At 48.4% G+C, this 71,478-nt stretch overlaps 1 protein-coding gene across 5 annotated transcripts; it reads right to left on the bottom strand.

Moving 5' to 3' along the window:
* Positions 1-16,128: 16,128 nt before the first annotated feature.
* Positions 16,129-71,230, bottom strand: TBX5 (T-box transcription factor 5). 5 transcript variants are annotated; one of them, XM_044448945.1, is made up of 10 exons: positions 70,985-71,230; positions 62,833-63,009; positions 58,062-58,156; positions 50,680-50,799; positions 48,963-49,110; positions 35,021-35,173; positions 32,686-32,777; positions 25,662-25,888; positions 23,827-23,883; positions 16,129-17,183 (listed from the first exon to the last, which is right to left on the bottom strand). In XM_044448945.1, the coding sequence occupies exons 2-10, from the start codon at positions 62,980-62,982 to the stop codon at positions 16,597-16,599; spliced, it is 1,629 nt and encodes a 542-aa protein (XP_044304880.1). In that variant the 5' UTR covers positions 62,983-63,009; positions 70,985-71,230; the 3' UTR covers positions 16,129-16,596. The 5 variants fall into 5 exon arrangements, with proteins under 5 accessions (XP_044304880.1, XP_044304879.1, XP_044304881.1 ...); XM_044448944.1 differs by lacking the exon at positions 70,985-71,230 and adding an exon at positions 66,677-67,205; XM_044448946.1 differs by lacking the exon at positions 70,985-71,230 and adding an exon at positions 64,882-65,739.
* Between the last annotated feature and the right edge of the window lie 248 nt (positions 71,231-71,478).

Below are 71,478 nucleotides of genomic sequence, written 5' to 3'. Positions count from 1 at the left end.
ACTGGGATTTTGATTAGTTTTTAATTGTCTAATGGACTAAATGTGTGTGTTGCTATGTGCATTTAACCAAACTCCTTGCTTGCAGTCCGTGGTAATCCAGGCTGTGCAGGGAAACGTTCCACACGATTGCAATTTGAACAGATTGTATTAATGATAGCTGAAGCCAAAACACTTGGAAGCACCCAGTGCATTGTGGTACCAGTAGTTCACATGACTGGCCTTTCCCAAGATGCACCACAGTTAATAAAGAACGCCTAATAAACCAAAATGACAAAATTCAGGGACTGAGTCATACTCTGCTCAGAAAACAATCTGGTGTGTTTGTGTGTGAGGTGAATGGGGTGAGAATGGTGTTAGCTTCCCTTACTTTTCTTCCCAGTGAATCCTACTAAAAGAATAAATCTGCCCACTAGATCACATCTTCTTAATGGTGGATTCTCTGGGAAGTCTCTGTAGCCTTTTTGGTTCTTTCTCATGTTTTAAGTAGCAATGGGTAAACGTATCCCAAATTTAGTATTTACTCTGAAAAAAGTAAAGGAGTTCAGTTAGTGTTTTCTTATAATACGAAATCTTGTTTGATGTATTGTGCATGAACGTTATCGAGGAGTTCTTGTTTGGAATCACACAATGCAGCCCGATTCAACAAGAAATTTGCCACCTTCCTGATTGGCTGGCATCTCATGGCACACCTGTATGATGACGTCAGCTATTGTTCACTCACCCATGTTCATCATCAATAAGAAGGTGGACGCTCAGAATCACCAGCCAAGGAGACCGATCCAAGTTGGTTTACGGAGGGATGTGTGCTTCTAGGTGGCAGATCTATAAATGACTTTATTGCTTATGCTTCAAAGGTGAAGAAATCCATTCCAGACTTGATGCAGAATTCAGAACCTGCAGCCTGGCAAGAAAGGGGAACACCCCAAATTGGTATGCCTCAATCAACAGGTTGGCTCGTTACAAAATTTAGTGCCATCGCTCATTTTAAGGCACTTCAGGCCCGGAAATCCCTCACTCCAACAACCAATATGCATCTATCCTTCAGGGTGAGAGAACATCAGAGAGGTGATGTAACGATTTAGTTAAGATGGTATATTACCTGTTTTAGATGCTTAGGGAGAAACCCTGTCCTGTTTTCCCAGTGCCTTGCCACAATTTCAGGATGGATGCAGGTGGCATGAAGACAGGAGAAGGGACCAGTACCAGCCAAGGGGGTACTGGTCAGGTTGGTACTGGTTAGTAGAGGTCATTGATAGGATGTGCCAACAAGAAGAATGTGCCAGAAGAATCCGCCAGACAACCAAATTGATATATAATCGTACTTGTGCCAACTTGGCCAATGTTTGACAATAACATGACAATAACAATAATAATATATATACTGCCCAATAATTGGCGATCTCTGGGAGGGCTACACTAGCACATAAAATACAATATGAAGTACAGCTAACAGTAAAAACACCTTGAAAATACAGTAGCAATTTTAAAACTAAATTGAAAAAGCTAAAATAGCTAGCAAAAATTAAATGACAAGACTTGTTTGGTAATTGACAAGAAATCCAACATAATATTAAAGCTAATTAAATGCCCTATCACCGAGAACAGTCTTATCCTGGCACCAAAAAGGTAATACAGTTGGTGCCAGCCTGGCCTCGATAGGGAGCTTGTTCCAAAACTGGGGAGACAGCAGAAAGGCAGTTAATTTAAGCACCCAACACCCGCAGGAATAAATGTGTTTTCAGATTGTGTGTTGTTTTGGGCTTTTATGCTAGCAGTGATGAGGCCATATATGAGGCGTGTCCACAAAGTAAAGAGAATGAAGTCCCTACACCCGAGAAGGGCTCTGTGAAGGGAGAAGTTGGCCAACGGCACTTGGGGTGGGGTGCCAGGTATGCATCAGAACAATGATCCGTTGAATTCCAGCCCTGCCAGAGTCGAGACATTCTCTTCTGTGACACCCTGTTCAAGTGCCTTGTATTAGGAATAATGCAAGACAGTTTGGAACAGCAGGACACAATAAAATTGTGCGAAATTGGTAAAAGCGGATCAGAAACTTTGGAAATGGTGAGGGAAGCTTATGGAAAAGCTGCGCTATCATCTGCATGAGTGTACCGATGGCACAAGTTGAGATCAGCTTAACTTGGATCCTTCATCACGACAACGCTCCGAGTTGCAGGGCTTTGGCTGTCAGAGAGTTTGTGGCCGAAAAACACATCAAGGTGCTTCTCATGCACCCTACATCCCCAGCTTGGCTCCTTGCAACTTTTTCATCTTCCCAAAGTTGAAGAATGGTTTGAAAGGACACCATTTTGGTAGCATGGATAACATTCGAAGAGCCGCTACGCAGCCTCTGAACGGCATCCTACTTGAAGGCTTCCAGGGATGCTATGAAGAAGGAAAAAACCTCATGGAACATTGTGCACACTCACAAGGTTCAGACTTTGAAGGAGACAATGTTCAGTTGTAGAATTTTTCAATAAAAGAATTTTTTAAATATTCTCATTACTTTGTGAGCACACCTTGTGTCTCTCTCTGGGCTGCTCTTGCAGAGGTTGTGGGGCCTCCTCTGAGAACTTCTTGCCATAACGAATACCAACCTCATGACCCTTGCTGACCAGCCAGAGAGTAAAGCGTTGGTACAGGATCCTCTGCTTTTCAGCCCCAGCCAAGAATAATTTGTTCTTTGTTGCATTTGCAAGGAGAAAGGCAAAGCCCTTGATGGGGGAGCAGAAATGCAAACATGCTGAGATATGCTATGTATTTATTCAGTTGGCAAAGAAAAAGCTATAAAGCACACACTTTGAATAAGAAGAAGGGAGATTTATGGGGGGCTTGCAAATCTGAGTCATATCTTACTGAATCCCCTGGGCGGGGAGACTCTAATCATTAACATACTCCAAGCATGGACACACAGTGGCCAGAGAATTGCTTCCTTCTGGCAAGAACTCCTGCTAAAGACACGGTAAGGACTGAGCTACTCCGCTTGACAGTTGGGTAAATGAATTGCCAATTCATCCTGAGCTTGGAGAGCATTCCGTTAGCGATTGAATTCATTTCGGGGTTTTAAAAATGGGGGCTTTTTATATGCTTCTTTGATCAGTTGGGACCTTGACAAATTATTTTCCAAGGAATTTCTTTCACCTTAATACGGGAAAGAAGAAAAATGGATCTTTTCTCAAACAGGCGCTTTTTATATTGAAGAAATCACAGTCTCCAAAGCACCTCCTACATACACCTTTGCCCCCTTTATAAAGAAAAAAGTGGGGGAAGAGGCTGCAGAAAATCTTGGCCGTTTGTTACTGATCACATGATGCACCATAAATAACCAAACTGGCTCATTTGGACAGGTCCAAGATTCATCCAACTGGGGCACTCACCCCCAAGTTAATCACCCCAAAGACAATCTGGTTCTTCCTGAAGCTTTGGGGGCAGTCAGGAGAATCGGAGGGATGCGCAGTGACCGCCTGTAAAAAGGGGTGCGGAGAAGGGGAAGAAACAGAGGTGGCTGGGTGGGAGGGCTTCGCGACCGACGATTCTAGGGGGCTCCTGGACCTTGGGGCTGAAGTCTGGGCTCCCTGTAGCTTAGTCCTTCCTGCAAGTGATCTCCCCAAAAAATTGTAGCTGATGGGGGCAGTGGCTAACTGATGGCAGGAACCCTGCTCCATGAGCTGATAATGGCTGCCACAGCATCCTTTCCTTCTTAGTTTTAAAATATGTTACAGCCAAAAGCCATAGGTTCCCACACGCAAATTTATTAAAGGGGCACAGCCTTGAATTTGCAAGAGCGGATCAGGGCGGCCAAGGACAGGGCCTTCTCAAGGGCTTCCATGCATGGGGTCGCCGTAAGCTGGAGATGACTTGATGGCACGGCACAGCGTAACGTGCATGGGTATTGGGTTTCCGTCCTACTGAGGACTCCAAGGCAGCTTTCCTGACCCCCATCCTCTCCATTTTGTGTTCACAACAACCCTGCAAAGCAGTTAAGACTGGGAGACGTGGCCAGAACCACGAAGTCCCACTTCACTTTGCTGAGCCTCCCTTTCAAATGCTTGTCTTATGAATGGCAATTTTAAAATATATAGTCATTTTCTAGGAGCCAGTGGTTAAAAGTGCTGGACTGAGACTCAGGAGATGCGGCTTCTCTTACCTACATAGCCAGGAAAAAATCAGTGAATCCCAACCTAACCGACCTCATAGGACTGTTGTGAGGACAGGAAACATACAGACAGAGTGAGTCAGAAGGGGTCTCCCGGGCCATCTAGACTGACCTCCGGCTCCAGCTGGCTCAGCTCATGACATGCCCACCATGTGCATGTCCAGCCTAGCCTTGAACACCCGCACCGATGGGGCCTCAATGACCTCTCTTGGAAGCCCATTCCACACCCTTGGGGTCCTAACCATCAGGAAGTACTTCCTGGCATCCACCCTAAATCTTGGTTCCCTGAGCTTTGCTCCACTGGAACGCATCCTGCCTTCCTCTGCAGGGGAAAGAAAGGTCATGACCCGCCTCTGCCTGGCTCCCCCTCATGTACATCATGTACATCGCTAACAGGTGCCCTCTGAGTCTCCTCCCTCAAGGCTGGAAAGACCCAGCTCCCTCGGTCTCTCCTCAGGAGAACTAAGTTCCCTTGGGTTCCTTGCTAGAGGAAGAAAGGTGGGGTGTAAATGTAGCGTAATTAGAAGATAGGATGGTGCTTATTCCCAAGGAAATGGGCTCAGCACCAGGGCAGCAGAAGCTGGTGCCTTGGCATTCCTGCCATCTTGGTGGGCAAGGAAGTGGGAAAGGTACGGAAGGCGGACTGAGCTTTTCTCCTTCATGGAGTGGTGACTGCTCTGTCAAACCCTGATAAGATACTTTTTCATGAGAACGCAGGAGCTGCAGAAAAAGCTGGAATACGTATGCTGGAAAAAGCATGGCCTACAAAAAATCGCAATGACTTGTCTGAAGAAATTCAGGGGAGAATGGCAGAAATAGAGAGAAAAAGAGAGTTTGGGGTGCCAGTGAGTCAGGCCGGTGAGATCAAAATGCCACGTGTGTATCCCCTCTCCCAGTAAGCCAGCTCGAATGCCCAGCTGAGCTCCACTAAGCTCATTTAAGGCAGGCCCATTTCAATGTTGTATTTACACTTCGATTTTAATGTGATTTTAAGGTTTGCATGGGAATCACAGCAATGAAGGAACTAGGAAAGATCCTCCAGTGTAAGGAAGTTGGACTGGAGACCAAGGTCAAGATCATCCCAACTACTGTATACCCAAACACAGTCTATGGGTGTGAAAGCTGGACAGTGAAGAAAGCCAGAAAGAAATTTGATGTGTTTGTAACATGGTGCTGGAGGAGAGCTTTGAAAGACCCTGGGCAGTGGAACCAGCTGCTGGGAGAGGTGGTGGGCTCTCCCACACTAGGGACATTCAGAAAGAACCTGGACAGCCCTCTGAGTGGGATGATGTGACTTGGTGTCCTGCAACAGCAGTGGGTTGGGCTTGATGGCCTTCATGCCCCCTTCCAACTCTACTAGTCTATGATTCTATGGACCTAAGGAAAGATAAGCAAGTAGACTCTGGATCAAATCAAGCCAGAGCTTTCCCTGGAAACAAAAAGGCCAAAATTGAGGCTGTCGTGCCTTGGGCACATCATGAGAAGGCAGGACTGCTTGGCGGAGGCAACCATGCCGGGGAAAGTTGAAAGCAGAAGAAGAGGAGGACAAGCAGCTTCAGGGAGAAGGAAGCCACAGCCTTTAGTTTGTGGGGGCTGAGCAGGACTCTCAAGAAAAGGGCTTTTGGGGGCGCTTTCATTCGCAGGGTCGCCATAAGTCAGAGACAATTTGACAGCACATTGTCAAATGTGACTCACTCAGGGACAAATAAGCAGTGCACAAATATGACAAATAAATAATAAATGGATAATTAAATAATCTCTGACATAAGCCCGGGGAAAGCTCATTCATAATGCATAGCAAAGCCGTTTTGTTTAGGCACGTATATGGCATCATTCCACTGGTTTGGCACACTTGTTTAATTGGGAGGGGGACTTGGAGAGGCTAAATATGAACGCGGTGACATGTTCTAAATAAATAAATATGTTCCATTTTTCATGTGGATACTCTTGGCCATCTAGATGAAGCCCTGCAGAGGGTGAGGGAGGGAAGCTGGGGCATTACCTGGATGCAGCACGAGCCATCCATCCCAGCCACCTCCCTTCCCTGGCCCCACACCCAGGGGTCCCCTTCAGCGCTCTCAGGGTCCTATGGCCAGCCTCGAGGAGGAAAGCCACACAGTTCTTCCCACCCTGGCTGCAAGAGGGTTTTCATTCCAAGTTCCATCTCTGAGGTGGGAGGAACTTAAAGTCGGGATTCCACATAATTCTATGCCCTGCTGACAGTGTTGAGAGACCATAGAAACACACCCTAAGTAAGGAATCATGATGTACACGTGCTTAAAGACATTACCTTATTTGTTATTTCTTGACATGACAATGAGCATTAAAATTAAAGAGATGGAGACCAGGCTTAAATCACGTTCTGGGTGCAAGAACCGTGTTTGTATTCCAGTTGAAATTAAAAAATGAGTCCCTCCACCATCACAGCATTGATGCTAATGGCTACAGAAATAATCCTAAGGAGATCAAATGTGGAATGACTTCTAAGGGTAAAGGTCAGGCAGGGTCATTTCCCGCTTGGAAACGCAGTCAAGCAGCTCTCCATCACATGGTCCTTGATGTTGCATCTGTACTATTTCTCATTTCCTTGACAACATTGAGGGTGCCGTTTCCTCTCTTGGCAAACGATATGGACCTTTGAAGACTAGACATGTCTGAGGAATCCATTTCCATTCTGTTTAGATCAAAATGCACCCGGTTCACAATACCTGAAACGGAGCACAGATTCAGACATCATCTGTGGTCAAAGTCCATTCCTGGCCAACCTTGCAAGGTTCTTTGGAGAAGCGGGAAATGCACGTTTGAAAAATGTGCTTGAAAAGGGGGCACATGTGAAAAATAAGCACAAGTGGCATTGCCCCAATGGGAGGAAACACGTACCTTTTGAGGATGCATAGAACTGGTGTGCCCATTTGGGGAAATATGCATGATTTTTAGGTATTCAAAGAAAATGCGAAACAAAGCTCACGATATCAAATAGACGTATGCAGAATGCGCTTCGAGGTGAAATTTGGAAAAACTTCTACATGCTCTCACTTTGTTGGTTTGCAGCTCGCCGGTGGAACCTGACAGTTCTTGCTTGTCACAATGAGTTCAGTATCTCCAGAGTGACTTCCACCCGACTCGAATCATCGAGTGCTCCTTCCCCAGGGTTGGAACCCACTGAACTCTGGTAATACTGGCATGCCAAAGGCCAGGAGGTTCTTTGTATGTTTGCTTGTTCCTGCCTGACATTCCTTAGCACAGGCATAGAAATCACTCTGAGTAAGCCATTCTGGGAGCACGGACAAAGGCAAGGGGTCAGAGGAGTCATGGATTTGCTGGTCGACATGAAATGTTCTCCTTGCGTATCTCAGGTATAAGGACTATGTCGCTGCTCAGACTGGATGGTCATGTGGAGTTCAACCTCCTTGAGGTTCTCCTGTGTCTGTTTCACACACCTTCCTGAAGATGAGCTACTGTTGTGAGAACTCTTCCAAAATGGTTGCCATAAAAGAACTTGCCCACATGTAACATAACTGCCTCACCCGTATCCCGGAAGGCAAACTGGTGAGACTCAAAGAAAAATAACTTGAACAAGAATATAAGTGCAAGAGGAGGTGAGATTTGAGCACCAAAACAGAAAACTACTCTTTTGAACCTAAATAAGGATGGACTTGGAGGACAAACATTTCTTTGCCACATGAGAAATCCCTCAGTTACTAATCACCATTATAAATCTTAAGAAATTAAATAGCAATCAGGAGGTGGATGCCAAGACAGATGCCCATGGACACCATGTTGGAGATCCCAGCTCTAGTCCTGGGATGCAGTAGATAATGTGGGAAAGGAGGCCTGCAGAGGGAGAGTGACCCACGTCACAACCTTCCTTCACATCGGCAGGAAAACCTCTGTCACCCGTCCCTTCATGTCCCCCACAAAGGTCATGTGCCTGGTGGAGCTAAAGCTCTCCCATCAGCTGTGAAGTGGTAACATGCAGGCATTCATCATAAGCAGCCCCCCAACAAGGAGTCCAAAATCCAGGTGGATGTGTGGATCCACTCCGAGAAGCTAGTTTGAGCACTTCTCATCTCCACCAAGAGCAAATCTGTTTGCCCCTGAAAATCTGTTATCTCTTAATTGCCCATCCAAGACCAGAGCGCACGAAACTTTTTTGTCACACCACATGGAACACGAACAGTTATACATTATGGAGAAAATTCATTTCCCATCCTGATGCAGCAAGGACTGCAGTGGAGCTCAGGTGCAAAAGCGAAGTCTGACCAAGGTGGCAGACGATTCCACAGTCCCTGTTCAGCAAAGAGTCCTGGTGTTTGGACCCTGTGAGCCTTCGCTCCAGCAACCCCCACCCAGACGTATGCTGGGCATTACTGTTAAGAAAGGCGATTCCCCCTCCCACTGCTGGAGGGACTGCAGCGAAGATCAGAGGCGGAAAGCATCTGGGGGAGTGCCAGATGAGGGCATAGTATAGAGCAGCGGTGCTTGTTGGGGCCTAAACTTGGAAGCTAAGGCCTGGCAGAATGTGGGTGGGAGACCTGGGTCCTATAATGAGCAGAGGGTTGGAAGCAATGGCCTTCTAGGCCTCTTCCAACTGTGAAATTCTATGCTCTTACATATTGGACATGCACATGGTGGACTCTGCACATGAGCAGAGCCGGAGGTCAGACTAGATGACCCCGGAGGCCCCTTCTGACTTGCTCTGTTTCTATGTTTCTATGTCAGTGTCCCCAAATAATAATAATAATAATAATAATAATAATAATAATAATAATAATAATAATAATAGCAGCATTGCATACTTGCAAGCCTTGGCTCCACTAGTCATTATCTCTCCTCTTCTCAACATGCTGCTGGGATGGGAAAGAATCTATGGCAGCTCAGGTCCTGACAAAGTTATTTCTCCCTCAGTCGCCAGTGTCTTCAGCCCCACCAGAATGAGTAACAGGACTTGAGATTTGGCCAATCCTCCACCAGGGATTCTTCTCCTCCACCTTCTTTGGATTGTTCTTCTCGGCAGCTGTCCTGCACACCTTCACGTGGGAATAAGCCTCGCTGAATGGAACAGTGCTCATTTTGGAGCGGATGAGCTCTGTAAATGTTGCTTCCGCTAAGCCCATTCTGTGTTTCACGGTTTGCCAGGAACCTTTTGCCCCGTCAGTCACTCGTGGACGGAAGCCGACACGCGCACCAGCCTCTTGCATGCGGACACGCACCTCTGTGCATTTGCAAACCAACAAAACCATTCAAATCACCCACACCAAGTACAACACCAGTCCACAAGTGTGCAGGATTTGCGTGACTCTGGGAAAGGCAGGATGCAGGAGAAACTGCGGTTCGGATCCATAGAAATCCATATTATTTCAATTCATAGTGGACATCTTAACACCCCTAGCTGCAAGTGCTCAAATGCCTACTGCTTTCAAGTTTAGATTTTGGCTGTGAATTTGCTTAGGGGTAGAATGGGTGGGGAAATAGGGATCCAGATGCTTCATAGCACTTGATATTTATTAGCCATGAATTCCAAAAATATGGGAAGATTAGACAGGTAAATCTATCCACCCTCTGTAAAAACAAATGCAGACATATCTAGAATCTTATTCCAATCACCAGCTGGCATTCACATACATCAATTTTCTCTGCCTTGCAAACAATACACACCTTTCCTTTTCTAATGAGGGTAATTTGTAATTTTATATAGTACAGTCTGGAAGGAAGAGGAGGAAAATGACCTTAGAATATGAATAAAATAAAAATGAAAAAGTTTCCAATCAGCTGCCTTGCTGATTTTATTACCTGTTATTATTTATTAGAATACCTATTTATCAATAAATAGAACCAGTAAAATATTACATCCAAAGAACCCTGTAATTAGATTGTTTTTAACCTACACACAATCTCCCCACCCATCTCAGCACTTTTTAAACACAAATTTGTTTAATGTCGCATTTAACATATGCAGATAATATTCTTGTTTTTTTTTCTTTCTTTTTACAGAGGAAGACAAGAAGAATGAAAGGATCATTGTACAAAACTGGATTTTCCACTCATCAATAAATTCACAGGATTTGACTGCTAGGAACATTTCCGACTTTGTGGAAGATACTGAGCACAGTGCTCTGAAGAAATCAAAGCACCAGCTGCGTTAACCCGATTGCTGACGGACCATCATCACTTTGGAGGTGCTCCTTTTTAAAAGAAATTGCAAAACTGGAGATCAAATGGGCATAGGCAGACTAGGAATGATCTCAACAAACCACAGCTAATCCCTCCTGTTTGCACCAGGACTGAACTATGCAACTGATGGGTTACATTGTCCTCACTTGCTTTCACTACTCAGTTGGCCGGAATGTCATCTTTCAGTGGCCAGATCTGACTGGCTGCATCAACCCACTTAAATGGATTGGTGGCCATCCAAGGGTGCCCCCTCATTGGATGGAGAGACTGGGTGGGAACAAGCATGTGGCTTTTTTAGGAAAAAGGTAAATGCAGCAAGCAGGGGAAAGGACGGCATTATTGAAAAAGAAGAAAGAAAAAGCAGTGAATATACATACAATCTAAAGCAGAGCCAGGCTTCAGACCTCTTTTGTTTTTCCTATAATCAGAAGATGAACCAATCTGGGTTTGTTGCAAAAGCCATACATGTAGAATTAAATATCACCTTCCTCTGGGCATATTTGGAGCCTAAGAATTTGCGTTCAGTGCCTGAATTGAATAGAATGCTCTGCCTTTTTACACAGAACTTGACTCTCAGTTATACAATGCTTTCTTCATTTCAGCAACCTTCCTAATTTAGGCAGGAAAAACTTGTTGTGACATTGCTATTGTTAAGTATGGAGCTGTTACTGATCTGATGCAAATGATTCTGAAACCTATACATTAAGGATGTGTGACAATTTTGTTTCAGTTTGCAAAATACTAGAAATGCCCTATTCTCAACCCCAAGCACAACCCTAAATGGTAGCCCATCTCCACAAACATTTATGAGTTCCCAAACTTCTGATCCTGTTCAAAAACGTGTATCTTTTTTAAAATGTGCAAAACACATTAAAGTGCCCCATTCTCAACCTCAAAGCACAAAGATGAAAGGGAGCATGTATTCTCTGGAAATGTCTGCAAATCCCCAAACTTGTTTGAAGAACATGCCACTTTTTATAATGCACACTTCAAAAAGCTCAGTTTAAACAAATCAAAACAACAATACATATTGTCACACTTCAGGCGGTAGGTGAAATGGGCACACTTTTGAAAATTGTGTGCAGCAATGTACCCTTTTCCCATTCCAAATGTGCACCCATTTCCCTGACCCTAATCCTAATCCAATTCAGATTAAAAGCAAAAGCAGGTGTGAGATTCAATGAACTTCAAAGGGATCATTGGAGACTGTCCGCTGAGTTTGAAAAATCACTTCCACTAGATCCTTGTACCCATTTCTGACCTGTGAACACGATTCGTTCTGTACTTGGATGGGGCTGCTGAGGATGAGCGTGTGGTCAACGTGTGCTCACAGCAGTCAGCAGGGGAAAGCAATGGAAGGAAACAGTGAGAGACTGGATTTCAGCCTCGGTGAATTTTGATGGTTACATTCATCTTCGGGACGGAGGAGAAATTTTTTCAGTTCACACTTCCATGTGCAAATACCTAATTTTCTTTTTTGTCAACCAATCTATGAACTAAAACTCAATTATCCCTCGAAATTCATACTTTTCAGAAATTTGCAAGGGACGTCTCCAATTTTCAGTTTTCCAACAGATAAAGATCTCCAGTTGACAGATGTCCAAGAAATGAAAAAGTGCATATTAGGGGAAAGTGGGCCAAATGTGTATATTAACATTCAAGAAGGCATTGTATTAGGAAAAAGTCAAAAAGTGTACATTAGGTGGAGTTGCATAGAAAAGGTGTGTTTGAGGAGAAACCAGAACTAACCGTGTATGAGTTTTCATGCAATTAAAACAAAACAAAACCAAACCAAACCTCAGCATTCAGAATGAGCTGAAATTCAGAAAAAATTTCAACGTTTGGGAGCAACCAAACATAAGACCGGAAAAATGAGAAACAGAAATTGACAAATAGGTGCATTCTTGACCCTCAAACCTGCCAAATAATCACTAGAATTTGGTATAGTGGCTGCACCGATACATTTATTTGGGGGTGGCTCATCCCCAGATATGGCTTCTATCAGATGCAGCTCCTATTCTAGATATGGCTTCTATCAGATGCAGCTCCTATTCTAGATATGGCTTCTATCAGATGCAGCTTCTATTCTAGATCTACATTTCAGGGAGTGGCAGGATTCTCCGTATGATGGGTCACTCCAGATTAATAGCTGGACCACGTGGAAGAAGTCAGTGGCAACCATTGAAAATGGCGGTCCAAAATAGCCTCTTGCTCATGGGGATCAGGGAAGCAAGGCCTGATAGAAGGCCCACCTGTTGACCTGGACAGAAAGTTCTGCAGGTGCTTGGGACATCCCCTCCCAGCATTCCTGTCCATCGGCCAAGCTGGCAGGAGCTCTGGTGAGTTCCATATATCTGGAGATCTACCTTCTGCCATTTACTAATGTAACTTCAGCCAAAATCTGATTGAAAAATCACCCTCTTTCCCCAGAGAACTCTGGGAGTTGTGGGATCTTCTAAGAGATGCTTCTCTGCTCCTTGAAAAACTGGAAATTCCCAACAATCTTTAGTCTTATTGTGTATGGTCTTCCAGGTATATATACCAAATATATTAGTGAATGGAAGGCTAAGATTTTGAAGAGGATCACTTGCATCCTTCAGGAAGATATTAAAAAACTGCTTGTGCTTTCTAAGATGACTGCTGAAATTCTTGTACTTAGAGGCTCTGGGCAGGGGGGCCAGGTGTCCTAGTTAAGGAGAACCATCTTTCCTTTCAAGGCATCCTCTATATGTGGGTTATTGCCCTTTGTTCAGCCCAACAAGTGTATTTCATTGTAGAATCTCTTGGAGGCTGCATCCCACAATTGGTCAGGGCCAAAATTAACAGCCTATTTTAGCTTAAACCTTTCCTTCTACCAGATAATCCCAAGGAAAGGCATTTCAGCCTTCTGGAATGGGGGAAGAATATTTCTGCAGAGCGACCAGAAAAGCACCAAATGGTCATAGGTGGTAGGGGAGGTCACTCTGGGGAACCGTGGCCTGACATTCTCCACCCCTAGTGAATTGGAAGAGGTGTCCCGTCCTTGCCATCTGGCTTAAAGATAAAAACGAACCAGCAAAGGACATCGGATAGGAAAGCAGGGAACTTCAACCTGCCCTGATCTGGGGAGGTGCCCAAGGGACAAGCTATGCAAGGCACAGCTGATGGCCAGCTCTGCAACGGATGGCCAGATGCCATGTCTAAGGTTGCATCCAGACACATACACCTGCTCTCTGCAATTGCATTCTCCTTTGAGGGTGGGACGATGAGTAACTCACCACTCCAGCTCGGTGCTTCAGCTGTGTGTGAATTCAAACATAAACAGTCTGGAGCCTGGGCCTCGTTCACAAGCTAGAAGTGAGGGAACATTGCGGAAACTCCTGCCGCACCACTGCACATTCAGCAGATCAGGTGGAACCTCCTTTCTTGTGAGACCAAGAAGCGACCTTGACTAAGGTGAAATTGGAAAGGCAAGTGAATCCAGCTTACGGTTCTTCTACATCTCTTGCTTCCCCCAAAATAGAATGCCCTGCCTCCCTAGGCCTGTAGCTATGCCAAATGTTCAGCGAGGGAGCTGCCAGAAAGTAGGGGGCAGGTCATCATTTTCTCAGGCTTTGGGTGCTCAAAAAGGAGGGGGAGGAGAAATTAGGGAAAAGCAAGCCCACCCCTGGCTCCAGGCCTGATCCTCCTGGCTCCCAGAGAAGAAGGACTTTACACACCTCCTGGACAATGCACGTGTGCGTGCATGGGGAGGGGTGGGGGGGGGCACCTAACCGCATTCGCCAGATCATCAATGTTGGTCAACCTTCTTTCAGCATGTTGTAGGCAGGCGGACAAAAGCTTTGCTCTCTCCCAGCCAATCCAAAGTGCAAAGCCTCTTTCAGACCAGGGGCTGAATTCCCATTTTGGATAATTCCTGGAGGCCACACAACTGTCATCGCCAAAGCCAAGGACAAAGAAGGTGGGGCCAAAATTCCAAAAAGAAAAAGGAGCTCCAGAGGGCAATTCTATGCACAAAAGCCCTGCCACTCCTAGCATCCCCGGACCTCCCATGCTGGCTGAGGGATGCTGGGAGTTGTAAGCCTTCTCCCTGTCTAAGCATACATAGGAGCAAGTCCTAAATCCTTTTCTGCCAGCACTTCCCAAGTTCACTAGGAAAGGAACTTGAACCTTTTGGGAAAAGGTTGGATGAAAAGGTAGGAAAGTACCGAATGCTTGGTGGCTGGAGAGAGAGCACTAAGGCCAGTGTGGATGTCCATCTGAAGAAAGCCAGCACGGGGCCTCGGGAAGCTTACATTTGGCTCCATGCCTGATCTTCTTCATTCCTACATTAGATATTGGTGGGAATGCTGGTTTTCTAAGGGCCAGATTAAGCCTCTTGCATGGGCAGATGCCAACCAGCAAGACTGTTTCCCACCTCCTCACAACCATATGCAAAATCTAGTAGAACTTCTATGCATGGCTTAACACCACGGTGCCATGAGAGCCAATCATGCAGGGACATTGTTAAGTTCTAGCAGACAGTGTGGAGAAGCATCGGGCCAGATATGTGTCTGCTACCATGGGCAGCAGGTATGAACGGACTCAAGAATCAGATGAAGACAACACTCAAGTCTGGAGCGGGCAAACTTTCGGGACCATGGGCACAACTGGTCATTTGCGAAACTCTCTTAAGGACCACCGGAAAATGTCTGCATTGCAAGACATGGCAAAGAACAAGCTGCCTGCCCAGGAGAAGCAGGAGAAGGCAGAGGTGGGGCCTGAGTCCCGACGCACAAAACAACTCTTACAAATCAGCTGTTTTCTCGAGAGAGACTATTTCACAGCAATCCTAACTCTGAGTGAATAAGAATGTGCTACTTTTGCTTAAAGTGAGATGGGTAGGGCACCTTGGTGTCCAGGGGTGCGTTGCTGCCAGGCTACTCACGCTAAATGTAGTCCACAAAACTTCATCCCGTGTGACCCTATGCCCCACGTCCCTGATGAGTGGAGGCTCTGGATTCATCCTATGTGCTGAATGAGGAATAGGAAGAGCAGTGTGCCGCTGCAGAAGCTTGCGCCCTGCTTTTTATTTAGATGGCTGTTAAGCACCGAAGAGGGGAGGGGAAGGGAAGGGAAGGGAAGGGAAGGGAAGGGAAGGGAAGGGAAGGGAAGGAGGGGGGACACTGATGGGAACTGGGGTAAGTTCTCAGCTCACCTTCCTGGCACCAGCAGTCCCTTTATGCTCTTCTCTAGGTGACCTCAGGGGAGGCAGCCGGTGTGGTGCTGTCCATGGCAGCTTCAAGGGAGGCAGACCAAAGGAGGCCAAGCTCCAAGAGGCAGCTTCCTGGAGCTCGAATTCAAAATAATCCTGTGCCCCCAATCCTGCCCTCTCACTGTTAAGGAGCCATGGGACTCTTTATGGCTTAAATAGGAAGCTTGAGTAGATGGGCATCCAAGAATCAAGCTGAGCACCTTTTGTGAAAGAGAACACCAGGGAAGATCAAACGAGAAGGACAAAGAGACAGAGAGACTGAGAAATGGAGCGGCTCAAATGCTAAGAACTCACTTGCTCATTTGGCACGTCATGAATGGGCAGGGCACAAAATGAAGGAAAACCGAGGCCAGGAGCTCTTCCAACAGGAAGTGCCTGTTGGAAGTGCCCTTCCAACAGGAAGAGGTAGGTACCAAATTGACTCGCCTATAGAAATGGAAGGCCACCCTTCCCCTCTCCCCAAAACGAAAGCTAACACACTTGCCAACCTCAACCCTACCCTTTTTAAGTCTCTGTAAAAAGGGGCAGTTTCTTTTTGAGAGACTCAAAAGAATACATATATAGCTATAGATAGATAGATATAGATATATATTATCATTTATTATATAACAATGTCAATATCAACACCAAAAAGAAGGGTGGGGGGAGAAAAGAAGAGAAAGCACAAAGTATTTTGTATGAGCGCTCCCCCTGTGTTAAGAAAGGAGGCAAAACTCCCGTGATCCACCTGAAAAACCAAACCACATGAAAAAAGAAAATGAGGGCCCACGTGGGCGGCTGGGTCTGACTGCGGGGGGGCGTGGGAGGGCCGGGCGCCAGGGCAGAGGCATGGGTTGCGTCGCTGATGGCCTCGTGGAGCAAACACGGGGGGGATACAATACCATGGTCTGCCCAGAGGTTAGGCACTGTCCATCTCTCGAGTGCTTGCGCAGGAACATTCAGTTGAAGGAGTCTTGCAAAGCCCTCTGCTCTCGAGGCGAGGGTCCCACACGCACCCCGCAAGCTCAGCCCGGGAATTCTCCCGAGTGACTTGTTAGCTGTTCTCACTCCATTCCGGCACCATGCCCACCCCGTGCACGGGATGGTACTGGTGTGGGGACAGGGTCCGGGGCACCCCGTGGGAATAGAGGAACTCGGCCGGCTGTAGGCTGCTGGGGGGTGACTGCAGGCTTGCTTGCGGGCCACACTGCCGAATGATGGGCTGGTGGGGAACGGAGGCCTGGTGCTGGAACATGACGTGCGTGTCCCCGATCTGCGGCGAGGGGTGGTTGGCGACGGTGGCGAGCCGGGGCATCAGGGGGCCGGAGGTGAAATGGGCCGAGAAGTGCTGGTAGGGGAGCCGGTCCATGGGCTGCATGCTGGCCCCCGTGCAGCTGCTGTAGGGCGGCACGGCGGGCCAGGTGTTGCAGCTGATGTCTTCCAGGCTGGGCACTGGCTCCGTGGCGGGGGTGGAGCTGGCGTACATGCAGGCCTGGCGCTGAGCCGACTCAGTCCTGTAGGCGCTGGTGTTCAGCCCCGGCTGCTGGGAGTAGCTGGAGCGATAGAAGGAGTCGTCCTCCGGAGGAGACGTTTCCATGTAGGGCTTCTTGTATGGGTGCTCCGTGGGAGGACATTCCTCATCTGAGAAGAGAGGCAAAGACACAGTCAAAACGGGGGGTGCTGGAGGGAGCGTGCGGAGCGGGAACTTGGGAGTGCTGAGTCCTGTCCTCCTTTCAGCCTTGAAGAACACTGAGTGACTTCGGCCATTCTCTGACTCTCAGCCTAACCTACTCTCAGCCTAACCCTACCTCCTTCGTTGTGAGGTTTATCGGGACAAGGCCCCACTTCTTTCAAAGTACAGTCTTCTGAGGTTGTTACCTTGGAATCGGAATCAGAGCTGGAAGAAGAGGTGGGACCAGAGCTCTCAATAAGCCAAGATAAGCCAAGAGGCTGGAGGAAGTCAGAGCCACCCGGTTCTGCTGAGCAGGAGCAGCCAGAGGGGGTCGGATGTAGCAGAACAACCCCCATCACCTGGTGCCAGATCCGAGAGCAGGTGGATTGAGTAGTGTCCGCCATTCCTGCCCTCTGGCCCAGATGCAGCGGGAACCAACCTGAGGTGGAGCTGAGAAGGGGATTCCACTTGGACCCAGCTTCTTAGCATGAGCCGTCTTTCCCTGATAGCTGGCTTTCTAATTTGACTGGTGTTTCTTGTTAATGGCTTCTGCAATAAAGGCTGCAGTTAGAAGCCTCTTGTCTTGATCCACTCAGGAATGTGTGCATGTGTAGGTGTGCGTCACCTCCCACAACGAAACAGGAGGAGGTTGGGCAGATGCTGCACTCGTCTCTTCCAGTGATCTCGAGGGGAACACTTTGCACCAAGCAGCTGCCTCTCGGCTCTGCTTAGCATGACTCCAGAGGTCAATATTGGAGAGCTGGCAGAAGACACTCCTCTGTTTGATGGCTTGCCCTGTCCAAGTCTGTCCAAGAACTGCACTCCAAGCCCATGCTCAATTTCATGCACCACTGTGCTCCAGATCTTCTCCTCTATATAGGAACGGGACAGAATCATGACTGACCATCAAGACTAGACTAGAAATCAGTGTGCAGGCTTGGGAATGGGAGTGAACCAGACTGTTTTTGGTCTGTGCCAGTTTTACAGGTATTCAGGGATCATTTCACTCCACCTGTTTCCACATCTGCAGTTAAAACACACATACACATTCACATCCCTTTTCTTTTACGCACATTTTCTGTAGGATTCCCCCCAGTGTGCATTTTTCTGTGCCTCCCCGCCCCCCGATTCGTGTGTGCAATGCTTCAGCCTAGAATGGCACTCAAGAGAAGGGGGCAGCCCAAAGAGCCACGGCATTCAGAGCCACACCTTGAGATCAAGAGCTGCTCCTAAACACGCTCTCCAAACAGAATTGCCCTTCATGCATCCTTCCCAGAGATCGGGTGACTTGAATAAAAATAGGGCTGACCCTATTTATTGCATACCTTCTGCAATCTAGTGCCCTCCAGATATGTGGGACTCCCAGAATGGGAGTTGTAGTCCCATACCCCTGGAAGCTCCCAGCTTATGGAACTCTTGGCTCATAGAGTAGTGACATATGGAGAGCCAGAGGGGTGGGGTGCTCTGTTCTTTCACCCTTCCCGAAATGCTACCCCTGCTGTGAGATCCCAGAATGCACAAAAGTGTTCCACTGCTAGAAGTGATTGTGGAAGCGGCAGCTAAACTGGAGAGGGGCTCTTCTCCTTTCTTGTGGCTCTTGCGATGGGAGGCTGGCATGCTCTGGCAATAGAGACAGACCTCCAGCCTTGCTTGGGGTCGGTAATGGTGATGGTAATACATGCTGTCACACCAGGAACAACAGCAGAAGGATGGGCATTGTCTGAAAAACAAAGGGGCAGCCAGTGAATGAAATGGAAGGGAAAGGCTCTTTGAAGAGCACAGCCTGGGAATGCAGACAAACTCCCTCTGGTTTTGGTTGCAGAAGGACACTCTGGACGGGTGCATGAGACAGCATGCAGGTGGTAGACAGAATGGACGAGAACGATGCAGACTGGGGGACTGTGCATTTGTGCGTGTGTGTGCAAGTGTGTGTGTTTCATGCTCCTCTGTGTAAAATAATCTATTTCCTTTCATAGCACAAGAGTCAAAGGGGCCGGGCTATAACCTTTTGCCTGTGCTAGTTTTCTTCTTGCAGTGGGGTATTCCCCGTGAAGGAATAATCCACAGATGAAATCCTGCACTGCAGGGATGCTGTCCATTTGACCAAGACTATGGATCCACCAAGATGGTGCGCTCATGAATACCTCATATTCATGTTGATGGAAGTGTACTTGCTGTGCAAAGACTTAAAAAAAATTAGCTTCCTCCAAAGAAAAGTCTGTGTGTGTTTTGAAGGATATGCTGTTATTATTAATCACATTTCTGTTCCACCCGTAGCTAAAGCTGTCTGCGTAGTTCACAACATAAAGTCCCCCATCCTGATTTCAACCAGGTCTGAGCCTGCTTAGCTTCCAAGGTTAGGCAGGATCAGACACTTCAGGCTATACTGGAAGCATGGCACTCACTGGATACATCAGAGGTCTGGTGGCCAACTGAGCCCTATGCTTCAGGCAGGGAAGGGTGGTGGGTCGCACATCCCCCTCTGGTGCCCACACAGCCACCTGTTCCTTGATGCCACCTGCCATGGCGACTTGCCTCTGGCTGCCAGGCCACCACCTCCAGCCCTGTGAGGTTTGCCTGTGCAGCATCCATGGGGCAGTGAACTCTGCACATCTCGATGTCCAGGCCCTCACTGTGACCATTGCTGTCCCTACCACATCCCAGTCGAGGTCCCGGAATATAGGCAGCTGTGTGGATCCGTATTACTATGCACTTCCCCATTCCAGCAGGAGAAGGTTTCCTGCAATGCTCATGGGTCTTCACTGCCCATCCAAAACCAAGCCAGCCCCAAATCCTTTGCGTCACATTTTGCTATGGCTGGGAAAATCCATTTGGTGCCTGCAGGACAAATCCTCTGCTCTTATGCAGAGTGTCCACAAGGCCTGGCTCCTTCCACAACCACACAGCTCTTCCCGAAGTGCGAAAGCAGCCATGCCTCACTCTTGCTCAACAAAGGAAAGACTCTTCGGCCGAGCTGCTGAATGTGGCTCATTCCCACACGCTCCAGTGTGACCATTCCACAGGTCCCACAGTGCACTCTGCCTTTCCTCTGAACCCATGCATGCTTTTAACTTTCCAAAGTGGCAGGCCACCTTTGCTTTATCCAAGAGGGTGCAGAAAAGCTCAGCAAGGCAAGTGCCACTCATGGGATGGAGATGCCCCACTCTGGATTTCTGAAACAATTCAGAAAGAAACTGTCGGGACACAGATTCTTTGTGCTTCAAGCATGTGGCAGCTTGGAGAAACAATCTCCTTTGCCGCCCACTGAATGATTGCTGCTGGAGAGATAGCAAGGAGACGAGGACCCCTTCCCTCTTCGCCATCCCCTGGGGCCGGGCACGCCACCGGTGACGGGCAGGCCAGGCGGTGCTCCATGCACAAGATAGCCCTCCAGACTGCGACAATGCAAGGAAACTAGATAAAGTGGGTGAGGGGAGAGGAAGGGAAGCCACCCACTTAGTGGGAATCCCAATAACTGGAAGGAAGCCTTTTGCGATTCGTTTATCTCCTTGCAATGTTGAAGACGGATGATGGATGGCCATCATGTTGCCAGGATACTCTGCAATCAGAGTTTGCCCCACCCTTTAGTTACAAAGCTCCTTTGGGGTGTGCTGGGGAAGAGGAGGGGCCGGTGGCTAAACCAGGACTGGGTGCATATAGGACAGGGGTTCCCATCCCGGGATGCCCGCACCCCCAGGACTGGGTGCATCAAAGAGGAAGGCTGCATCACAAGTCTCAAAATTGGTGAATCGTGACGCTTTACACCAAAATTATCCCAATAAAAATTATTTATTGTTATTTTGTTTGCATTTGGACTCGGTTCTCTTCTGTCCATCAAGACAAAATCTAGGAATTGCCTGAATTCGCAGGCAGATTTGAGGACTATCAAGCAAGTTCCACATTTTGACAAAATTGTGAATGAGACGCAGGCAAAAAGAAGTCATTGGATTTGATGTTCATAATTGGGATTGATTTTACTGTTTACATTTTTTTTCTGATTGCTTAATTTATATTTGAATTTATGAACTGAGTTAAAAGCTTATTTTTTGAGTCAGTTTGTTTACCCACAGCACTGTATATGGTTCATTTTTTGGGTGAAAAATTAGACATTTGACTTCTTCAATTTCAAATGTGCCACTCCTTTTGTAGGGGGTGTGAACATAAAACAAGCATTTTCTAGGGGTGGGGAATAGAAAGGTTGGGAACTGCTGATATACTCGTAGAAGGACATCAAACCTGTGGACATTTACCATCCCATAAACTTTTTCTGGGGTATGAAATACTGGACAAAAGCTGAGATGTAGATAAACTCTGGTTTTCCTATGAAGGGGAGGTCAGGGGCTTTAATCTCCCAATCCTACTCTTATCTCATAGATGGCATTTAGGGAGAGGCAGGTAGGGATGTGTCCTCCAAGAACTTTTATGCTCCATTCAGGGAGGCAGGAGAGAGGGGCTTGCATGGTGTGAAGTTCGTGGAGAGGGAACAGTTCTCCTAGCTGGTCTATAATATTTGATTGGTTGTCCCATGAACCTGATTGGTGGAGGAGTCAAGTCCGAGAACAGAAAAGGCTTCTTCACACAGCGCAGAGTTAAACTCAAGATGGCGGCCAACACGGATGGCTTCAAAAGCAGATTGGGCCAATGCAAGGAGGAGAAGGCCTCTGATCCTGATGGCTCGATGCAGCCGCCAGTATTAGAGACGGTTTGCCATTGTGCACCAGGTGTTGGGGAGCATGGGTGGGAGGGTAATACTTTCTTGTGTTCTGCTGGTGGGTGACAGTCCCCTTTATGCCCTCAGGGGATGGCTCTTTTAGAAGGACCTCCTGCCCAGACCTTAACGGGCAGTTAGCCAGCTCCCAAGCTGCATTTTCCCTTGCACACTCCCTGTCCAATGTTTAACCTAAGGTAACTCGGGTTTTTGTGATATCCTTTGCACAACACGAACTATGAGCAAGGCAAGAGAGGAAGTGAGAGGTCCAACCCGCTTCTGCCATTTGCTCACAGCCAGTGTGGAGAGAACTATACCAGCTGGCCACCAAGGTCACAAAATGGATATCAGGGGGTGGGGGGAGGCGTGTTCCGGGGAGCAGAGAGGGGAAGAGGCTAGGGAGAACTGGATGGGAGCTATCCCAGCCCTCGTTCCGCCTCCTTCCCTTCTCCTCCTTCCAAAGCCCTGTGGTTAGATGGGCAAAACGCTTGTCTAGTGAAGACCAAACAGGAGAATGGGAGAGGCGGAGGTCGGCTCATATTATTATTATTATTATTATTATTATTATTATTATTACATTTTTATACTGCCTATAGCCAAAGCTCTCTAGGCAGTTGACAGAAATAATCATAGAATCATAGAATCATACCTGGATAGCCACTGGATGCACGGGAGTCTCTGAGTTTGGAGGCATCCACTGAGCATGGGCACCACCCACAGACCACCCTATGATCCTCACAATAATATAAATGGGGGGGGGCTACAAAAATATTGTTGAAGAACAATACTAATAAGAACATAAGATCACTCCTGTGGGGTCGGGCCAAGGCCCACCTTGTCCTCCATACTCAAGGCAGTGCCACAACTCTCCTCCTCTTCTCCATCTGATCCTCAAAACAACAACCCTGTGAGGTAGGCTGGGCTGAGAGTCTGTGACTGGCCCAGCGTCACCCAGTGAACCTCCTTTGGCAGGGAGTTCCTCAGACCAGGGGCATCCACCAAGCAGGCCCCTGTCATTTCCCCAGCAACCAAACCTCGGATGGTGCCAGCAGCAAACAGCGCTTCCACCACAGATCTTGAAAAACCCTGGCAAACTTGTCTGGGACAAGGTAGTCCTTTTGGTCTAAATACTACGCTTCAATTATACTTCTCTTCCTTTTTTATACCATAGGCAGTAATGGATCCTGCTAGATTTATGGTTTTCAGAAAAGAAGAAATAGTATTGTTGTTTAGTTGCAAAGTCATGCCTGACCCATCATGACCCCATGGACAACTCCATGGACAACAACAATATTAATAAATAAATAATAAATAATATTATCTTTGCCAAATATATACCCAACTTTAGTTCCTTCAACTAATTACCAATAACATTTAAGATTTAGGCTGCCTTTTTATTCAAAGACATTCAAATCAAGTTTCAAGGCAGGTGGGAATCGCCAAACTTTGAAACTTCCTTCTGGCTCATCCCTTGCATCCCTTTTCCATCCAGCTATGCATCCAAACGGTTTGAGAAGCCTGCATAGTCTCTGGAAATAGCTGTAAATTTCACCCCTCCAAATAACCTTGCATTAGCTATTTAAGCATTGGAATTAATCCCCAATCCTTTCTAGAGGCCTCCCGGGCTGATAAGCTATCTTCCTCCGAGGCACCAGTTATCTTCCTCATGTGGATTCAGCTTCTATGGGACTCGCGGGCACCTCTCTGTGTTTCATCTGTGCAGACTTTGGTAATGCGTCTTGAAATGGTTGGAATGGCGGCTGATACGGAAGCTTGTCTGCCGGACAGCATCCGAAGCAGAAGTACAGGGGGAGAGGGAAAGAAGCGGAACGAGTGAGAGCGCAAGCTGGGGAAGAAGCGGATCAGGGAGCTGGCCTGGCATTCCATTCCTGCTGCAAACTTACGTTCTCCCTCCTTCTCTTGCCTTGGAAACTCAGTGGAATTTTCTTCTCTTTCTTTTCCTGAAAACATTTTTCTGGGTTTTAATTTTTCTCCCCACAATCTACAGAAAAGGAAGTCCACCTCTCGGGCTTTTCTGAGATTATTCTCTACCAAGCCCCTGTGCACAGAAGGTTCTAGAAACAGGCAGCTATTTATGCACCTCCGTAAAAGAGGAATTGCATTAAGAAATGGACACCAGTGCTGTGGCACATGGGCGAGAGTGTGGTTTTCCCATGGTTGGACTGTGGGGTTAGATGATCCGGCAAGGCTCTTCTTATGTGTTTAGGTGCAAATTTACAAGCAGTGATGGCTATTTTAATAGGAGCGCAAGACATCTGAGCAGAGAGAGGAATAGCGATTGGGAGAACTGAATTTGGGACTCTGCTCACATGCCGAGGAACTTCAGGGCCCTTGGCGAGCTCTGGCTTCTTAGGGTTCTTTGACTTAAGCCAGGCTTGGATTACATCATCCATCAAGTAGGACATTATCAAATAGTGAGTGATGCTTTGTCGTTTCCAAACTAAAGAAAGGCTAAATTACGCTGAATCCTAAGCAGGGCTACAAGACTTCACTGAAACGAACTTCAGGCTAAGGGTGGGAATTCAGACTAAGCCGTGCTGTAGGCACAGTGAAAGCAGCGGGATGAGTTACAGTCACAGTGCCAGCAGTGTGGTTGATGGTGGCATCCGAGGGCTGGCATCAACCACGGGCTCAGCTAGGACACAGAGGCCCCAGAAACAAGCTGAAGCTGCAACATCCCACGGCTGAATTTATTCTGTGTACAAGAGTTTTTGCACGCAGACAGGAATCCACGTAACTGGAAGCTTGGAAAAATGCACAGAGCTCTGCTTATCTATGTACATTATTCTTATACTTGTTCTTGCTGTTTTGATTGTTGCATAGCTTAGTAAGCTGGCAAATTTGGACATGTGTCCCAGCTAAGGAGGCGGCGTAGCTAAACTACAGTTAAACTATGGAATTCAGTGGAACTGGTGGTGGTTGCCAATCTGGATGGCTTTGCAAAGGGACTGGCCAGATTCATGGGGGAGGAGGCCATCAGTGGCCACGAGCCTTGCTGGCCATGGGCTCCCTCCTTTCCCAGAGGTTGCCTGCCTGCACACACCAGTTGCTGGGGAGCTTGGGCGGGAGAGGGTCTTGCACCCAGCCTGCTTGGGGGATCTGTGGGCAGCTGGTTGCTATTCTGTGTACGGAGGGCTGGACTGGATGGACCTTGGGTCTGACTTAGAATGACTTTCCTTATGTTCTTATGTTCACAGCCTTTCCATGAAGGGCAGAGCATCCTTTAATGGGGCATGGTCTCCCTGTACACTAGGACAGGTGGCCACGTCCTTCCTTTATAGAGGCCAGTCCTTCATTTTAAGGAAAATGATCTTCTTGAAGGCATCCTTTATCGGAGGGGCTTTCTAGCCCATGTCAGGCTGGCAGATTAAGAATCCCGAGAAGGAGGAGCAGGACACGGACCGTGAAGTTGTCCATCAACAGGCAGCCACACTGGGACAGAAAACGAAAGCGGGACCTGGCTGGGCACAGCCTTCCCCACTGTGGGCAAATGGCCTGCATTTATGCAAAGGTGACAGCCGTATCACCCCTAAAAGTAGCACATACCATTTTTATGTAAATCCACAGCTTTTGGGGGGGTGGGGCAGAGACATGTGGTACAGTCCTCCCGGACTTCTCCCTGCCTGCCGTCTGTGCGGCAAAAACGCTCCGGTGTGCGAAGAGAGCCTTTCCACAAGCCAAACCCTGCGGAAGAAGCATTGAGCTCAAAGCGACTGACCTTTTCTCTTGGTGCAGTGGTAAATCTGGCTGTGCTCCTGCGGGACGGGGTACGGGTTGGCAGGCGGCAGCAAGTCCTGGGAGGTGCTGGAGACGCCGTTTTCGCACTGGAACTGAGACCCGAGGTTAGACGAGGCGGACAGCGCCCGTGCCTCGCCACTGAAGGGGCTGTGGTTGGAGGTCACTTTCTGCCGGACCGTGCTCCTGGGAACCACTGGATACTCTTTGCTGGAAACACACACGCACGCCAGAAGGTGGCTCGTTAGCAGCGGGGCCTCCACCGGGTTCACGCTGCCGTCGCCTGGCGAGCTGTGGGAGCCACTTTTCCACCGCCAGGACCAGGTGGCTGTTTCTTAGTGAGAGGCCTGGCCACTGGGGTGGGGGGCAAAGCCAGGTTCCTGGCAAGTCAGACCCCTTCCTTCTCCCACTTCCTGCCCCTCTCCGACTTGAGGCTGGGCATCATCCTGGCCAAATGGCCCTTAGCTGGGGTGGCTCTGAACAACGGCAGCGCATTGCTCCAACCCGTTGTTCTCTGAGGCTTTTCCCACCATGCCTGTCTTCTTCCAACACACCTTTCCCCATTTCTGGGGCCTCACATTGCGGCCTGAGTCATGAGAAGTCCATCTTCTCCTCAGCATTCGCTCAGCATTTCATGGCCTCCACTCATGTCCAGCGCTGACTCTCTCCTCCCCATTCTATTCTTACCAGGACAACTTTCCCCAGTCAGGTCCCCTCCAGATGTTTTGGACCACAATTCCCAGCATTCCTGGGGCTGGTGGTAGCTGCAATCCTAAACCTCTGGAGGACACCAAGCTGGGCAAAGCTGTCATGCTGTATTTCATTCCCTAAAGGTTTGATTTTATTCTTGTTATCGCCAAAGTGCTACGAAGGAGGTTCCCCCAAGACTGCCGAGAGCTCCTTCCCCCATGGAGAGGGATGCGGTCCTCCTGGCTTCATAAGATCAACCCTCACACCGCAACATCGGGAATGATTTCTTAATACAGACTGCAAGGTTTAGCTGACTCATTTCTTAGCCTAGCTGTTGAAAAGGGGGTTGGATGCGCTCCAAAAGGACGCCCAATTAATTGGCCAGCGGTTTCATGTTCATATTCAACATAAAAAAATAGATTCTTAATAAAGAATCCAACTTGGAATGTTTCTTAGCAGAGTAACATGTCAGAAGGCAGAGAAACGGAGGCAAGAGAAGGGTGGCGGGGAGCAGCTTGGTGAGGGGGTAACAATTGACATGCAGGAAGTCCCAGCTTTTATCCCTGGCATCTCCAAGAAAGGCTGAAGCGTCAGCAGCACTGGACTCGATGGACCGATGCGTGGACTCATAGAAAGCCTGCCTCCCAGAGCTCCCACCAAGTTACCACCTTTGCTAAGCTGGAAAGATGTAGGCCTGCAACTAGATGGGTGACCACACTCACAAACTCCACTCTCACAGCTCTGTGCTACAGAAGGTCCCAGGTTTGATCCCCAGCAGATCCGGGGTGGAGGGGGGGGGCCCTCCTTCCTGAAGTCCTAGGAGAGCTGCTGCCAGTCTGTGCTGGCAAAACTGAACTGGAGGGCCCAGTTTGACATGACACAAAGCTGCTGCCTCTGTGGGAAGGCAGCTCTAGTGTGACTAGTCGAGGAGGGGAAGGAGAGGGGGTCCATCATATGGTTCCCAGCTGTGCTGTCAAAGTCCTGAGAATGGCTATCGTCTCCCGAAACATCGCTTAAGGAAAAGGGATATGCTCTGGACCTATAAATATATATACAAGAAGAGATAGAGCATTTATATCAATTAGAAACATGTGGTCTTTTGTGTCTTTGGAGAGGCAGCGCTGCTCCGGCACTGAGCCACTACCACTGCGCACTCCTTGAGGAGCCCGGAATCCAGAGTCCGATTGCTCCATTTACGTCAGGGGCCAGTTGGAGCCAGCGCGGGCCACCTGTTCACAATCGGGTCTCGTTTCGGGTTCTGCTTCCGGCAAAATGCCCGCCATTTAGGCGCTTTCGCCATCAGACTGAGCTTGTGCTGCATCGTTTTTGCAGAGACAGAATCGGTCTGAATACGTTCCAGTCGATCCTGCTTTGAATTTTTTAAAAGAGGCAATTAAAAAAAAGCTGAGGTGATAAATGGTATCAGTTTCAATTGAATAACTGATGAGATTAATGACTGATCGTGTCCTCTTAGCTACCCCACCATGAAAAGATATGCCAGATGTCAACTGAAGTGCGGGAGGAGGCTATTCAACCCAAAGTGATACTTACATCCTCACACCTGGGGGGGGGGGGGGAATTTGTCCTGCGTTCCCCACAAGCCTAGTCAAAACAGCAGCAGTAGCAGCTGCAACATTTCAGAGATTATGAAAGACTTTAACATAATGTCTGCCGTGCAGAGCCAGTGTTGCCTAGTGGTTAGAGTGTTAGACTGGGAGTCAGAGATCTGGGTTCTAGGCCCCCCATTAAGCATGACGCTCCCTGGCTGACCTGGGACCAGTCAGTGACTCTTAGCCTAACCTACCTCACAGGGATCTTAGCAAGGACAAAATGGAGAGGAGGAAGACCATGAACAAGCCACGCATGTGTGTTCAGCCAGAAAAGGTCCTGCAACCAGCACCATTCCCTAGGAATCTGAAGGCATTTTCAGTGGTGGCCCCAAAACTGTAGAATGAGATAGATCCCCATGTTTTCATAGGTAAATTTCTTTGGTAAATGTCCTTCTTTTTTCCAAAGCTGTTCTGTTTTGCTTTGTTTTTTAAAGGCTCTTAGAGGGGCAGCCAAAGATTCCCCAAATGAGCCCCTGTCCTTGGGCTTACAACCAAATTACATAACACAAGCAAAATGAATTTGGGGGAATGAAGAAAAAAGCAGGCTCGGGCACCCGTTCTTGGTTGCAAGATCGCGCCCAGAGAGCCTGCTCTGCAACAACAATCCTGGGTGGATCTCCAAGGAACAATTCAGGGGATCTAATCCTGCAGAGCAATCAAGTCAGCAGCGTGCCATATCTGAGCAGTGACCTGCACTAAGAACATTTCAGCAAACTGTTCCACCACAGTCCTGGGCAAAAGCACAGTGTTCGGGTATTTTTTAGCCAGGAAACAGGAAGTATTGCTTAGTAAAGGGGGACTGTTAGTGGCTACGGCTGTGTGGTGAAGGATAATGGGTTTGTAACTCCGTCAGAACAAGACTCAGCTTTGTCCCAGGCAGACTGCGAGAGGGGAATTAGTGCTGCGGCAACTGGGAAAATGATTTGTAAAACTGATCAAGCCCCGCAATAAGGAAAATTCAGCCTCTGGGCAGAGAACCGCATCCAATAAGCTGCTTCTGTGACAGCCACAGATGGGGCAGCGACCACATTGTCTGAAGGGCAAGGAAACGGAATCAGAGACACCCAGTAGTTGTTGTGTCCTGAAGCCTGCCAGGACACGGGTCAGGCTGACCTGGCAAGAGAGAGCAGCATATTTGCGCCCTTTCAGAGTTTCCATAACTGCTCCCAGAAGAAAGGAAAATCAGATGGAAGAAAGATGTGACACGGGGTGGATCGTTTCCCTCGCCGGCGACACCCAGACATGTATGCATCTCCGTGTGTGTGACTGCATGGAAAATTCAGAATAAAGGGGTAAACTAGGAGCAGGGATGTAATGGTGACTATTGAAATGCAGGTGCTCACTATGGGAATCCTCATTCTCATAAGAGAGGGTCAACATGCTTGCTACTCTCTGGATTCACACCAACAAACCCAACCCCATTCCAGCAGTTTGCATCTAGGCCAGCACGGACCTGTTGCAAAATGCATGAGACTGAATGGCCCGTTCAGGATCACCCCCTTGTTAATGCAAAGCCACAGGGAGTGGTACCTTTTGCTGAGGAAAAGGGCTTCTCCTCACTCCTATGGAGATGGCAGGAGATCTGAGGGGACAGAGAATCGGAGGCGGCTGGCAGGTGATCTCGGCATCCCTGCTGATGAACAAATGCACACCCGAACCCTAACCCCCCACCCCGGAAAAGCCCTGAGTGTATCGCACCACTGAACACATGCATAAAGTGGTAAGGTATGAAAAACAAATCGAAATTCTAGGCTGTGGTGATGCAACCGCAACACTTGGGGGAAAATGTGCAGTGCAACACCTAAACGTATGTAGATACGTAGGATTTTTCTAATTTTGGAATGCATTGCCAACAGTGCGCTGATGCCATGCAGCTCTATTTGTCCTTTGCATCATCAGCGGGTGAGGTTGTGGATGGGCTAATTTAATTTAATTTAAACATTTCTATGCCATCCTTTGCAACAAGCCTCAGGACAGCTTACAGAAGATTTAAACAAAAACAGCTAAGCCAGTGCCTGGTTGCAAGAATGGACTGGATGAGGGCCAACAGACTGAAACGCGGTCCAGACAAGCCAGAGATGCTGCTGTCATGCGGTCCTTTGACTGGATGGCGGGTTCAGCCTATTCTAGATGGGCCGACACTCCCCTGAAGGTGCGGGTTCATAGCTTGGGGTGCTCCTCAGTCCAGCTTTGCCGCTTGAGGCGCAGGTGGCCTCGGTGGCTTGGAGCATCTTCCGCCAGCTTCGGCTGGTGGCCCGGCAGTGCCCCTGCCTGGATGGGGATAGCAATGGTGATCTCTACACCAGGTTACTGCAATGTACTCTGTGTGGGGCTGCCCTTGAAGACGATCCAGAAACTTCATTTGGCGCAGAATGCTGCTGTCAGATTAATTACTGCAACCTGGTGGCCCAAGCGCATAAGACCGGCTTGCATTGGCTGCCGATCAGCTTCTGGTCCCAGTTCAAAGTGCTGGCCTCTGACTCACGGCTTAAGACCTCGATAGGTGCCAGAGCAGCTCTCCCAGCCAAAACCTCCCTGGGTGCTACTCCCACCCTCGGGCGCGTTCTTCCAAGAGCCCCCTGCAAGGGAAGCACTGAGAGTGGCAGCAAGGGGCGGGGGGGGAACTCTCTTGGTGGTGGCCCCCCATCTATGGAACAATTTCCCCACAGTGGACCAGCTGGAGTCAAAACTGTCGCCTTTTCAGCACCACCTCAAGAAAGCCCTTTTCTCTGAGAACTTGAGACTTCTTTGGCCACCGGGGGGCTTGGGGAGACTCACCCAATGTTTCACAGAGTCAGCTCTTCTGCCATCCTGTGCTATTGTCTGTTTTTAGCACTTTTATTTTTCCCCTCTTATAATAGCTTTACTGCATTTTCATTGACTGTTTTTATGGAGTGTTGTAAGCTGCCCAGAGAGCTTCAGCTGTGGGGCAGTGTAGAAGTAAAATAAATGATTATGATTTTTCATGATTCTGGCTTGGCTTGCTCCCAGGACAAGCGACATTGAATACGGAAGCCTCTGCCTTGCATCCAGAAAACTCCCTCTTGTGTACCCTTCCAGCCCCAAAGATGCGAGCAGGCATCAAGCTCTGACTTTAAAGCTTGTCCTGATATCCTAAGAAATATAAACTAAAACCAGATGAACCAGGCTAGCTGCACTCCTTATCACTTTCACATCTAGCCACAGACAAATCTGCTCCATCTCATTTCCGGTTAATTTATCATGAAAAAAGTCTGTATTCATGTAACCAAATACATTATTTGTAAAACATGTTCTTTCTCCAAACACACTTTTGTAAATACATTTTGATAGATTTTTGAGGAAGACCACATGTGGAAACATTTGGGCATCATGAATGGTTGTAGATAATCCACTGGGCACACACCTAGTGCAAAAGGTGTGGACTGGGTGAATTTTCATTGGGAGATAGAAATACTGCACTCTTTTAACAGCCGTACTAGAAATATGCTCTTTGTCTCCAATCCAGACCTGAAATTGCCAGGTAGCTGGATTCTGCATAACTCATCATGTTCTGCATGTTTTCCAGTCACTCACGTAATATTCTTCAATACACACAGCCAGAAAGTAGAGAAAAGTACTATTTAGGGACAAAGGATAATTATGCCATAGTACCCCTGCACCCACTGCTTGTAAAAGTCACTTTCGAGAAGTAGGACCTTTCGTTCCCAAAGCCAGGAGCTCTCTTTCAAGTGCAACAGATATTCTGGATGTGAGCAGCTCAAGTCCACATGGGTATTCTGGAGCAGGGAGAGAGAGACTCCAGGGGTTATCTGCGCGCGCGCGCGCGCACACGCTCTCTCTCTCTCTCTCTCTCTGGCTTTTCCTCCCAGTAAGAACATATTAATGGTGGTGTCAAATCAAACCAAACCAAAGGCTTATCTAGTCATATTCAGTTCCCAGCCTGGTCAACCAGATGTATATGGGGAACCCACATGCAGATGGATTTCCTGCAGGTTCTCGTTTGCTAAGATGGCACCATCCTTATTCCATATTGGATAATGACACCAACTGTTGGGGAACTGCATGGTTCCCACCCCCAAATCCCCATAAATAAGTATCCTTTGAATGCTCTCCTCAATAGATATGCACAGCGAATGGAAAGCACTGTGTACTAGGAAAAGAACGAGAAGAAATCAGCTCCAGAAGGGCATCTCCTGGATTTTATCACCTGTAATAAATTGCTAGTCACTGGGCCCACTCGGAAATCTGTAACAATGCATATAACATATGCTGTTGTTTGCTTTCCCCATAAATCTTTCCCACAAACAATGGATAGGCATGGGGGTGCTGCAGCAATGCGAGCCGTGTGTGTGAACTACCATTTCACACTGCTTTGGAGCTTTATGCCTGCACACACACAAACACACCGAAAACTTTCACCGGATGCCATGCATCACAGTCATGTGAATGCTCACCACTTCGAAACAGAAACTCTAGTGAAGTGCGACTCCAGGGGCAGCGGGAGCAAACTGAGCTGGGCGACGGCACAGATATCAGCCAGTTAGTAGTACAACTGCACCACCTGCTCCTGCTGCAAAGGTTCCAGGGCCCATTTTCAAAGAGCTCAGCTTGCAAAGCCATTCGGGTACTCCATGTAGATGCACTCGGGGGGGGGGGGCTATGAGGGCACCGCTGAAAGCAGATGTCCACCTTTGTCTTCCTGGAGAACATCTGTGAAGGGCTTACCTTTGCATCCTGGACATTCTGTGCAGCTCCATATCATCGCTGCCTCGAAATCCTTTTGCAAAAGGGTTGTTCTCGATCTTGAGCTGGGTGATCTGAAAGGAGGATGTGCAAAAGAGTCAGCGCTTCATGTATTCTAGCTGCAAAGCCACCAACCTGTCCGCCAAAGGGATTCACGGAGGACAAACAGGGAGGCCTGTAATGAGGAAGCCAGGCGTGGCATCTTTGCATGTCGCCAGAGTCAGACCCCCACTTTTGTTGTCACTAAGGGGCCACAGCGGTGGACCGCAGCTCCCAGGCACAGGGCACGGAGTGAGCCCACAGGCGGACTGAACCTCTCGGCTTGAAGACCTTTCTGGAGAAGCTCTCGGGGGCATGTTCCATGAGCACGTGAAGCTAAAAGTGAAAGGACCCCAACACCTGCCCGTTCCAGCTTGCAGGTCTTGCTGCCCGTAACTGAACCTTAGACGTGGCACGTGCAGCTTTTAGAATCTGGGGTGGGAGGAATTGCGCAAGAGCTGGGAAACTAAAAATGACTGGCAGGGGGATGGGATGGGTCCAGGGAGTGGCAGTCTTTTAACCGGGCTGGTTATGGGGAAGCAGGGGTGTTGTTACACCTGGACTCACGAGACTCCAGCTCCAAATCTGTTTGCCACAGCTCCACGTCTGTTCCCCGCAGCCCATTACTGCCAAACCATGGGGCTTTCCTCTGCCCCTCATCAGCCTTAGCTGCCACGTAGGGGAGAAATTCCAGGGAATCACACTGTGGGAGCGGCTGTAGATCCAAATCCCCAGCCCAAAATGAGAAGCGCTGTCATGGGACAACACAGCTGTTCTTGTGACCATGTGCCTCTGAACATATGCAGAGTGTGGATGTGACTGTTTTCTTCCTGACAAGAAAAGAAAAATGCCCATGTGGAGCAGCTTCTACCCACTGGGGTTTTGCTTGGGAAGGCAGAGGAACTAAGCCAGAATGGAGTTGGTAACCTTACACCAAATTGTTTTCCTTATGTTCTTCAGGTTTGGAAGGAGTTGACCTGTCTGGTATAGAGACTACCTTGCAATGCAAGAATGGTCTAAGAAAGTACAAACTTCTTCTAGCAGCAGTTAGAATGCCTTGTGCATCTGCGGAAGCTTGGCAACTGACCGTTATTTTCTTGGTTTGGCTGGTAAAAACACATACTGGCGGGAAACCAGAATAGGTTCTGAAAAATGAATAAGGTTGTAAAGAGAACTGCTAAAGTAGGCTTTGGTACTGATTCCACTCCAAGATTCCAAAGGTTCTCCCTAGGTAGGCATTTTGAATTCTCAGTTCAGCTGCCATAACTTGCGCAGCCTGGTTCCCACAACCCAATAACCCAGAGTACAGGATGAGCATGGGTTGCCACTGAATCACAGGCTGCCGTGTTCTATGCACGTAGCCATCCTAACAAACCACAAACAGGCCAGAGTTTACAAACAACAAACCATGGATTCTTTTCATGCATTGTTCAGCTATCTACCTGCCATGGCTCAGTCAAGGGTGAGTTGCACATTCTTTGTATGCAATAGGTCTCAGGTTTGATCCCCTCCACGTAGGGAGGAAAAGTTGCAGCCAGTCAGTGCTGGCAGTACTGGCCTAGATGGGCCAAGCGTATGACACAGTTTAAGGCAGCTTCATGTGTTTAGAATGGACATGTATAAGATTGTGCATGGAATCCCACGCACACAGACGTGGATGCAGGTTCTGCAGGTCTGGGGAAGGGCTTGCTTCTGAACATACATGCTTCACTTTGCATTACTGGACTCTTATCGGTCTGGCTGGCGGGGAAGATGGAGCAAATGAGCCTAGCACACCCAGCCACCCTCACTGCAAAGAGGGATTCACTGCAGGGTGGCCTTCGTCCTTGCTGCTACTCTGATCCCTGGACCTCGCCAGCTCTACAACCCCACGTTTTTACAGCCACAGCATTTTCTCTGAGACGTCTCTGTTGCATTAAGTTGCTTCCCGGCTGGATCAAAAAGGGGGGGGGGGCACTTTAGATGCCTTTCCTCAGAAAAAATGCTGGCCAGTCAATTCAAAAGTCCATCCATCTCTGGAAAGGGGAAACCCACCCCCCCCGGCAGGGGTCATCTTCTTATCTCCTCCCCACAACACACACACACACACACACACACACACACGCGCGGTCTCTGCAATGCACCCCATCTCCAACAGACAATGAGCCAGCCAGAAAGTTGTGGGGAGCAGGGAGACTGCAGGCTCGCCTCCGCCTGACCTGGCTCTCTGCCCCGGCCGTGCTCCAGGCACAAAGAAAGCATTTCGTTGTGCCTCTTTCCTGGCCCGGCTGTCATTTACCTTGTGATTCTGGTAGGAGGTCACTGCGATAAAAGCCGTCTCCGGAAAGACGTGGGTGCAGAAGGCAGTGTTTTTGGAGCCGAAGCCGTTGTTCTCGTCCGCTTTGACGATATGGAGCCGGGGCTGGTATTTGTGCATGGAGTTGAGAATGATCTGGAAGGGAAGAAGAGCAGGGAGCTGTCAGGGGCAGCATGGGTGGAGGAGCTACAGGAAGAGGTGCACACACTGAGTTCATCTCTTATTGTTCTATTTAGGTCCCTCTTTTTTCAAGCGAGGCAGCCTACACGGTTGCCCTCCTCTCCCGTTTATCCTCACAACAACCCTGTGAGGTAGGCTAGGCTGAGAGTCAACGACCGCTCAAAGTCACCCGCTTAGCTTCATGGCTGAGTGTGAGACTAGAACCGGGGTCTTCTGAACCGCAGTGCCATACTAAGTACCGCAACATTCAGTATTGCACAAATTCAGGTGTGTGTGTGCACACCACCTGCTGAAGATTTTCTAGAACAGGTGCCACATATATTTCAAGCTATGCAATCCAAGGGACAGTTCTGAGGGATTATGATCCACTCACACATACATTATGTACGCTGGGACTTATCTCTGAGCAAACATGCATAGGAACACTTTTTTCCCTTGACCTCCCAATATTTATTTATTTTATTTATTAAAACATTTCTATGCCGCCCCTTGCCGAAGCCTCGGGGCGGCTCACAACACAAAATAAAATACAATAAAATACAAAAGTAACAATATAAAATTAACAATATAAAATAAATAACAATATAAAAGAAGTCGCCCTGGCCAGATAAATAAGCAACTATTGTTAACAATTAAAATGACACTTAAATAAAAAGGTCTTTGCCTGGCGCCAAAAAACAAATGACGGCGGCGCCAGGCGGACCTCTCTGGGGAGCGCATTCCATAGATTGGGCGCCACCACAGAGAAAGCCCTCCTCCGAGTACCTACCCTCCTAATTTCTTTCACGGAGGGTTAGGCAAAGTGGTTTCGGCAGATGGCAAAGTGGTTTCGGCAGATGCCAAAAATTAAGACCCCAAAATACCGCTTCATAAAAATCAGGAAAAACCCTTTAAACAGCTCCAAAAACAATAAAATGCTTACCGAAAAGAGACCAGGACCCCGGAAAACAACTACAAGTAAAAGCAATCTCATATGGTGTTAAATACCTGGAGGTAGAGGAAAGGTTTATTCAGCTGCTCAAAAGATGACAAGTTTGGCTCCCTCCAGACCTGACTGGGGGCAGCATTTGATAATGAAGGTGGAGGTGGGGGCGACCATGGAGATGGTTTCTCCACGGCTGGAACCTTCATGCATTTATGAGGAAGGGCGCACTTATGTAACCATGCTGGGACTCAGTTTGGGGCCAACCTTCATGAGACCCTGCTCTATGCCCTCCAAGTGAACAGCTCCCTCTGAGCACACGCTTAAGACGCATGTGTTGCAAGATTGCAAACTCATGCACGGCTGCTGGGAAATAAATTCCACGAAATCGACTTCTGAGTGCTGTAAACCACCCAGAGAGCTTCCTCTATGGGCGGTGTAGAAATGAAATAAACAATAAATAAAAATGACAAGTTGCCACCACATGACAAGTCCAAGAGAGGCGTTGCCATGCTCTGAGTGCTGTTTGCTTGTGCATTGGCTGGGACTGTGAGGAAATCTGCGGCTCCCAGCTTTCCCACCTGCCTTTTGGGAATCCCAAAATAGAAGTGGAAGTCAGGCAGTGACTTCATAAAACAACCTGATGCCAGGATTGTGCAAACATCTTTGTTATTATGTGCCGTGAAGTCATCTGTGACCTATGGCAACCCTATGAATGAAAGCCCTCCAAAACACCCTATCCGTGAGGGTCCTGCTCAGCTCTCACAATGTTCTCCTTTATGAAGTCAATCTATCTCATATTTGGTCCTCTCTTTGGTCCTCTGCCTTCAACTTTCCCTGGCACGATTGTCTTCTCCAGGGCGTCTTGCCTTCTCGTGATGTGTCCAAAGTGTGACACCTCAGTTTAGCCATTGTTCCCTCTAGGGAAAACCGTGGCTTGATTTGATCTAGGACTGACTTGTCTACACTTTCGTGGGAGTACGTGCTGTGGAACTCAGTTCCTGCATAGGAGTGCAGTGTTAGCCAAATAGAGCAGAGGCATCTCCACCTTTTGAAATGAAGTGAAGCAAATTTGGTATTATTTATTTGCAAATTCATGGGTCACCTTTCAGCCAAAGGCAACGTGCAATTAAAACCTGAGTTAATTCAAAGGTTCACTGATAACCATCTATTAAAATACTGTTGGTGACTCACTGCAGAATGGCAAGGTTGCAGAATAGCAGGAGATGGCAAGATCCTGCTCAGAAGCACTTGCAAGCACATACAGATGCTAATGCGGATGGTTTCTACCAGCAGTCCTCCATCTGTTGCTGATGGGCTGCAGTCCCCATCAGCCTTGCCCATTAATGTGGTGCTGGGGCAAATGGGAGCTGGATTCCAGCTGCAGCTGAAGGGCTACAGGTTCCCCATCCCTGATCTGCTACCAGGCAGATGCCAAGCACTGCTTCAAGATGCTACACGGCACACGGCTGTGTATTGTGTGTTTAGAAAGAAGTCCCATTGGCGTCTATGGGGTTACTTCTGGCAGCCCTGCAGTCCATGCACACACTTTAATTTTGGAGCAGGCATCACAGCCAGTGCCCTCTGATGAGTTAGGCTACGATTCCCATCAACCTGGCCAGAGTGGGTTCAATTCATCCGGAGAAATTGCCACTCAAGATTTAACTTCTTGAGATCCAAGAGAAGGACCTAAACCTTGAAAATTTACAACAGCAGCTACAAAATTAACAATAATACCCCTGTGCTTCTGATGCCCAGAAATTAAAATAGAAATTGTTGTCTTCCAGCAGGCATTTAACTTCTACTGTTACATTCACTGCAGGTCCTTTGATACTTTTCATATATTTTAATGCTTACATATTTAACCATGCATCATTTTTAACCTTGCATGGTTGCATTTTAATTTGATTTAATTACATTTGGGGGTGGTTTGGTTTTGTGGTTGCCACGAACCCAATGGAACTCGCCACTTCGGTGGTACACGGATGTCAATAATCAATGAGACGAGCTTGAACATGATCAAGAATGCAACTTCATCACAAATGGTGGCAAGGCATTTCCTTAATTTCTACTAAGAATCTCATCTTTCATAAGCTGTGGTGCTTTACTTCAGCTTCCTTTGGGCTGAATCCAAAGCATTTTTGGAAGGAAAGATGGAAGGAGAGAAGGAAAGAATGAGACCCTGTAACCCATACTTTGCCTGAGAAATGCTGGAAGTGAAAAGAGCTTCTTGATTAAATACGCACAGGATTGCACCCAAAACCTATTTTTACCTACCCACTCCTAAATCTCAGCTGAAATTGCATACTTTAGTGTATCCATACTGTTATCAAATCTTCTTATTGTGTATTATTGTTTCGTATTGCTTTGCATTTTTGTTTGCTTTTGTTTTAATGTTGTTCGATATTTATGTTTTGTTATTACTTTGTTTTTATCTGGTTTTACTGTAATCTGCTTAGGCAGTCCTTTGGACTAATAAATGCAGGGTATAAGTTAAATAAATAAATAAACCATGCAATCCTGTACACACCTACTCCAGTGTAAGTTCACTAGCACTCAACGGGGCTTTTCTCCAAGTAGCTGTGAATCGGGCCCCCACTCCAAATCCAGTGTTGCTGGTGTTAATGGTTTGAACATAACCGACTTCTGCATGAGTGCCGTTCTGTCCCCAGAACTGTCTGTGACTTTGCGTAGGCTTCTAAAGACGTGATTCTACGCAAGTTGAGACAGGATAAAGGCCTGAAATTCCCAGCATGCCCCAGCCGGCATACTGGAATCCTGGGCCTCCGCTCTGTCCCAGCTTGCATTGGGTTTTGCCTCTCCCTGCTTCATTCGTCCCTTTTCAGCCCTTCCTCAAGAAGTACTGAACTGCAGCTGCTGCGATGCTGGCCTGGCTCTCTCTCTGCGTCGCCCACAGTGTCCCACAAAAGCCAAAGGAGTGATAAGAACAGTCATCGTGTAAGGCCAAAAAGTGGCAGTGATGGACAGAGACTTGGACTGAGGAATGCTCGGGGGTGCCTCACCCCACCTTGTCTCCAAACCCCCTCTCTTTACAGGGACATCAATGGGGGGGGTCTGGGTCGAGGAACTCCCCAACTTGCCACCCCTCCTTCCCGGGGGGGGGGGGGGGGGGCCCCCCGGGCCCCCCCCCCCGCGCCCCTGGGGCTCCTTCCCACGAGACTACTCCCCGGGGGGGGCGGGGGGGCGGATGGGAAGCGCCCGTCCGCCTCCGCTCTCCCCGGACAATGGCTGGCCGCGGAGGCTGGCGACAGGGAGACTCGGGCCGCCCCGCCGGGCCCGCGCCAGCCAGGGGCCCCGGGGCGTCCGCGCCGAAGGCAAGCCATGCTCGTCCCCGGGGTTTAGCCAAATTGCTCTGACATGCGGGAGAGCCGCAGACATCCGCGGGGAACGATCTAATGGTCCTTAATTTCATTAGCGCGGCTCTGAGGGAGAGGCGGCCTCGGCGCCCCCTCGCTTGCCATTGTTGCGGAGGCAGCCGCCGTTGGCGGGGGGGCGCCGGGCGGAGGCGAGGGGCGTCTCGCAGCGCCCCTTTGCCCTCTGCACGCAGCCGCCCCTCCCGCCGCCAGCCCTCGGGCGGGACGCACAAGCCCCCCCCCCCCCCGCGCGGACGGGAGTCTGCGAGAGAGCGCCGAGCCGCGCCGCGGCGGCCCGATCCGCCACGGGCCTGCCTGAAGCGGCGGCTCACCCCCTCGCGGAGGCTTACTCCCAGGGAAGCGGGCACAGCGCTGCAGCGTGCCTGGGCGGAAGTGAGAGGCGTCGCAGGGCAGCGCCAGGGAAGTGTGCATAGGATCGGGGCCTCACAGCACAATCTTCTATGTGCCTACTCAGAAGTAGGGCCTGTGAACACACACACACGGAGGGAGGGAGGGGAGAACCACAGGTAGCCAATGCCGACAAGCCAGCTCCCCAAATTCCATCATCAAGGGGGAAAAAAACCCTTCCAGGATCGTGCTATGAAGAGGGGATGGGGCTATGCAGCTAGGTACACCCTTGACTACCACTCCCAGCATCCTTGCCCCTCAGCTGTGCTGGCTGGTTCTGATGCGAGCTGAAGTCGAAAACGTCAAGGAGGAATCTGGGTGCAGGACACCAAGCACAACCCTGCATCATGGCCCGTCTCTCAGCTGAGGCTGCGCGGCTTTTGAGTGAGTTGGTGGGCATACAGAGAACCTCTGCCTACTTTCTGGCCGGCTTAAGGACGCGGCCCAGAGGAGGAGGAGGCAAGCTAAAACCAGCTGCTGCCCTTCCAAGACTTCCACTGCAATCCTTGCAGTACCAGGGCTCTGAGTTTTTCAGCAATGACACCTCACTCCTTATCTTCCTGCAGCGTGTTTGAGGATGCTGTGGACCCCATTGGGCAGCAAAGACCCATTCCCTCGGCCAGTGCCCTGATCCCGGGGGAGAAGGGAGTTGCCAGACCTGGCTTGCTGATACGGACCAGCTCAGCTGCCTGCATTTTGGGTCTCTCCCTGGGGCCCTGGTTATGGGGACGGTAGAGGGGTGCTTGCTCTTTGGAACTGACCATCCGCCACTGGATTGAGCATGCGAATTCTCTCTGTTACTGGCCAGAATAATAACTCCAGGGTTTTGCTAGCAGCGTTGTAGAAAACTAAACTTAATGAAATCACATAGAAGCTGACTCTCTCCTGTGAATCTTAGCAAGCGTTTTAGGAAAAATTAACCCCTGCTATTCTTCCCCAGCATCTGAAAATGAAATATACATCACTCAGAAAGACAGAGGTCCCCTGTGGAGGAGACACACCTCACAAGGACTGATGGATTGATGGACCAACCCTGTTTTCATACAGTGCTGATAAGCCACCAGCAAAGATAAACTACTATTTTTTCTCCTCTCCTTTTTCCAAATGGTTTTGTGGGAGTTCACAGTCTGCTTAAAAGACAAGTGACTTTGCTAGCTGGAGCTGTGGGACAAGGAAAGGGATTCTGCACATGCTCAGAGGCATACCTCTGTTACATTGCATGTTCCCTCAAATTCAGACCCACAAAACCCTTCTTGGGCAGGCCAGGCTACTGTGTGTCTGAGGCAGAAAGCAATTTACATGCAGATGGGTCCCTTCCCTCCAATAAAGTGCTGAATTTCCAGTGCATGTCAAGCCAAGCCATGCACGACAAGGAAAAATAAGTGCAAGCATTCACCAATTGTTTCCAGCAAGTATGATGTCTATCCAAATATGCTATTCAGACATAGAGAGGATAGGAAAATCCAGAACAAAGTCAAATTGGTACGGATTTCTGTGAATCCAATCCAAAGAATGCATAGTAGGTTTGCTTTTCCCAGGTCTCACAGATTCGGCAGGCTTGTGTGCCTTTTTAATTATTCCCCACACAAAGAAAAAGATGAAATGCCAACCAAAAGCATTCATTCCTTCCTATAGGCAAAAGCATGAAAATACTCATTTTTGTGCTTTTCAGGAGGACAACTTTGCATGAATTCACATGAAGACAAGTGAAAAAAAATAGACTTTCATCAACAAATAGATGAGAGAATGAAAAGTGCCAGACAATCCGTGAAATACAGATGGAATAAATTTAACCTTCCTAGTCAGAGTGCCATCCCTATCTTTTCTTAAACCTTCTATCCAAAATGTGCACCGTAAATTGATAAGACGTGTTCGCTGCATTAAGAAAAAACAGATATTTTTTGTTTTCACCACACTGAGAGCCAGTGTGATATAATGGTTAAGAATGTGGGACTGGGACTCAAAAGCTCTGGGTTCTAGTCCCCACTTAGCCATGGAACCAGCTGGGTGACTTTGGGCCAGGCGCAGACTCTCAGCCCAGCCTACCTCACAGGGTTGTTGTTGCAGGGATAAGATGGAGCGCAGCAGGAAGAGAACGGTATAACTGAGAAAAAAAAGGTGGAGTATAAATCTGCTAAATAATAAATAAGTGCATGATAGAACCTCAGAGAATCTGTACCTCCTCAAAGAAGTTCTCAGGAGGGGATGTTGCCTGCCTGCCACCCTTAGTTAATTCTGCCCAGCTCAGCATCTATGGATTCCCTACAATTGCCCTCCAGGCTTTGCTCCATGTTTCTCTTCACATCTCTTCTGTACCTCACCAGGAACCGTGGTGGGTCATTAAAATGGATTTGGGAACCTGCAGTAGGAGCGCAACCCTCTACACACTTACCGGAGAGTAAGCCCCATGGTACTCCACAGGCATTACATCTGGGTAGATACCCCTAGGATTAGGCTGTAGGTTTGCCCAATGCTGCAAGAACTTGGGTCTGTTATAATTTGCAGACATCGGGGGCGGGGGGGGGGGAGCTGTCAAGTCTATGATCAGGATGGATGGATGGATGTATGGATGTTGGGACTAACATCATAAAAGCCCCCCTCCTTCTGCACTACCCCAGTTAAGGTTTGGGGTACACCCATGCCTCCATGGATGAAGAATGCTGCCTATGGTTTGCCTGGTTCTGCTTGTATTATCTTCCAGAGGAGGAAGGAAGAAAGGGTCAAAATACCCTAAATGTATTTATTTTATAATGTATATATTTTAATTGTTATTGTTTTAATTTATTGTGTATTTTATTCTATGTTGTGAGCTGCCCCGAGGCTTCGGCAAGGGGTGGCATAGAAATGTTTAAATAAATAAATAAATAAATAAAATACAAAATATCTAAAATCTTTTACTCATGCCAGCTGTTCCGTAGATAGATTCATTTATTTATCTTATTGTATCTATAATCTATCTCTATTGTATCTATATTTATTCAACTTATTGTATTTATTCAACTATCATTGTATCTATAAGATACAATATATTAACACTAAAAGCGGTATAAATTTCCACACTTCTACCTTTATATACAGTTTTCCCACCAGCTGACTCCATGTGAGTGCCAATGGCCATGTGCGCTTGCACGTGTGTGTGTGCACACACACACAATGGGAATTGACTCATTTGCAACATGTTTATTATTCCACAGGCTGTGGGATGCCTTCCCCAGAGCAGCTTATCTAAACACAGCCATCGCACAAAGTGAAAATTCTGACCCTCCACTCCAGGCTTCTCGGTCGCCCAGTTTAAAAAAAGAACAGTATTAGGGCCAAATCCTTAATGTTTTAGACACGTTTAGACAAGGAAAAGTAGCAGGGCCTCTATCCTACGCTTCTGTCTAAGCATATATAGGATTGCTCCCTCCACATGTTTTGAGATCTTTGCACTGATGGTAGCTTTTACTCTGGTTTTTACTTCAGATTTATTCTCTTCTAAATGGAAGGTTTTTTTGCACTTTGCTCTGTCGTATTTTATGGCTTCAAGTTCTACTTTTTGAACCACTGAGAGAACTTTGGCCATCGGGCACTATAAAGATGTAATGAATAAATAACCCATCCATCTCCTCCACTCAACCACTGTTCGGCATCAGGCGTGCTGGATGCATGCCAGTTGTATATTCCAACCTCAATTCTGTTTCTGATTTTTTAAAATTAAAAATGAAAATACATAGTTGAGTATCATTCCAGAGAATCATTCCAAGTGGGAAAAGCATGTACTCCAGGACAGATGTCCAATTTCATAGTCTCAATATTCTGTTTCAGTTGGAAGTTAATGTAGTTTACAGGGGGTCAGGTCGCAAAATATTTGTGGTGCCTAAAGGAATTTGATTTGGGAAAAATATTATTCTAGCTGGCTGGATCACTACACCTACATTAATTGCCTGCCTTCAGTCACATGTGGCAGCTAAAGACACCTTTTAATCTCATCGGAAAAGTCCCCTGGTGGACGGAGAAGCAGGATCTGGGCTAGACCATGGCTGCAGCACCAAGAAAACTGGCATGCCTCCACATCTCCTTGAATAATTTCCGTGAACTGACATTATTCCATGTTTCCTTGAATAATTATACTTGATTAGGGTTTTCTCAGAGTAAATGGAGGGAGGCAGATTCCAGAGCTCTGAGACTCCCTGACAGCTCAGACCCAAAGAAACGGGACATCCACCACGTCCCCAGCCAGATGGGCTTGATGTCATGAAGGCATCACAGTTGTGGCTTCATCTGCTACCCTGAGATGAGGAATGGAAGGCTCTTGAGATGTTCCTTATATACAATCCTCAATACCCTTGACCTTCAGCTGTGCTGGCTGGGGCTGATGGGAACTGTAGTTCAGGCAGATCTGAGGAGCTGCAGGCCCACTGAGGGCTATCCTTAATTGTGTTTTAAGTTTGGAAAGAAGGAAGGGGATGGGAAATATCCAGCAAAGAAACAGAGATTCCTGTGCGGAACACACCCAATGCCCGGAAGGACGGCTCCTACACTTTCAGCCCAAGGGCCACATTCCGTTTTGGAGGCTCTTAGGAGATACATTCTAGCGATGGGAAGGGCTGAGGGTAAAAAAATACCCCCCCACAAAAAAAATAAACATAATGGCATTGCAACCTGGGAGAAAACAGCACAAAAGCCTGGAAGCCAGCCAAGAAAGGGAGCAGGATGAGCTCCCGCAGAAGTTTTTGACTGCATCTCCCAGGGTTCTTGAGCATTGGCCATGCCAGCTGGGGCTGATAGGAGTTGAAGTCCAAAATTTCTGGAGAGTCCCGGGTTGGAGAAGGCTGCACTCTGACCCCTTCAGTGTGGCTTTATTTGCATAGATGGAGGGAGGCATGCCTTGTTCATCTGTAAACAGGGATGGGAAACCTGCTTCCCCTTCAACATTGGTGGACTACAAATCCCATTGACCCCAAAGGGCACAGCCAGTGACGAGGGGTGTTGCAAAAGGGCCACAGGATGTGAGACTCAGGGCACCCCAGAAATCATCATCATCATCATCCCCCCATTGTTGTTGTTACTCATTTCTATACGGTCCCAAAGCCAAATCTCTCTGGCAGGTTTACAGCTGAACAATACAACCCAAATAACATAGATCAACCATGTTAATAGAATTTAAAATAGCTTAAAATATAACAAAAAAATTAAAAGGCCCAGCAAGGAGCCATAGAATCAAGATGACCCCCTCAGGCCCCTGGATGACCAAGGAGATCTTTGAAGACCTCCACAAAGAGGGAGGTCTTGACCTGGTGCTGAAAAAACAGCGAGCTTGGCACCAGGCAAGACACAGCAGGGAGGCTGTCCAAAGATGGGGGCCACCACAGAGAAGGCCCTCCCCTAGCTACCACCTCCAGGACCTCTCGTGGGGTTGGCACTCCGAGGAAGGCCGCAGAGGTGGAGCACCCGTCATTTTGCCCGGTTCCACGTCTCCAGGGATAGCGCATGACTTTATCAGTGGGAGGGAGGGAGGGAGGGAGGGAGGGAGAGAAAGAGAGGGAGACCCGTTCATTCGGCCGCCATGTGCAATGGGGGGTGCACACTTTCTGCAGTTGTGCAGAGACATGAGCAAGCCTGAAGGCCATTTTCTGCACAGTTCTTAAAAGTGCACAGGGTCAGTCCTCTTTTGCATCAGGGCTGCCCAGATTAGCTCCTTCCCCCTTTACATCACATGTTCCCCAGCACAAGTCCTGATCCTGAAAAACAAAGCCGTTCTGGGGATCAGTCCAGGTGGGGAATGGCTGGGATTAAGCTCTTCCTGTTGGAGGGTCCTTTGTATTTTTTTCTTGGGGGAAAGCGGGGTAGCCTTCTGCCAGGCATCAAGATTAATCTGAGCGCTAACCTGCACCGGGCTCCACTTCGTTCGAGGATGCTCAATCATTCAGCACGTTGTACAGGCCCTGCTTACAAGGCCCGGCTGTCTCCCTTTTCAGTTCACATCTCCCCGCACGTGCCTGAGACAAGCGTCACTTCGCGAGCACGGCTGCACCGGAGCCAACTGTTGACAGGGCGCGACGGCCACCAGTGCGCATCCGACGCACCCTTCCCTCGCGGTGAGTCCAACGTGGTGCACGAGCAGACCCCCTCCTGGCCCACATCGCCTGGCTCGGCGTCGTTTCAGCCGTCGGCCTCGGCAAGGCCTCCTTGCTAATCAGGCACAGGGCCGGGTTCCAAAAAGAACGGGGACTTGGCCCAAGGGAAAAAGGTACGTGTCTGCACCCACACATGCCTGTATGCTTCTTTGAACATCTGAGACCCCCTCCTTTCCTAGAAAGCAGACCTATTTGTAAACATGGATATATGGGCAGGGGAGAAGAGGGCGTTTGGTTTCAGAAAAAAGAAAAAAAAAAAGACTACGGGAAGAAAGGTTCATGAAGCAGCAGGTATATCCTGCAGCCCTTATAAAATGTCTAGCAGGTAAACCCATTGATCTATCATCATCTGCATTGCATTTGTATCTCACCTTTCTTCCTCTTCTGAGGAACCCCAAGGCAGCTTGCACAGCCCCATTTTATCTGCACAGCAACGACCCCCCTGTGAGGTAGGCTAGTCTGAGTGTGACTGACTGGCCCAAAGGCAACCAGTGAGCTTCACGGCCAAGTGGACAAAAGAATATCTTAATAAACGACTGTGGACAATGAGAATGCAGAAAAAGCCTGAGTGTGAGGGACAGAGGGAGAAGTATAGGACTGGGGGTCCATGGGAACATCAGGAGAACATCCGAAAGTTCCTTCTTTATAAGGAAAATTAACACAGAAAATAACAATTCTGCATGTTCTGTCTATATTGTAGGCTTTCTATTCCATAAATCTTAGAATGCACATAATGTCAGTTTTCAACAGAATGCGTTCTATTCTGCTTCTCTGCAACAAGCCAAGGAAATCGGGCCAGCCTGCCATCGGGCCAGCCCTCCTTCCTTGGCTTTCCAACTGAACAGAGACGTCAAATGTGATTCTGCAAGTAAAGTGATGCTTCTTTTCATATCTTTCTAGTATTTCCTTAACTCTCTTTGCGTGTATAGATTTCGACAGTTTCAAAACAACTCCACTGAAACCTCTGTTTTGGTCTGCTGGAAATCCATTTCTCAAGGCTGGGTAGGGGAATGTTTTTCTTACAGGGACCCCTGTGGCTAATGATGCAGGGTAAAAATGCAATAAATATAAATAAATTATCATTGGCCAGGTGGAACCACGGCCAAGCGTGAGAGGCATTTGAAGCGCTGCAATGATTGTTCTTTCCCTGTTCCACTTCCTTCCTTCCCTACCTGTCCATCTCTCATGAAGCAGAAGATCAAGCTTGGCAGCTGGATACCTAGCAGGGGACCTTCTCCCATACCAGTCTGCCTGGTCACAGAGGATATGGCCCTAGTGGTTCTACACAGACCTGTGACCCACCTGGAGTCCACCTGGAGCAGAACCTTCAGTGTGGAGCAGAACCTTCTCTTCATGAAATCCCCTGCCACTAAAGGTGAGGTTGATGTCTCCTAAAAACATTTATTTCAGGAGGGTGTACCTTGGTTGACCACCCTTTATTTTTAAAGGCCGTTGGCTTTTAAAATCTTTTTATTCTATTTTAAATTGTTGTATATCTTTTTGCAGAGGGGCAGTTTGAAGAACAAGAAGGCGTCCACAGGATCTGGAAAGCCAAATAAAACTAAGCAGGGGAGTAGCAAGGGACGGCTCTTTGCATCCATTCCAGAGCTCTGAGCATCCACTGGTACTGATGGAAGGCCATTTTTTCTCAGCTGAATTGCCACACGGGGGAAATCTTCAAGGGTAGGTACAGCTGCAAAGCCCACCCCCCCCCCCAGCTTCATTTGCACAGCAATTAAGCTTAGTGGGAATATCGTTTCATTAATGTGAGAGGATCTGACTGGCATTTGATGATACATTACATCATTTTAATTTGAAGGAGAAATCAATTTGCTGGCTTTGCCTCCTGTGGAATTTAAATAAATGCTAGTCATGACTTCTAAAGTTGCACACATAGCTATAAATAAGCATGCATGGATTTTATGCAAATCTGTGTCCTATGGGCCAGGGAATCCCTGATAGGCTGAGAGATCCATCCAGCTCAGAGAGCACAAGTTCCCCAGCCCAAATCTAATGTAGCACCAACTGAAAACCAACCACCCTATTTTGTAGGTCCATGGTCCCAAATTTCTGAAAAAGCACCTGCTGTTGAAGTGTGGCGTGGTGGGAAGTCATAGAAACAAAGCAAGTCAGAAGGGGGCTTCTGGGCCATCTAGTCTGACCCCCAGCTCCAGCCAGCTCCACTCATGTAATCCCCAACATGTGGTCATCCCATCTTTTCCCTGAACACCCTCCCTGATGGGGCCTCCACCACCTCCCTTGGAAGCTCATTCCATATCCTAGGGGTCCTAACCATCGGGAAGTACTTCCTGATATCCAACCTGAAGCCTGGTTCCTTGAGCTCTGCCCCATTGGAACACGTCCTGCCCCACAGCAGGGAAGAACAGCCCATGGTCCTTCTCCACATGACATCCCCTCTCATACCGATAAGTTGCTAGATGATCCCCTCGTAGTCTCCTCCCTCAAGGCTGAAAAGACCCAGTTCCCCGCATCTCTCCTCATATGGCATCCCTCCCAACCCGGCTACCATTCCTGTGACCCTGCGCTGAACCGATTCTAACCTGGTTATGTCTCTCCTATAATATGGATCCCAGAAGTGGACACAGCACTCCAGTTGTGGGTGCACCAGAGTCATGCAGAGTCCTTATCCCGAGTTGAAATGTAGTTGCAGTTACGTGGCCGAGAACACCGGTATGCTGTACGTGCCCAGAAGGAAACCTTCACGTGGAACAGATCCAATGTATGGATATGATGTTATGGGCTTTGTTTTAAACTATGGATGCACTCCCAAACCTGGACTAGCGGCCAAGTGTATCCGTCTTGCAGTGGGAGCCCCGTTGGAAAGGCAAGTGTTTCCTTGAAGAGAGGTCCAAGGTCAGTCTGCACCCGCCAAGATGCAATTGAATCCGCCAGGTACTTACATGGCCAAATGGATCGAGATGATTGTTCGTCAGCTTGAGCTTTTGGAAGGAAACCAGCTGCCGCATCCAGTGCGCCCCAGTAGCTGGCGAGTCAGGGTGGACGTATAATCTCCCCGGCATGGCAGGTTCCGCTTTTCCTGTCACTGACCTAACCAAAAGCAACATGATGCATACTTTTTAATTTTCCTCCGCAGCCGGTTAACCCTCCCTAATCGCCTATTTCAAGTCAAAAATGGCCCGGCCAATCAGTGGCACATGGCTGGGCAAGAGAACAGAAGCACGGTCCCAGCAACTCTCCCTCCCAGTTCGATTCTTGTCCTTCACAACCCTGATCCATCTCGAAGCTGATCCGTCTCTGAACGCCCAGAAAATTATTCTGAATTAGCGGTGGTTTCCTTTCTTCCATACTCACAATCACTGCCATCCATAATTCAACGACAACCCCCACGCAACCCATACTCAGTCTCTGAGTGGGTCATCCTATTATCTGGACTCAGACAGAATCGGATTTTTTAAAAATGAATGAGAACGTCGTTCCACTCATGCAATGTGCGCTTGCACTGATACGCTTTTGAGCAAGTGCAAATTTGCACAAACTTTCCACCAAAGGTTTTTTTGTTTTGTGTAAGTTTTCAGGACTGCAGAATCCATGTGATTTGGAAAAAGCTGGTCTGTGGCAGCGGAATGCTCAGGTCAGGCACAGAAACCCGCACGCCTCTGAATCGGCTGTGGGCTTCTCCAAGAGCCCTCATTTAAGCCTCCAAAGAGCAGCCAACCTAACTCCTGCGGACCCTAGAGAGGGAGCTGAATTTGGAATTGGCAGGTCATTTTCCAAAGACCAAAAACATGGAAAATGATTTACCAAGACCAGCAAGGAAGAGCGATCCTTGGTAAATATCCAGCCAGTTGGGGCATATGCCAAACCATTCCAGCTATTTGATGATGCCACACAGTAACTTCAGGGATGCTTCCAGACTACCATCCTGCTACGCCACCAGACATTCCAGGGGATCCACAGGGCAGCTTATGTGCAGCTCTCCATGCCCTCCTGCCAGGGAGCTCCTCATGGCTTTTGGCCTGCGGAGCAAGGAAGCCTCTCTCCGGAGCACCCTGAGCTGCGTTTCCTAGCCGCCTCCAGCTGCCTGTGCTCAATTGTGAAACTTCGACGTATATATTGGAGAGAAACACACCATTTCCTAGATGAAGAGAAAGAGCCTCTCATGCCACGTTGGAGATGAATTGCCTTCTTTGGCTTGGCTCTGGGTGCATCTGTATTTCAACTTTTTTTAACCCTTTAAGCACATATGCTTTGACAGCTCCTGCTCCCCCAGCAAAATTAGACTGGGCAGTATTTATTATCCAATCAGGGTACCAGAGCAATTTAGCTGGTAATTAACACAAACCCCTATGCACAAAGAGCTCCAATGTGTCCGACAGGGGTCTACGAGCAGGCAAATATATTTAGAAATGCTGCATGAAGGTACAATCCTATCCACATTTCGACAGAAAAAGGATCTACAACTCCCAGAATGACTAGCCAGCTTCATTTTTTTAAGAGAACAGGTTATTTAGTTGAAAGTAGGCAGGCAGTTACTAACACCCCCATCTGTTTCCGCACACACATTCAAACACTTCTGAAACCCTTTCAAGTGGTTAGCAGGATAGTACCCCTGTTTGCACTTATCCTGATCTGTCCCTCCACACTCCCATTTCATACCATTTGTTATCTGCAAATTTGTATCTGTGATCATCGGACGGGACAATATCCATCAACAGAATGTACTTTGTTTTGGGGTTGAGTCCTGTGACTTTCACTTTGTAGCTGGGAAACATTCGCCTGGAAAGGACAGAAAAGATATAAATATCAGCAGAGGTCCCCGATTATCATTAAGCAGGTGGTTCTGGAGGAAATTAAATTTACTGTCTATTTTCTAGTATACAGGCACATTGTGGACCAGCATGTAAAAACGTCTTTGTTCTGAGCTTATTTACCCTGTGCAAGGTGAGGATCTGTCTACAACTTCTCCAACATGCATCTTGTGAATCATACCCAGAATGAGTAGTGCCTCAATGCAAAACATTTACTCCAAAATACAGTGCATTGACCATTGTAGGGCTTAGTTCTGAGTAACTGTGGTTAAGATTGAGGTTGCTTTTTTCACAGTTTTAGAAAAAAAAGTGTCCAACATCTGTCTTTTTCAAAGAGTTTCCCAACCACACCTGTGGGCAGTCTCGGACTCTCTCCAGCCAAAATGGAGCACTGTTGGATCCGTTTTCCTAAACTATTTAAACAGCCCAAAGCTTAACTAGGTGGAAAAGCAAAATGCTAGCAATTTGACATAGCAGAAGTCTATCTTGTGGGTAACATGTCCGTTTGCCATCATATTTGTCCGGAGTAGCTGATGCATTACAGAAACGCTTGGAAGACAAGCGAAAGATTGGTCTGTCTGTGTGTATATTGCAAAACTTGAAGAAAGCTGCAATGTCCTGCTAGGGATTTACCTTTTGTTCTATCCTGCTTCTGCAATCTCTCCTTCCTCTGCTTTTATATGTTGGGATACAATCCTATGCAGGCTTGGAGAGAGAGAGAAAAAAATCCTACAAATAATACAAATTCCTTCAAGGAATGCTAGGAGCTGTAGATTTTTTTGGTCTAAATATGCATAGGATTGTGACTTAAGTTAATTTGGGCAATGTTAGGAATGGGCCAAAGGGGCAGCAATGCCAAACCTGTTACTACAGGTCCAAACTGACTCCCACACACCTAAAGGTCCCCCACACCATTAATTCCAGGAATAGGCCAATGCTCAAGTGGGATTACAGCCCCATCCTCCCACAGGCTCCAATACTCTCTACTTGGGGGGAGGGGGGATGAAATGAAACAGGGTAAGAACAAAAAATATATGTGCTAATTTGCATATCCTCCCAAGACTCTGTGCAAGGCTTTCAAGGGTCCTGTTCTTTTGCTGTAGTTCGGGGGTTGGGAATTTTGAAATTCACAATTTAAATTGGGGGGGGGGGTTGATCCCTCAAAACAACCCCTGCCTTCAGCACAACAGTTCAGCTGAGAAAAACACCTTCCACTGATAGACAATGGAAATACTGAGCTCAGAATCTTTTACTCATGTTTAGATTGTCCAGAGATGTTTAGATTGCCCAGGAACCAAATTTCTCTGGACAGCATGCAAGTACATCAAAACATTCAGTTTTCACAGAACTCCTTCTGCAGAGGAGAAACTCAGCTCACTTTAGACTGAATAATTCAACTCGTGTAATCTCCTGTTTTTGAGCAGCTTTCAGGCTTGTGGGTTTGGATTTGCTTTTCTGTTTTGGTCGAGCCCAGAGGCCCACCCATGAGGGTGAGCGGCAAAATGATAACTTGGGTGGCAGAAATCTGATGGAATCAATTAATTCAAGGGGTGAAGCCAGCTTATTCCCCCCCCCCCACCATACACTGGGATAACATGCAAATAGGAGCACTGAATTAATACAGAACTCTGAGCTTTGCTCTTACTATGCCATTCAGAGATCAATCCTATAGCTCAAACTTCCTGCTAGCAATTGCTTTTTTTTAAAATCCATCATAAAACTCTGGCTGGTTTGGCTCAGCCTGTCGCCCATGCCGTTGGCAACCCAAAATAAATCTTGTTGGCTTTGGTGGGTCATGCATGAGAAGACACGAGAGAGATGCTGATGAGTTTATCTGTCTAAAATAGCTTTATTCCATCTCTTTGCCCAATACAGACAGCAAGCAGGCGATTAAGAAGGCGAGGGGAGGGACACGAACAAAACACATCTCCAGTATCGAACAAAGCACATGTCCAGGATCTCAGCCATGTCTGCAGGATCGATTGGGTGTGGTTTGCTCCTCTCTTTCACTCTGTTTTGCATGCAGCGGGACTTAATCACAACAATACCCCATGCATGTTATGCCAAGTGGCAGGGTGCCATGCTGAAAAGCAAGTTAAAAATCTTTTAAATAAACATGACATTATCCCTTCCAAGATTATCTCAGGTTTAAAGAGAAGGCCATGGCCAAGCAGAGCTGCCAAATAAAGCTAAGCCATTTAATATCCATCATGCAGGCTACAGTTGGTTTTGTTAATGATTATTATATTTTTATCATCATAATAACAATAAGAACAACATTGTAATAACAATCAAAGAAAAGAAAGAAAAGAGAATAGGAATAAAAGAGAAGAAAACAAAGAAAGCGAAGGGACACTAGGTTGACCGCCTTTGAAGGTAGCCTCTCATTAACTTGTCCGTCACCCTCCCTTTCGGAGGTCTATATGAACAGCCTTTAGTGGAAGGGATTATTCCAATCAGGATTTTAAAAGTGCACCGATGGCCCAGGGGGAATATGGCCTGCTGCCTGGAGTTTCTGAAGGCCCATTGACTAGTCTGGTAGCTGGATTTATTTATTTATTTATTCATTCCTGCCTCTCCTCTTATGGGAGAAAAACAAGGAGAGCATTTAGATGCCTTGGGATGGGTTTCCACAACCCAGAACCCTCCTGATGCAGCTGCTAGAACGATATTCTGCTGCTTTTTCTGTTTGGATGGTGGTCCTGCTCACAACAACCCTGCGAGGCAGGTTAGGCCCAAAATAAGCTTCGTGGCTGAGCAGGGACTTTACCTATTTAATTGGGATCCCACTTTCTTCTCCTGGACTCAGAGTGGCTTGCATCCTTCTCCTGCTGCTGCTCTCTAGCTTAGCCCCACAACAACAACCCTGCGAGGCAGGTTGGGCTGAGTCACCCCGTGCCCCCGTGGCTGAGCGGGACGAGCACCCAGATCCCCCCCGTCCCGGCCCTGGGCCCTCACCACGGCACACCTGCGCTTGGCCACGGCTCCGAGCCGCTTCAGCTAGCGTGGGTGACGGCCAGGATCGCTGGGAGCTGTCGGCACCATGTTGGGGAATGCTGCTTCAGCTGCACCACTTACCGTTCTATAAATATATGTGCTTAATATAAATAGATTCCATGGCTCGGCGTCTGAGCGCATGCCTCGCCACAGAAAGGCTCGGTTCAGTCCCAGGTAGGGCCAGGGAAGGCTCCTCTTTGGAACACGGCGGAATCACGGCCGCTGGGTGTGGGCCAGCAGCAGACTAGCCGATGCCTAGTGGTTTGGGGCTGCAAGGAGCTGCAAGGAGCCCCCACCCCAGTCCCCACTCAGCCGTGGATCCCACTGGGTGTCTCTGGCACTTAGCCTACCTCACAGGGCTGTTGCTGGGAGGATAAAATAGGAGAACTTTGTAAGCCCCCCCCCCCGGTTCCTTGCAAGAGGAAGAAAAGTGAGGAATAAAAATTATTATTATTATTATTATTCCAACAATCCCTGTCCCTTGGTCATACTCGCTGGGGTAGATGGGAATTGCAGTCCAGAGCATCTGAAGAGCACGAGGTTGCTTGCCCCAGTGCAGAAACCAAATGATGTCAAAGCAGCTTCCTCTGCTCCCAACGTATTCCTCCTCACCAGCAGAATAGTCTCCTCACTTCAGGCCTCCCCCAACACCCTGCTTTACCTGTTGAATCTCTTGCCTGCTGCAGCTAAGTGGCAATGCACACAACTGAAACAGCTTCAGGGCAACCTTCAATATTGAAGGTATAGATTAAGGTATAGATTAAGGGGGGACAGTCCCAGCAGCCCAAGGTCCATGCTGATCAATACCTATTATTGATGAACACAGGGCATTGAGCAACAGGGCAATGACTGGGCCAGTTCTGCACATTCAGTAACTCAATTTAAACCCGTATGATTAATTAGGTAAGGTTGCAAAACTATTAATAATCGTTGAGGAACTCCCACCATACTCAGTGAAACATATTTCTGTAGAAACATGCATCGGATTATACAGAGCTACAGAAATACTTGTCTTCTTCCCCTGAATTTGGTGGGACTCACATCAGAGTGAGTATGAACAGGATTGCTGTGCATTGTCTTTAATCGTATCAGAGCAGCATAATTATTACTATTAGCCTTGATCTAACATCTGGTTTGACCCAGACATAAGGATTACTGAACTGAGGTCTCTTGAAAGGCACAGAAGCTCCAGTTAGCCTTGTTTTGATGCTTTTATTTTTATTAGTCTTTAAGGGCCTCATCCAGAGCATATTTAGATAGAAAAAAGTCCTGCCACCCACCACCCCAGGTAGCCGAGCTGACTGAGGAATGCTGGAAATTGGTAGCACTTTTTCTTCTGCCTAAGCCTATGGAAGATGGTGCTTTTCAGGAACTACAAAACATGGTGAACTTTGCTGCAACAGACTGACAAAACTGTCCTTCTGGGATGATTGTTTATGTACATTTGATTTATACATGTACACAGAAGTAGCATGCATTTAAAATACCCTAATAAGTGTTTTCACATCACAGCTACTGATGAGGGTGGAAGCCAAAGCATTTAGCTCCAAAAATGTTTCAAGTTCGGTTGCTAGCCTACACATACAATACACAATAGGATCTGTTGTTAGTGTATCTACAATAAGAAAGTGATAGTGAGTTTATTGGGTGGGGAGAGGAGAATGTGTATAATACACACACGACATCATTTATCAATAAGGCAGGGCCAGGAAATCCTTTCCTGCAGACTAAAAGTGGAAACAGGAAAAAAAGACCACAGGAATAGATTTGTTTAAAAACGACTGGGTTTTCCACTGTATCCCGGTGTTGGCTGAGGACACACTGGGAGCCATTCGATGGGAAAAAACAGAATACCCTAAATGTGCGCAACTGCACCTTCAGAGAGCATCAGTCTTCCCCAGTTCTCCAACACAACCCACACAGAATCCCCACAACTGCTTTTGAATGGGGGACTTGGAAAGGAATTTATGGTATTGCACTGGGGAAGTTGTGGTGATGCTCAGAGAGTTTTCAGAGGTCTACAGCTCCAGTGGGGTAGAGCAGCAACAGATGCGTGCATGGCTGAATACCAGCATGAATAATACTACAAAGCATTAGTACTAGTAGTACTAGATACAGTAGTAATTATTGCTAGCATTATTTCTACTAGCAGTAAGAGCACAACTATTATTAGACATCGTAATTATGCTAGTATAGTTACTGGTAGTAATAATGGCATTACTAATAATACTAATTGTCATGTAAGGTTGCCTTCTGATATAAACAACAATTTAGGGGGAAATAAATAATAAAGAATAAATAAAGTAGAATAAATCCAGTGCCACAAATGCCATATCCTCCAGTTCAGTCCCACTCCTATTCGCTCTAAAATATCTTTCATTTCACTAAGAAGCATTTCTGAGTCAGCAGAAGGAAAGATGCCACCTTAAAGACTCAGCGCTGAAGCTGCTGTTGAAAAAAACAAGGGGCCCAATTCAGGTTCGGAGAGGGAAGCTTTTTCTGAAGGCCAGACGGGGAAATCTAACTCTCTCTGCAGTTATATTATGAACAATGCAGAGGATTCTGACAAAAGGGTTTAATTATTTGCCTTCCTTGGATCATGTTGTTTCAATCTCATTATGTTTAGATCTGCACATGCAGTGAAAAGACTCAAGACACAACACACATCTCTAAAAGTCAGTCTTTCTCTGTACATATGTATATCTATGTATACGTACACAAAATGAAACATGTCTACAGTAACTGGTGATAAGGAAAGGTGTAGGGGCAACACTGCATCTTTTATGCATAGAATTTTCCACCTAGAAGGAGTTCCCACTGTGTTAAGTGACATTTGCTAGCAAACAGTTGCACAGCCTGCTTATCTGTGAGTAACGTTGGAGTACGAATGCCAATGACTGTATTGTAATATTAATAACTTTGATAATATCGATCCCAAGCATTCAAGTGGCTCAGACCCTCTTTTAAGAAGAAAGAGAGAAAGGAGAATGCAATCCAGGTAAAGGTTGAACACTTCAAGCTCCAGCAACTTCAAAGAGAGAAAACCAAGGGGGTGGGACTTTGCTCTCCCACCAAACTAATTAGGGCTTATGGTCCAGTCCTAGGTATGCATACTCCAAGTGAATTCTGTGGAGTTCTCTTGCAACCAGGAAGCTGCCTATAGGCAGCTTGGTCCATCTAAACTGGAAGGGCAAAAATTAAGTCTCAAAGTGAACCAAAAGAAGAAAAAACTTCTTCTGATTAAAGCCAAGTACTTTCCTGAAATAGGACTGCAAGTTAGCCGTTCTGCATGCCCGGTTATTCTGCAGTCAACTTTCCTATAACCAATGGGGTTTCCTTCCAAGTGAATAGGCTAGATTCTTGCAACAACAGCCGTGTGGTATAGAAGCTATGCATTTTCTCCAGTTACTGCATGCAGCCCTCAAAAGGCATGGTCACTTGTGTCAGTGGAATTTACTCCTGGGGAAGCATTATAGGACTGGGGGGCCCCTCATGCATCCACACAGTCTTTCCAGCAGGCACCCTGATTTAACTTCTTCGAAATATCCGTAGAAAAGCACTCCCGCTCACTTCTTATGCACCTTAGGTTAATTCACACTGGGCAGAATCTAGGGGGAAGGGTCCCCCAACACTCCCCCTCCCTCAATCACTCCCATTCATTCCTATGGGTTTCACTAAGGACCCCCCCCCCGGATTGTGCTCCCCCCTTTTCAAGGGGCATAATCTAATATTTGTTTTTAATTTTTATTTTTTAAAGTACGATCCATTCATTTCTTAAATATCTGTTCCTTTTTTCTGGGCAAAAGTCCGCAAGGTGTTTTCCAAAGAATCTGGAGCAGAAAACGAAACAACAGCGCAGCACTAGACGCATCTACTCAGAAGCAAGCCCCGGGGGTTCCAAGGGACTCATTTTCAGGTGACCCAACACAAGATTGCAGGATGAAACAAACAGATGCTGAGCATCACGGCTTAGTCGTCGTCGTCATCTTAGCTACCGGCCCCACTGAATTCTATGGGGCTTATTCTCTTGCGAGCGAGATGGAAGCCTAGAAAGCACACGGCACGGATCCTTATCTACTGAAAACGGTCCTCGCCATCGCAACCCGCCTTTTAAAATGGAGATGCGTCCTTAAGCCACACAAATCTTTCTAGACCATGCTTATTCCTTGATTTGCTATGTTATGGAATCTCTCTTTTCGTTTCCCCACCAGCACGCCCATTGTAAATTCTTACCTTCCAGCTTTGGTGATAATCATTTCGGTCCCCACGTCGTGAAATTTGAGCCATAATTCTCGTTCGTGTAAAAACACTTTGATTCCTTCCATGCCCTAGAGAGGACACACAAACATGGGAAAAGACCCAAATCATCAAGTGACCAGAGAAAACCCAAACCACAGAAGAAACAAATGCTTTTCTCCAGTTCCCTCCCCACCAATACCGAAAGCAACGGCAGAAGACCAAGGGAAGACTCGCAATCCCTTTCGCACGTTCCGCGCTGTTGCTTGAGTGTACAGTCACGCGTCCTTGAGTTGACCCTCTTCCCTTTTCAAGGCCGCAATCCAATCGGCCCTGAATTTCCGAGCGCGTCGCATCGAGGTCGATGCGGCTGACCTCCCAACACACTAACGGGTGACGTGTGAACAGGAGCACAGAGCTCGAAAGGACGTGGCCCTCGCAGACCCAAGCGCCGGGCTCAGCCAGAGGCTCCCTGTGGCGCGCGCTCGCCCTGGCCTCCCCGGGCTTGCTGCTCCGTAACGTGTGAAACCGTGGCTCCAAGGGAGCCTTTCGCTTCGTTTCGTTGCTGCCCCATTTTGCTCGCGGCAGCTTCCACCAGTCCCTACACGTGTGAATGCGGCCAGTGCAGAAACCGGCGAGGAACGGGCTCGGCGGGGAGGGGCGGCGGGATTCCAGCTCGTGTTCAAAGCAGGTCCGCCGCTCCGCGCCCTCCGGAGGCCTGCGCAGCGCCAGCGGCCGTGGGAGCCGCTTGGAAGGCACTGATACGAGCGGGACTGATAGGCTGCGGGCCAAAAGCATCAGAATAGAAGGGGCTTATAATAGGATCGGCGGCGGAGAGCACTATCCCGCTTGGCGACGCGGGGCAGGGGGGGGGGAGAAGGAGAAGGAGAGGTTGACCCCAAGGATCTCCTAGCCTTGCTAGGCACTGGAAATAGTCCGGCACCAGGACGCGAATCTGCGCAGGCTAATTTATAGGCATGGCTGCAAATTAAGAAATAACACTCAGGATTTATTGAAAGCGGAGACAAAGCCAGCTCCTTAATTCCTAGTCCAGATTGTTCCAATTCGTTTCAAGCCTGACCCGAATCATTCCAACCCATTGAGAAAATTTTGTCCCCGTCCCCCCAAGCTTTACTGCCATGCAGAAGGAGATTGTAGGGAGGGGGAAGGGGTGCCGTGGGAGGGAAGGAGAAGATTAACCCTTCCCTTCCCGGCCCTGAGATACCCAGCAGTGAAAGCATTAGGCTGGCACTCCAGTTCTGGTCCGTGCTTGGCCAGGATGGGGCTCACAGGGTGGCTTGGGTCGTTGTGGCATCGACTCCCAGGCTAACCTACCTCACAGGGTTGTTGTGAGGATAAAAGGGAGGGAAAGGGATCGGGTACTCCCCCTTAGGTTTCTTGCAGGAGGAAAATAAATGCAAATAAACGAGCAGAATCCAGTCGTGTTGGTGGGCAGGGAGAGAAGAGACCCCTTCCAGGGACACCTCTCCATCGATTGGATCCCAGTGCCTGGGGAAAAGATCCAAGCCCAAGTACCCCAGGACCAGGCCCTGCTTTGGCCCCCCTGCTTTGGCCTACCGTGCCAGTCAGTTTTTTGGCACATTCCAAGATCGCATACGCAAATACCCAATTCTCAGGCGAGCACATTTTCTGGGAAAGGTGGGAGGCACAGAGAAGGGGCCGAGAGGAGAGGAAGGTCCTTGTTTCCAGTCTTGCCAAGAATAACCAAGTGGGGAGTTTGCACCGAGTAAAGATGCCCAAATGAAGCCCTCCTACTTCACCCTGTGGGTTTCTTGTGCATGTGCATCAGCCGCCTCTGTTACTAAGCACGCTACCCTAAATGTACGAAGCGTCACTGATACCAGTGCATACCGATAAGTGCTCCTTAGTCTCCCCCAAATGCAGAGATGCTACCCAGTTAAATGATTATTTCAGCCCGATCTTATGCAAAACTCGGCTCCCCATCCCACTGAAATCAACACACCAACGTGCCTCCCTCAGCTTAGGTATTTACACCTCTTTACTCAGAAGTTAATTCCCTTTGCGTTTAACCAGACTTACTCCCTTGTAGGAGGTGTGTAAGGGATCGCATTCTAAATCAATTCATTGCCTGCATAATATTAATTCAGTTGGAGTATATTTACATATAACCAAAACGAGAATAAAAATAAAGTGTAAATTAACACACACAGCTTTTCCTTGAGATACGCAAAAGTGAAAAGCCACTTTTAATGATGTAAGGCAAACCTAGGCATGATTGCTATGCGATGCTGTGCTCTGCTATCAGGGTCTTCTCCAGACATGATTACGCAGCCCAAAGCCTCATTTAGTTCAATGAGATTACTCCCAGGTAAAGATGAGCAGCCTACAGCTTCAACCCCAGATAAGATTACTGGGTATAAGAAAATTCTCATTAAATTCAGTAGAACTTACTTCTGGGATTGCCATCTGAGAATCTTATTACCTAGCACACCAGAACAAAAAGACTTTATATAAAGGAAATCAATGGTAGGAATAACTTGCCAGTAGTTCTCAGGTTGTCTGATCAAAATCTGACTTGGCCAATTAAAATTGTCCACAGATTAATCAACCAGAATTCTAGCTGATTAATCTACTAAACTTCAGTTTCATGCTGACTAGATGCTTTGTCAAATGAAAATTAATTCTTTCCCTAGAGTATGCGTGCATGTGCAAACTGTGAACACAAGCCTATCTGTGAAGGCTTCATTACTCTGAAGAAATGGGATCCGAGGAGTTTAAGTCTATGTCTAAGAAAGGGTGCACAGAATTGCATTTGATGCTCAGATGCAAATCTCTCTCTCTCTCTCTCACGCGCGTGCACACACACACCCCAGCAGCGTTTCATGTTTTGTTTAATGTCTGTTTGCCCTGCTTGGAAATATGTAGACAAGGTGCAGGGCTGCTTATGAATTGCCGAACTATTTACCAAGGCTGAACACAAGGAAACATGCAAAGGAAAGGATGAAATGTACAGAACTCCGTGTGTAAAGTAAGACTTTTCATGGCATGGATGTCCAGAAAAGGGATGTCCAGAGAGTGAGAGATGAAAGGAAGCCACAATTCTGCTCTTTAGAAGGGAAGGCCTTACAAAACAAAACAAAAAACAAAACAAAACAAAACAAAACATGTTTGAATGTATCTAAGGGAATCCTTCCCTCCAGGCATTTCGGGCGTGGATTGGTGTGTCACTATCTACCACTATATTAAAATAGCAATAATAATAATTTAAAATCCTGCAATGCATTCTATTTTAGAGGGGCAGGAGCTGCTTGAATGTATGTCTCCAGCCAAACAGTTGAAATCAGGCAGGAGGCCAGTGGGACTGTTCACTGGCGAAGGAGCCAGAGAAGGAAAGAAACGCCTTTTATTTTTCCCAACCATGCCAAGAAGATGTGTTTTTGTCATAATGAAGACGGCGGCAGGGGGAGGGGAGAGGATCGGTTTCTCCAGCCACTGGAGAACAGATGGTGGGGCATTGTAAGAAAGAATAAACCTGGAAGTTCAAGGCAGAAAAAGACCAAGGGGTAGAAGGCCTTGAAATACAGGGGAAAAGGCAAATGCTTGTGTAGGTTTTTATTCTGAAAGTCCTTTTTTGTTTTCTTTCTGCACCATTAAGACATTAAAGATGCTTCGGGCTACAATGCGACACACTTGCATGGGGAAGCCTTATTTAACTCCGTGGATACACTTCGCAGCAGTTGAGCACAGGACGAGGCTGTTATTCTGTATTTACAAGTGTCTCTTGGTCACGTGAGAAGCATGCAAACATCCCAAAGGAGGTCCTCAGGATTTCATAAACCCACCTTAAAGTCCCCTGGATTTTTAAACACCCTCTTCTAGAATGCAAATCAGCATAATGAGAGTGGCCTATTTTGTGCATGTCAAACCACCTTGAGGTTTTGACCGTAGCCAGCAATGCGTGTCTGCTCAGAAGTGCCATGGGATCTATTCCAGCTCAATACAAAGAGGAATGCAGCGCCAGGTAGTGGGGACAGATCCTGCAATGTCCTTTCTCTCAGGATGAAGTCATGGGAAATACACCAGAAGAAAATTCCATTTCATTTAGCAACCGGGTCTGCTATAATTAGGCAATGCCAGTCCATCCAAACGACACCCCTGACACCCCCTTTCAAAATATAAATAATGGGGGTGCCTTTTGATGGTGACTCCTGGGAGGAAGGCCTTCATTTGAGTCAGTACCAAATACGTACTTTCATCAGTTTAGATTTTGGGCTACATTGCCTGGGGGCGGGGGTTGCTGGGGGCTTGGCTTGATCTCCCTTCTTCCAAAACGTGGCCTGCCATCCCTGCTGCTTTTTGCGGGGGGGGGGGGGACGCTCCCGTTCATTCGGCCAAGCCGTACCATAACAAAAACCACCCATAAAACTTGCCCCACCGAAACAACCACTCACACAAATATCATCTCTGCTCAGAATCCATTGCTCATCCCTGCAGACATGACTACCAATTTATTAAGAGTGCAACCCTGTTTAATGTTCTGAGAGCGGAAAAATACGGTACAACTCCCAGCAAAGAAGGGGCTGTAAGATAATTTTTTTGTGTACCTAAACGTGTCCAGAACTGCACCCTAATTCTTTATTTCCCGCGGTTAGTTCCCCCTGATTTTTCTCTTTCCCCAGGTTTGGGCTGATAAGTGGAGAATTAACATAAATGGTTAGGTTTCCTTGCCTTCACCTTGGACACCTCCGCCCGGCCCCGCCCCAGCCCGCGCCCAAAGAGGGCTTACCTGTTGCGTGAAGGCAGCCTGGGGCGAGGAGGGCTGCTTGCTGCTGGCTCCCCCCAGCTGCCCCTCGGCCTTGCCTTCGCTCGCCAGTTCCTTGCTGTCGGGATCTACCGGCGTGGCTGGGAGCCCGAAGCCTTCTTCAGAATCTGCCATGTTCCAGGCCGCGGACCCCCCTGCTGCCTGGACAATGCAAGAGAAATGCAGGTGGGGGTAGGCCATGGGGCGCACTTGACCATGTAATGCATGCACAATCCCACACTGCAGGCGCCCCCCACCCCCCCCGGCCCGGCGCACCCCCCCCCCCCTCCCTTTTCCCCCCCCCCCCCCCGAAGCCTGGAGACGCTCGGAGAAGCTCACTCGTGCGGACACACGTCCGCAGGGCCGGATCAGGAGGAGACGGTGGGTCTCCATCAAGGCCTTACCGTGGGACACAACGAGCCGTGCCCCCCGCCCCACACTCCCAGCCACCGACCCTCCCTCTCCCCCACTTCGACCGAGTCACAGCTCTGAAGAACGCCGGCTGGACTGGGCCGAGGAGACCCGCTCACTTCCTTCGCCCTCTCCCGGCCTTTCTACCCTCCGCTGCTGCCGAAGAGCAGCGAGGCTTACTTTTAAGGAGGCTTATCTAAGATGGCACAGGGCGCCACAGACGCTGAAAAGTACAGTAATGTCTTTGCACGGCCAAGTCTCCCAGACACCAAAGTTCTCCGCATACCATTTTAATGGCGTACATTAAAAATGCTAAAATGCTTCCTCCTATTACTCCTGCACTACTACAAATAATGAAAATAATGTATATCAATGTGCATATACACATTATATGTATAATGTAATGTAATTCCTCATGTCTCCTAGCATGTGCATAAAAAGACCAAAGATGTTTTCATAAGGGACCGTCAATGCAGCTCCCTTATAGCTTTCTAGACCAACCAACCAACCAGAGGGCAGGCTGGTATCTTTGAAAATTTACTGGGGAGTAAATCTCGTTAGTCAGGCTGGTTTACTTCTGCGTTCACGTGCACAGGATCAGGCCTTTTCCACTGCGCTGAAGTCAGTGGGGTTTAAGGAAAATCATCATGTGTAGGATTGCAACCCAATCGTGTCACTCGTTTAGTTGGGTGACTTCTATATAGTCCTACGGAAAAGAAAGTCGCATAGTTTTCAAAGGGATTTTGTCCCGGATAATTGTACACGGGCTGGTAATTTAAGGCTCTCTCACTCTCTGTTATGTACATACACCCCAGGCTGTGTGTATGTACATAAATTTAAATGGATGTGTAAAATGCACACGATACCTTACACATGCACTGAAACATACAGCAAATATGGACATACACATGCAGAGAAATATTCATAAAATGCACACGCATGTGATATACTCAACATCAACACAGCAAGCAACTAAGATAATCATCCCCTAGCGCACCAACAACTGACCTCTGTTAGAAAGAACTTGTCACAACTATCTATTCTAGCGAAAACCCCCAGAAAGACTAAAGTTCCTTTCTCAGCCTTTCCACTGGAAGCAAGTTCCTAAACCAAGCCTGCTCTTTGAGTCCTTCATTGCTCCATCCCAAATGCCAAAGCCTTACCTTAAGCTGAAGGTACTTTATTTTTTAAGAAACCCCCCACAAATCCTATTTTTAAAAATAAATGGCATATTTTAAAAACAACCAAATGCTGCAGTCACATGTTCTGAAAAATGTCCCCAGTGTGGCAGAAAAATTATTTTCTTTAATAAACACAAGGCCACAAGAGAATAAAAAATCCACAAATAAAAGAATTGTTTGCTTTGTAACAAACCACCATAGCAAATGGCCTGAGAGTGATGGTGATATTAATCCAACAATAATAACAACCCTTGATTTGAATTTTGGATTCATAATAAATTGGGCTGCCAATGACTTTTGGCTTGAGAAAAAAAAACTTTTAAAAAAGCCTCTCCTAACAATCAAATATGAAATAATGGAAGAAAATCTGGCAGGCCCAGCCCCCCCCCCCAAAAAAAACCCTTACCCAAAAGCAAGCTTCCCTGAATTCAAGGGAACTTACTGCTTTGAGTTTACTTCAAAGTAAGCCTACATGAAGCAAAAGTTTAAACTTGCAAACTGATGCACGGATCTGTAGAAAGAACAAATTCAATGGAATTTTCTCCTGGGAAGCGTATAAGGTTGCCAAAAGTCTGCAGTCTTGACATGGGGAATAAACTCCATTCAAATCAATACAACCTATTTTCTGAGATCAGAAGTTGATTCTTAAAACCCGGTAACTTGAGGGAATTTGTCATTAAAAACTTTCAGATGCTTCTCCAGAAATTTCCCAGTGAAACAGAGACCGACCGGTTCATTTCTAAAGACAGACAATTCATGGAAATTTTTCATTGAAATAGTTGGGAAACATTTCGCGGCACTTGAAGCTGTAAGCAATAAGCTGTGACTGCCGTCCAAAAACTCTCTCCTACTGTACTTTTGGTTAAATTAGGAGAGCAAGCAGGATCAAACGGATGGGTAGAATAAATTTCCAGAATGTCATACCGTTGATCAAATATTTCGAACAATTCAACTGAGTTCAGCACTATCCACAAAGATAATGGAGGACTCAAATTAATTTTAATATCAAGGTTAATATTAAGAAGGTTATTAATATTATCATTAGTAGTATTCTTATCTTAGATCCGGGACCCTTCGGCTACTTTTGGCTGACATTAATGGAATTCCTTTCATAATACACTTTGGGAAAGAGAGGACTTGGCACCAAGGTAAAATAGAAGCGTCTTGAAATCCACCACGCCTCGAGAAGCACCCAGTCCCCTACAAGTCGAAGTCGATGCGATTTACTCGCGAGGAAACGTGGTTGCGAAATCCGGGCTGCAGAGGTTATTTCAAAGAGATGCTGCTGCTGCAGCTCCCCGCCCCCCCCCAGCAACTCAATCGGTGCCCCCCCATTCTCGGATATGTCGGTGCTTTCGAAGGCTCGTTAGCGGGAGGGGGCAGAAGGAGCTGCTGCTCTGGGGGAGGGGGCAGGGGCGGGAGGGGAAGGCTCCGTAGCCATTCCTCGGCAGGGGGCGAAGGGCCCCTCCCGCAGCCGAGAGCCCGCGTCTCCTCCAGGCCGTTTCAAAAGCTCCCCTTCGCTCGTCTTTCCTCCAACGCACAGCCCCCCCCCACCCCGGGAGGGTGCCCACTGGCGCCGAGGAAGCGAGGCGAGGCGAGGCGAGGCGGATCGCGAGCGGCAGCACCGAGGCGAGGCAGCGTTCGCCGCGCTCTTTTCGCCGCCCGCCTCGCGCTCGCCGTGACGCACAAGCCATGCAGGGAAGGAAGAGGGGGCGCGCATGCAAGAGCGGCAGATGAGCTGTGTGCGGGGGGGCTGGGGGGAGACCGCGAAGGGGCCCCCTGCTTTCCTTCTCCCTCCTCCGAGAGCTCTGGAGAGGCGATCCGCCTTGACAGAACCAGGCCGCGCGGCCGAGCCTGGATGGAAGACGCGGCCGGCCAGCGCGGCGCACAGGAACCGCGGCACGGCGCCGCCGGGCGCTGCGGGGAAGGCGGGGAGGCAAAGGGGGCCTGGGGCTGGCGTGTGGCCGGGAGCGCGCACAGCCCGAGGGGCGGGCGGGATCGCTCCCCGGAAAGCCGAGGTCGGCGGCCCCCGTGGCCTCTCTCTTCCGGACTTGAAAGCACGACGCGAGGCGGCGAGCGGATTGCCGGGGCCTTGTTCGCCAGACAAGTGGACTCCATCTCCGTTGTCTCCCTCACTCTTTCACACGCACACGCGTTGCGACTCCCCTTCCCATCAGCCCCGGGGTCGCCGCGGACTGCGCTCGGGGGCGCGCGCTCGGCGGAGGAGCTCCCTTTACCTTCTCCGTGCCTCGCTCCGGGGGGCTCTCACCGCATCCCCGTCGCCTCCGCGCTCACGGCGCCAGCCGCGGCGCGGTCGCGGCACCACCAGCCGCACGGGCAGCCATCTCCGCGCCTCGTTCTTGCTCGGCGGTGCCCAGACCGAGGCGCGTTCGTCAGGACGGCATCAAGGAAGTGTCAGAACGATGGGGACGCCCTCCCCGCGGGCCTGTCCTCTCCAAAAACTGCCCGGCTGCTCGCCCCTCTCCTCTCTCTCTCGCGCGCGGACTCAAGCCCCTCCAGTGCAGTTTTTGCTGAACATGCCAAGGCGAGGAAGCCCTCCGCCAGCCCCCCTCCGTCAAATGAGAGGGGCTTTGCGCGTCCGTCCGCCCCTTTTCCCGGACCGTACGAATCCCGAAGTCGCACGGGAACAAATCCGCAGCCGCAGCAGGAGAGGCAAAAGTTTGCGGGGCGGGCGAGGGAGGGGAGCGAGAGTCCCGCCGCCAGCCGCAGCAGGTTCGCTTGCTCGGCTCGGGCGGAGAGAGACTGAGCGAGCCAGAGCGCCCAGCCGAGGCGGGCAAAGCGGCTCGTCTCCAGGCGAGTGCGCTGATGCGAAGGCAGCTTAGCGGCTCGGCTCGGCTCGGCTGACCAACCAGCTGCGATGGTGCAACTGGAGGCTGTCGCTCGCTCGCTCGCTCCCCCTTCATCAAACCTCTCCTTCTCCAGCCTATTTTTCTTGAAGGCAAGCGAGGCACAAAGGCAGGATCGGCTCTCCCCCTCCCCTCTTTTCGTCCTCCCTCCTTTTCCTCGTCCCTCCCCTCCTATTCCCTCTCCTATCCATCTTTCCCCACCAGAAAGAAAAAAGTCAAAGCCTTCGAAATCTTCCCTTTCTCCCTCCCCTCCCGGCGCACTCTGGCAAGATCTTCGCTGTCTCTCCTTCCCGCTCCCCCCCCCCTTTTTTTTAATAGTTCGCTGTCCTAACACAAACCATACACCCAGGGCTTCCCGTCTCCAAGGCCCCCCGCCCTCGCTAACCCCACCCTTGCGGTGCTAGCACGCATCACGTCTCAGGGAACAAAAAAGGACCAGAGAGGGGGTGCGTTGTTGGGGTGGGGGGATTGCACCGCATCGCGGCGTTGTCCACTCTTCGGCTGGGGCTACGGAGAGCGAGAGAGGGGGCCGCGGGCCCACTTTCCTGCCTTTGGAGGCGACGGCGGATTTTCCCACAAAGTTTCTTTTCCAAGAAGAGGAATACGAATAATATTAATAATAACAGATCTCCCTCGCCCGCCCCCGCCACAACACACACGGGCCCTTTCTGCCGCCCTCTTATATATATAAACAGATGGAATAGGATGAATGCGCGCGCGCGCACACACACATTTATAAACACACGGTCCGAGGACAGGCTATACTCAAAATAATCAAGCCGTCAAGGCGCACCGACGATCTCAGTGTGTGTATTTTTCTAAAACCGGCTTTGGGTTCTCTGCCTCGAACTTTCCCTTTCCTCCTTCTCCTCCTTCTCCCCCCACCCCCGAACGTATTATTTCGAGGGTAAAGTTGAATAGGTCAAAGCAGGATAAACAACCCTTCTGTTGGTCCTGGAATCCGGAGGGAGCGGGGTTGGCGATGATCGCTTTTCTGTTTTTATTAGGAGGGGTTGCAATAAAGGAGGTGCCCCCCCCCCAAAGCTCTCGCGGGTTCTCGGTCCACCTTCTGCTTCTTTGTTTTGTTCTGAAAATGAACGTGAAGATAGCCGACCCCGCGATCCAGTCCAGCCCTACCGAGGAAGCCCAGGTGGTGCGGGGCGCGCAGGATCGCAGCCCCACCGTGCAGTCTGACGGAGCCCTGCCCAGCGAGAACCCTCTCCGGAAGGGAGCCCAGGTAGCTACGCCGGAAAAACCGGCGAGGTGTCTTGGAGCACCTAGAGACACCCACACCCATCTCCGTGGACCGGAGCCTGCTTCATCAGACGATAGATACAACTGGCCAGATCCACCCCAGGAGGTGATCCCACAGCACCGCTCCGAGCGCCACAAGCAGCTTTCCTGTGTTGAAACCAGGAGTGAGCCCGATTGAGTTCCATGGGATTCCTCCCAGGTAAGCATGTATATGATCCTGCTGCCCTGGGAAGCGAGTGGGTCCCCACTTGGGAGTAAACCCCCTTCAACTTCTTCTACTTCCGAGGAGACATTCCCCCAGGCGTGTGCTCTTCTCTTTATGCTCACACTCCAAATGCTTGCCAGTTCAACTGGTAAGGCTGTGGCGGACAGAAGGGGAGCAGAACCTCGTGGGAGACAGGCAGGCAATTCGCAATGGATCCGCAAAGGACTTCTGACTCCCAGCTTTTTATCAATCACAGCAATGCAATGACCTCCCTCACCCCAAATTAAATCAAGGACATGAAAAGAAAAGCTAGGCAGAATTTTCTTGCGCAGAAGTATGAGCTTTGTTCAGTTTGGGTATTCTAAAAGCCCTGGTTGATACTGTACACATGCGCTTTCTCTTTTGCAGCAGACTTTGATAAGTTGAATTGGGAGCTCTATCCCCAATTAAAATCCAAAATAGAAAATAAACAAAAATAATTCATCCACGATGAGCCTGGCAAGTCTGATGGCTCCTGAAGGGAGACACAAACTATGCTCGGAGAGCTTTTCAACTTGAGAAGGAAACCGGTCAAGTAAGAGCTCCCAGGCACGGATCTCTGCCGAGGGTCGATTGTTTGCACCCTTCTGCACTGATATGAGAAAACACAATGGCTTACACATACACACACACACACACACACACACTCCCCCCAGTTTATGCACCTTTTGCAGGGTTAGCACGCAATGCAATTCTCGTGCGCCATGTATCCCTACCTTATAGGCCACTCCCCTATTCCTCATATAGCTCAGAAGCTGGATCCACTCGTACAGCAGACGTGAATTTCTATATCTATATCCATACAATAATTGTGAATCTCTTTCTTTCCCCGACTCTGCACATAAATATTCCGTGCATCTGTCTATCTGCAGACACATGAACGCAACACGAATGGCTCGCTTCTTAGGCACAAAATGCACTCTCACGTCCATATAGGCTCTGTTTCAAGCCTAACAGCACACCCCTGTGCTCATTTACTCACAAGTAAGTCCCACTGTGGTCAGTGGGGCTTACCCCCAAGTATGTACAAGAGTGTGGAAAATTCCTGGAGCTTCATTCTGTCTTTGAAAGGCGAAAATCAACTACAGCACGAGAAAGAGGGCACTGGAAGCCATTCCATGAAATCCAGAAATGAACATAATAGCAATAGTAATAGTAATAATGTTAGAAACCAACCCAAAAATTTGACCTAATTAACCCGGAGTGACTGGGTTCGTGCATCTGAACTCAGCAGCATGATGCATTAACCACTCTGGCCAAGTTCAAACAACACGTGTTGTTGTGTTGTACGAACCTGGCTATTGCGCTCGAGGTATAGTCAGCCAGGTGGGCTACATTTTAGGCATGTACTGCTGAAATGCAACATTTCCCACCTGGCCGCCACAAAGGCAAACAGTCATGCGCCCAAAGGAGAGCTGACAGAGAAACAAAACCGGGTCCCTTCCTCTTTTTGCCTCGGCGAACACCAAGCAGACTCTGGCTAAGCAACGAGCAGGAAGTTTCTCCTTTGCCTTTCTGTTTCACTGCATTGTTCCTGCACCTTTTTTTTTTTTTCCAGCTTCTTCTGCCTTGGATTCTTATTCCTATTCTCATTTTGGAAAGTTCCTCAGTGCCTTTACGACTTTCCCTGTTTCCCCCTAACTTTGCCCAAAGTCTACAAGCTGTGAAGACACACATAATTGTGCCACCGAAAACGGATACTTGTATATCTGAATAAAAGTGTGTGCACATAGGTGAAGATTACTCTGGGGTCAATCACTGTCCCCCAGCTGGCGAGAAATAAAGTTGTGCCCCCTCCCCTCTTCTGTACTTACACGTACACACAGGTAATACACATACACAGTGTGTTTAAAATGCTCAAAGTTGGGGTTTGCTTAGGAGATTTGAAATTTCACAGAAGTTCTTCAACCAACCCCACCCACTCCCCTTCCCTGGAATCCGTCTGTAGCCACCACACAGTGAAAATTAAAAATTCCCCATGCCCCCCATCTCGATAGGACTCGAGCCCTGGCGGGAATCTCCCCCTCCGCCTTAAGCGAGAGCTTCCTTACGGCAGGATCGTGCCGATTCGGCGGCACTTCGCCCCCGGACCCATCTGCCGAACCGCGCTTGGAAACTCAGGCAGAAGCAAGCGAGCCCCAAGCCTCCCCGCCCCACGCCCGCTGAATGGACTCTCTCACCTTCTGAACCCCAAACCGGCTTCGCGAAGACCCGCAGGCGGGGGTTTCTTCTCCAGATCGGGGCAGCGCAGGATCCAGTCTGCGGACGTGTAGTGTGCGCGCGTGTGTGCAGGGGGGAGAGGACGCTGGGGTGGGGGAGGAAAATCTCCCGGCCGAGGCCTCCACAGTATCTGTCCAAGCGAGACGGGCTCCCGGCTAGAGAGCGGTTAGTGGTCTCCGGAAAATTAAATATTACTGTTTATGACCAGCCATACTCCAATAAAATAAAGCGGGTTCGAGGCGATCGCTCCTATCTCACCAGCGCCTGCACCTATAGGACAGGGAGACGTCACCGCACACGCAACCGGCCCCCTTTTGTCGTGGCCAAGCGCAGCAGGAATGGAAGGTTAATCTCCGTTCTTCTGCTTTAAAGCCCCATCCGTCAGTTTCCCCTTCGTCTTCTCCCCCCCGCCCCGCTCTTTTTGGCTGGGTGCAATGCAAAAGAATGCAGCCCT

This window comes from Varanus komodoensis, unplaced genomic scaffold (assembly GCF_004798865.1).
Source record: "Varanus komodoensis strain SLA01 unplaced genomic scaffold, ASM479886v1 scaffold56, whole genome shotgun sequence".
Taxonomy (NCBI): domain Eukaryota; kingdom Metazoa; phylum Chordata; class Lepidosauria; order Squamata; family Varanidae; genus Varanus; species Varanus komodoensis.
The sequence above is the reverse complement of the archived record's forward strand: the minus strand, read 5'-3'. Positions and strand labels throughout refer to the sequence as shown.

Coding starts and splice junctions, on each gene's coding strand:
- TBX5 (XM_044448945.1), bottom strand. CDS start 62,982: ATGGCAGATTCTGAAGAAGGCTTCGGGCTCCCAGCCACGCCGGTAGAT. Junction 25,889..32,685: donor AGAATGTCCAGGATGCAAAG/GTAAGCCCTTCA, acceptor GTGTGTTTCCAG/CAAAGAGTATCCAGTGGTTC. Junction 23,884..25,661: donor CCACTGCACCAAGAGAAAAG/GTCAGTCGCTTT, acceptor AAATGTTTTCAG/GAAAAGAAAGAGAAGAAAAT.